This window comes from Polypterus senegalus, chromosome 3, assembly GCF_016835505.1.
Source record: "Polypterus senegalus isolate Bchr_013 chromosome 3, ASM1683550v1, whole genome shotgun sequence".
In the NCBI taxonomy this organism is placed as follows: domain Eukaryota; kingdom Metazoa; phylum Chordata; class Cladistia; order Polypteriformes; family Polypteridae; genus Polypterus; species Polypterus senegalus.
The window spans coordinates 44790125-44862213 of NC_053156.1; the positions used below are offsets into that span (position 1 = coordinate 44790125).

The 72089-nt window shown below is 37.0% G+C and overlaps 3 protein-coding genes across 7 annotated transcripts in view; 2 read left to right on the forward strand and 1 right to left on the reverse strand.

Moving 5' to 3' along the window:
- The first annotated feature begins 15272 nt into the window (after positions 1-15272).
- On the forward strand, positions 15273-36786 carry pop7 (POP7 homolog, ribonuclease P/MRP subunit). Of its 2 annotated transcripts, none has more exons than XM_039747079.1 (2): positions 15273-15419; positions 36030-36786. In XM_039747079.1, exon 2 carries the CDS (start codon positions 36032-36034, stop codon positions 36455-36457), a length of 426 nt encoding a protein of 141 aa, XP_039603013.1. In that variant the 5' UTR covers positions 15273-15419; positions 36030-36031; the 3' UTR covers positions 36458-36786. The 2 variants fall into 2 exon arrangements, with proteins under 2 accessions (XP_039603013.1, XP_039603014.1); XM_039747080.1 differs by lacking the exon at positions 15273-15419 and adding an exon at positions 15519-15603.
- A 6624-nt stretch (positions 36787-43410) lies between these two features.
- On the reverse strand, positions 43411-65174 carry epoa (erythropoietin a). 4 transcript variants are annotated; one of them, XM_039747090.1, is made up of 5 exons: positions 65060-65174; positions 51258-51388; positions 48945-49031; positions 48396-48560; positions 43411-44115 (listed from the first exon to the last, which is right to left on the reverse strand). In XM_039747090.1, the coding sequence occupies exons 2-5, from the start codon at positions 51366-51368 to the stop codon at positions 43969-43971; spliced, it is 510 nt and encodes a 169-aa protein (XP_039603024.1). In that variant the 5' UTR covers positions 51369-51388; positions 65060-65174; the 3' UTR covers positions 43411-43968. The 4 variants fall into 4 exon arrangements, with proteins under 4 accessions (XP_039603024.1, XP_039603022.1, XP_039603023.1 ...); XM_039747088.1 differs by lacking the exon at positions 65060-65174 and adding an exon at positions 62037-62565; XM_039747089.1 differs by lacking the exon at positions 65060-65174 and adding an exon at positions 61660-61823.
- Positions 62662-72089, forward strand: part of slc12a9 (solute carrier family 12 member 9) — a 253109-nt gene continuing 243681 nt past the window's right edge. The window contains exon 1 of the mRNA XM_039747083.1: positions 62662-62724. The gene's annotated coding sequence lies outside the window, so the exon portion shown is untranslated. The remainder of the gene's footprint in view (positions 62725-72089) is intronic.

A 72089-nucleotide genomic window follows, 5' to 3' on the forward strand; every position in this document is an offset into this window, starting at 1 on the left:
TTTGTTCACCTGCGGTGGGCTGGCGCCCTGCCCAGGATTTGTTCCTGCCTTGCTTCCTGTGTTGGCTGGAATTGGCTCCAGTAGGCCCCCACGACCCTGTGTGAGGATATAGCGGGATGGATAATGACTGACTGACTGACTGACTGACTGACTTGTTCACTATTTCTATAGCAGTTACTATTTTTGTTCTCTGTTTGAGTGTGCTGTTCTTTAATAAGTTTGTGAATACCTCTATTGCAGTCAGTTTTTGTTTTCATTTTATTCACTCTGGTGTTTGTTTGTACTGATTATGAGCTATTCTATGTAGGCACCTACTCCTATCTATCCATGTACATCTAGGTAAATGTAGCAAATCCTTGTTTCTTTAGCTCCTTTTATTAGGCAAGCATTAGTACATATTACATTTTTACCATCTTGTGTGAATTCCTGTCCATGACAACACTGTGTCTCCCCTGTGATTACTCTCATCTGAAACTCAGGGACAAGATAGATTAATGCTTTATATTTGTTCTTTGATCTTTTAATTTGCTTGTGAGGTTACATAATCTACCAGACCCCCTCTCCCTTTAATGTATTTTCACTGTGATAACAAGGCTAATGCTACATAATCTATCAGATGCTTGGAATGCAAGGTAAGGACTAATCCCCTGCTTGGATCTTGCAGTTTATGGATTTGCATTTGTAAAGTCATGCCAATGTTTGCTGCATTCCCTTAGGTTAGTAACATACTGAAGGATATGTATCCACTTACTGCTTGTTATCCTTCCCAACAAGGTCCAGTATACCATGTGGTTGCATATCATACAACAAATTGAAAGTGAAAAATCCTGAGAGACCAGAATCATCTAGAATAAGCAAACAATATGGAAAAAATTGTTTTAATCATATACATTTACATTGATTTGCTTAATAGATGCTTTTATCCAAAGTGACTGACAAAAGAGGTCATCATAATCAAGTAAACATCAGTCTGGGGGACATTTTGGAAAAAAGAGTTAAGGATTTTGTTACAAAAACGATTTGCAAGTGAAGAGTTCAAAATGAAATACAAGATAGTTACACTTCCTAAATTACAAAAACTTAACAGTCAGAAATTCACCAAACAAGAGAGTCATATACTTTGAGGGAATCATAAATATGGAGGGAGTCAGAATTTCAAATTTAGGTGGGCAGCTCATTCAACCAGCAAGGAGCTACAAATGAAAAGAGTCTGGACTGAAATTTGATATCATGCAGAACTGGCATCACCAAACACAGACAGTTGTACATGTCTTATTTTAACAATTTGTTTCTGCAAAAAGGAAAGAAACAAAGCCTTCAATACCATGAGAGAAATATCGCGAGACAAGCAGTTGATTTGAAGTACTAATGCCTCTCTCTCTTTTGTGTCAGACAAAAAAAAAAACAAAAAAAACCAACCTTCCACACATCTGGGTTCCCAAGATGGCCACCAATCATCATTTCTGCATCCAGCTTCCTCTGACGATGTCACTTCCGGAGCCTGCCTAATGATGTCACATCCGGTCTCCCGAAGATGATGTCACTTCCAGTATTACATCACTTCCGGCTCCCTCTGACGATGTCACTTCCGGAGTCATCACAATGATGCCACTTCCAGCTCCATCGCAGTGATGTCACTTCTGGCTCCCTCTTATGACATCACTTCCGTCTGCCAGTCACAATGTCATCTCCTGCCACATCATTTCCACCTGCCATTTTGTTACTGAATATAACTGCCATCTTTGTCATGTCCACTTATCAACTGCTGTAAAAAGTATTTTGAATGCTTATTTTTGCCTTTTTTTCATTCTTTGTCCATTGGACATTATACGGGGATGGTCCCCAACTCTTTTCTTTTGTGGAAACTGTCTCATTTGCATCACAGGATGTAACAGTGAAGCGCAAGGAATAGTGCTGTCTCATTTCTTTTCGCTTTGTACATCTCAGCCTATACTGTAAATATAACACCAGGTCATGTCATATGCTGAAATTCTCAGATGATTTCGCACTTATGGGGTGTATTAATAAGGTGGGTGAGACAGAAGAGAGGAGTCAGGTGGAAGACTTTGTTTCTTGGTGCAACTCAACAACGACAAAACAACAAATAGACTCCATATCTGGTCACAGTTTAGGAGTGGATGTAGAGGTGGTCCAGTCCTACAAAAACTTGGGGGTCCACATCAATGACAGGCTGGACTTGCCTAGTAACACAGAGGATATTTGTAATTTTTGTAGGTATTTGAGGGAGGCTTTTGTTTGTGTTAATATGTTGTGAGCTTTTGCAAAAAGAAACATTTCCCTTTTGGGACAAATAAAGTGCTACAGAGCTGTCTGTCCATTACTTTTCTGTTTAACACCTAGAATGGAATTCCAGGTATTCCAGGTAGCACAGATGTCATTTAGTAATACTATATACTTTACTTCAGTCAAGAACTAGTCTTTCTTGTAGTTTCACAATTTACATACCAATATACCCAAACAATACCATTAACAAAGAAGAAAGCAATCAAGGTGTTTGCTCACAAATGCTGGGTTTGCTGCATTTTATTTATGGGACAGGAATTGCAGTATCACTTTACCTCTGAGTTATGTCTAAAAATAACATTGATGATAAGGACTCTGTTCATTATAGGTGAAGTACTAATAAATCAGCCAGCCCTTATCTATATATATATATAATTCACTAAGGGCACGCAAGACCCTGAGCGCAAGCAAGGCACTGAGGGCACGCAAGACGGTGAGCTCAAGCAAGACAGAGCCCTGCCCGCCAACTCTAAGACCATGGGATGCGCTCAACAGAGCCCCGCCCACCAACTCTAACTCTCCTAACGCGTCATGGGATACGCATGACAGAGCCACGCATGCCAACTGTAACCGTTTTCCCAAGCCCAGCGTCACTCTCAAGGCACGCAACAACTCACCAAACACAGCCTCAGTCGCTTTTGTCTGTGCAAAAGTCCACATGCACCTCTGAGCCACGTTGACTTTACACCGCACGCAAGACAGAGAGCCACGATCGCTAACTCACAGAGCCCCGCCCGCCAACTCTAACTAAGGGCAAGCAAGACAGAGAGCGCACGCAAGACAGAGAGCCATGCCTGCCAAAGCCTGCCCGCCAACTCTAGCTAAGAGCATGCAAGACAGAGAGCGCCACCCACCAACTCTAAGACCACGGGATACGCACGCATTTAGTGTATAAATGGATATAAATAATTGCATGTAAACGATTCACCAAACTCTGTTGTATATAAACAATACTGTTTAAAATGTTTTTGTTTTTTCATCAGAAAACCCGGTTTACACATCTACCTGTATTAGTTTAAATGGCACTTTTACCACTCGCAATGGGGCGGACGCGCTGACTTATCGTGTCGACTGGGCAACACAGTGAATGCGGTGTCTATCTATATACGTATGTCTATGTTTTCCATAGCCTGCTACAGGAAGGTACTCTCTCGACCATTGGCATTGGTTTTGCTCCTTGCTATTTTCGTTATACTGCGACGGTTGTTTCCTAAGCCTTTGTTATACTGAATTCCTTTCTCACCGTTTTCTGTTCCTATTCTTAGACCGCTGTATGCTACGGCGGGCTTTGGCTTGTTCTTCTTAGTTTATGATCCTGTAATAAAAAATTTTCAAGTTCTATATATAATTAAATGCATTTTCATGATAACTTTGCATAATATTTACTGGTTCTGGTCACTATTTCCAGTTATCTTCTGCTTTTTCAAACATGGCAACATTGCCATGAAATGATTTTCTGGTTTGCACTTGTAGATAGTTGCAAAAGACTTCTGGAATGGTTGAGAAAGAGAATGAAAAAGGAAGAAACAGTGAAATGTCAGTGTATTGTGTTAAACAGTGATCTGTCAGTGTATTGTTTGTGCTGCTATCTCACAGCTTCAGATGCCATGGTTCAAATACCATTTTAATCATAATCTGTGTCAAATTTGCACCCTAGTCTCTGGGTACTTTACCGTCCGTATGAATGACAAGCTTGTGCATAAATAGCCTGGTTTGCAGCCCTAAATTTACTAGGTATGAGGTTAATTTTCTATGTGAATGAATGTACCCAGTGAAAGACTGGCACTCTATCCAGTTTCAAGCCAAAGTGTGTCTTGAAAATGAATATATTAAATACATGTAAAAATGAATGTTTATTCCTACCTCATACAGCAGGAGAGTCTCTGACTCTGCATTTTTGCCATCAAACGTTTTGCTGCCTCAAGATTAAATCTCCTAGACTTACCACAGCTGATAACTCAGTATTTGCATCTTACAACCAGTTACATCTGCAGTCTGCATCATAGGTCAGCAGGGAATTCATTACAGCCATCAGCGTTCTGGACCATTTCCATGGGCCCTTCAGGTTGCTCTTACCTGTCTCTCTTTACACTTTCTTGGTACAAAAGTGATGGGGTTAGGTCAGCAATTCCTACTTCAGAGATTTAGTCACTCAAAGACTTACATCCTGACACTCTGGACAGGGAGGAATTGGTGCCATGGAGGAAGAGGGCATCATGTAAGTAAGGTTTCATTTATCTATATTTCACTGTTCAGATTTTGTTATATTCAGCAAATGTTCAATTATTAAATGACTTAGCACAGATAAAACAGTAAATCCATAAATTAATGGGATTAGTTAAATTATTGTAACAACTATTATGTCTTTCTATTCTCTTGGATGTTTCTCTTGCTTTGTATATCAATACATTCATTTGTTTTCTATTTTATGAATTGCCAGTTTAGGGCCATGCAGTAAAAACCCATAAGTGCTTGCAAAATTATTTTTAAACTTTGGTATGCATGCATGCTGTACTCTCTATTAAATAAGGAAATTAACCACTTGCTTTAATGGGACTACAAATGAACAGCTGGTTCCTGCTTTCTGCCCAGAGCTGCTGGGATTGGTTCTGGTGTCCTTATGATTCCATACTAGAACACGCACTTTTGTAGACAGAATGAAAAGATGAGTTGTACAATTGAGATACTGTCTCGTTACACAGAGCAAAAACATTAAATGCAACACCTTGTGTTGTTGTAACTAAGGCTGGCTTTTTTTAACTTACCTAGAATGAAGAAATAAATTATTTAAAAGGGTCTTTTTGTTTTGGAATGTTTTACCAATAGACATAGGTCAAAAATCACTGTAGAATATTTCAAAAAATATATTATAGGCACACTTTTTGGAAAGATTAGTCTGTTTAGCATAGTTGACTTTACCAGTCCCATTATAGAATGGCATACCCTAAATAAGTGGGTTACGAAGCTGGCTGGATGGATGAATGACAGCCATTTATATTTAATTTTGTGGTGGTTAGCAAGATATATGCTCCACTGCCATAATATAATCTACTGTATTTACGAATGCATAGAAAATGTTGAGGGGTTGTGGTCATGTCTTTGCATTCTTGTACTTCTTAAAAACACAGGCCCCACTTATTAGTATTATTAAGATTGTTTCATTTCAATGGCATATTTTATTAGTTTAATCATAATTATGATTAAAGCAGGTTAGGTGTATTGGCGATCCTAAATTGTCTCTAGTGTGTGCTGGGTGTGTGTGTGTGCCCAGTGGTGGGCTGGCACCCTGCCCAGGGTTTGTTCCTGACTTGAGCCCTGTGTTGGCTGGGATTGGCTCCAGCAGACCCCTGTGACCCTGTGTTAGGATATAGCGGGTTGGATAATGGATGGATGGATGGATGGATGAATAATTACGGTGTCTGTCAAAAGACTTTAGACACCCAGAAATGTTCATGTTTTAATAGAAACAACTGACATTCTTAAAGTTTAATGAAAATAAAAGATTAAAATGGGCAAACAAACATATACATAAGACAGACGATGACTGGAAAAGTGTATTATGGCCAGCATGGACTAACCTTCTTTCAGAAAAAAATGCAATACACTGACACGAGTCTTAACAAAGCTGCTTTATTTTGGCCATTTTTGAACCCTGAACTGAACTTTAGGAATACCTGTACCTTACAAACCAAGTGAAATGAAAAACGGGTTTCAGAAATCTAATGCAATTACAAAGGTTTTTCTAATAACCAATTAGCATGTAATCATGAATAATTAAGGATAATGTTAGGGGGCTGACCATTAGCACACTTACAAAATCACTGTTAAAAACAGGCTTTGCAGTCATATGTGAAAAATAAACTATATATCAGTCATGTCAAGCAGTAATAGCAAATAGCAAACCTAGTAATGTCTTGGGGTATATGTATAAATCAATTGAAAGGTATCTTCATAAAAAAGGTACACATTGTTTTCTAAAACATGAAACAACAACAGCAGCAACATTTATTTATATAGCACATTTTCATACAAACAACGTAGATCAAAGTGCTTTACAAGACGTCAAAGAGAAAGTTACAAGAAAAGAAAAACAAGATCAGGCAGTAATATTAAAGATTAAGTAATAAAAAAACAACAAATGAATCTCAACATTCTTCAAAACAGACAAATATTAACTAAAACAGTAGCATCCTTATATACAGTGTCATGATGTAAGTCTCTAAAGATTAGTCAGGTGATAAGGTCAGAAACAAAATCTGCAGGGGTTCCAAGGCCAAAAGACCAGCCAGCCCCCACTGGGCATTGTACCTTAATTCATTCCTCTTTGTTCCCAGGCATCATATGAAAGGATTCGATGCAGTTGGTCTTGTGGACACTTGAGAGACCCACCTTCATTCCACCATCACAGGGGGCTGCATGGTGCTTTAATCAAGTGGTCCAGATCATCAAATGAGTGTCTCCTTAGAATTCCAAGAACAAAGCTTAAAAGAAGTGGTGAGGCGGCCTTCTGCTGTTATGCACCTAAAATCTGGAATAGCCTGCCAATAGGAATTCGCCAGGCTGATACAGTGGAGCACTTTTAAAAAAACTGCTGAAAACACATTACTTTAACATGGCCTTCTCATAATTTCACTGTAATTAAAATCCTGATACTCTGTATATCCAACTCATTATAAAAACTATTCATGGTGGCTCTAAAATCTATACTAACCCCTACTCTCTCTTCTGTTTCCTTTTCCGGTGTCCTTTTGATGCCACCATCTACTCAAAGCACTGTGATGTTCCAACAATGATGGATGGATTAAAAGCCAGAAGCCTGTATGACCATTAACATCAAATGTTAATGTAAAGTAACTCTGTGAGAACCCTAACTACAAAGAGGACTGTTTCATTTATGTTAGGTAGAATGCCCAGAGGGGACTGGGCGGTCCCGTGGCCTGGAACCCCTGCAGATTTTATTTTTTTTCTCCAGCTGTCTGGAGTTTTTTTCTGTTTTTCTGTCCACCCTGGCCATCGGACCTTACTCCTTTTCTATGTTAACTAATGTTGTCTTATTTAAATTTCTTATTTCATCTTTTCTTTTCTTTTCTTAATTATGTAAAGCACTTTGAGCTACTTTTTGTATGCAAATGTGCTATATAAATAAAAGTTGTTGTTGTTGTTGTTGGTCGTGGCTCAAAATGCCACCACAGAAGAACCAGAAAAGACAGCAGAGAAAAATAGATTAGTAAAGACTGCAGATTGCTAAAGAATATGATAATTCTATATCAATATAATCTATAAGGAATACAACAAGAATGTAGCTACAAAAAAGCCAAATTAAGATAATGAGCTTTTAGCAGTTTTTAAAAAATGTTTCACAGTATTAGTCTGACAAATTTCTATTGGTAAAGTAATCCAAATTTTAGGTGCATAAGAGCAAAAGGCCGCCTCACCACTTCTTTTAAGCTTGGCTCTTGGAATTATAAGCAGACCACCATTAGAAGATCTAAGGTTACGATATGGAGTGTAGGGGGACAGGCATTCCAAAATTTAGGAAGGGGTGAGATTATGTAAGGTTTTATACACCATTAGTAGTATTTTAAAGTCAGTACTAAATGACACAGTAACCAATGTAATGACACTAAGACTGGTGAGATGTGCTCAGATTTTCTTCTAGTTAAGAGTCCTGCTGCTGCATTCTGCACTAACCATAACGATTTGATGTCTTTTTTATGTAGTGCTGTAAGGAGTGCATTACAGTAATCTAGTCAACTAAAAAAAAAGTGTCAACTAATTTTTCAGCATCTTGTAATGTTATAAGAGGTCTAACTTTTGCTATGTTACTCCAGTGAAAAAATGCAATCCTCGTAATCTGGTTAATATATGATTTAACGTTTAGGTCAGAGTTGATAATTACCCCCAAAGTCTTTACCTCTGCCTTGATTTTTAAACCTAAGGGACCAAATTTATTTCTAATATGCTTGCTATTTCCATATTTGCCAATCGCTACGATTTTTCTTTATTCCTCATTTAGTTTGAGAATGTCACTACTCTTCCATTTGGAAATACAAGTAAGACATTGGATCAGAGAGCCAAGAGTGCTGGGGTCATCAGATGCTATTGATGAATAAAGCTGTGTGTCTCCTTCATATCTGTGGCAACTCACCTTATGATTTGAGATAATCTCGCCTAATGGAAGCATGTAGATTGAAAAAAAGCAGCAGACCCAAAGTATACATTTGTGGTAAACCATATAAAATATCATGGGTCTCTGAAGTACAATCACGACAACCGATAAAAGAATTTTCTACCTGTATTAAGTAAGAGTAAAAACAATTAAACAGGATTAACTTTGGGGGGGATGTACTATATTATTTCTAATATCACTTATTTTGTGTTTAAAAAAATATAGCAAAACCCTCAGAAGATTCACTAGTAGTTTTTCGGAGGCATTTCATTGAGTGGGTTTAGAAGATGATCAGTAGTTGAAAATACAATTCTTGAATTACCAGCATTATCATTTAAAAAAAGCTGAAAAAGTCAGGTGTGACTTTTGACTGGTACTGAATACGTTTGAATGACTAATGAGAGTGAAGCACAGTGTTATTAATTCCAAGTCGGAAACCTAACAGATTTTTTCCAAAAAGTTATAAAACTGAAATAGTTGTTAAATTTACTGCCTGTTGCATTGCATGACAAAATGCTACACATCTATAAAATACAGTATCTCCTTTACTCCTTTATTGTAACTTCTTGTATGCTTCACATTTTTACACCTTCAATTTCTCCCCATTCTAGCACCTTTCTTCTCCCTTCTTGTTCACTCCTTTTTTTCTGCCTTTCTTCTTTTACTCGATCTTATTTCTCTGGGTTTGCACATCCTGCCTTGTATAAAATAATTCAATTAGACCTTCTTGTAACAGCTGTCTGATGTAAGGTGTGTGAAGGGAGAGATTAAGATTCTACGTTTGAAACAAGACGTGATGAAAACTATATCAAATATTGGCAAAACAAATTCGGTAATGGTCTCCTTTAGACTTTCTCGTATACTCATATATGGGGATGGATATTTGAGGAATAAATCGCAAGACAATGATTATATTTTTATATTATGTACATTAATGAACCATTAACAACAAATCAAATTAAATTAATAATATATTGGAGAATTATTATAAACGTAAAGTTGAAAAATCGGACTCTGCAGCTGCATGAATAAAAGGTAACATACCACTTAAGGTTAACGGAAATAGCCCAAACGTTGATAGAAACCTACGTTTTGTACCTAATACTTGTATGCAAAATTTGGTTGACCTAAGTGAAAGCGTACTCGAGTTATCGTGATTGCACACACACACACAAAGACAGCCACACAGACATAATTCAAAAAATGGTATTTTCGGACTAAAGGAGGTCTTAAACGTCGAGATTCATCAAAGTCTGGAAATTGAAGTTTTGGACTATTCCAATACGGTCTAACTTCGAGATTCGTCAAAATGTCGACAACGAATCTTTGGACGATACTTTCCCTATACTTCGTATACGAGAAAGTAAAAAGAAGAAGACTATTCCGTTAAGCCTGCACAAAAGCAATAATTCCAGCACAGCCTTTTACAAATGAATAAACTGGTGTATCGGTGAGAGAGGACATGTAGGTGATGGATGTAACAGAACAAGATGCAGACGACAGAAAGATATGGAAGAAGATGATCCGCTTTGGTAACCCCTAACGAAAGAAGAATATCTCTGAATCTCACTGGAGAAAAATATCAGAGACAGATCAGATCTGCCTTGAAGGTCTTACCCTTCATACAAAAATATTAACCAATAGGTGGCTCGGGCTGCGCAGACAACAAACAATTTGGAACACACCACTTACATATTTAGGGGGGATGTTTACGTGTATTTTTCAAATGACATTTATATGATAATATTTTTTAAATAATTACAGTCTAAAATACTAAAATGGTAAAGTAGAATGTTGAGTCATAATGAAAACTCAATTGGTGGGCTGTGATTAGTTTTACTATTCATTCTCACATCTAATCAGAGCTGCTTTCACCAGGTTAGCCTACGCGGAAAGTGACTCGATTCCGTTTCGCCAGTGGGTGGTGCCCACAAGAAGGAGGAACTCTCGCGAGGAGAAAATGGCGGAAGGACGTCTATCCACCAAAACTTTATCATCTCACAGGGTTATAATGAATTGCGAAAATGAGAATGAAGAAATTCCTAACTGCCAAAACGTGAGACGAAGTGGCAAAAGAAACAGAGAAAAAGGGGGAGGTTCTAATTAATTAAATTGATGCAGAAGAAAAGAAAGACTTCAAATGGATACAAAGTTTTATTTAAGTAAATCTCTAAAGATAAAGGGTTTAATAGTATAAATCCAATTAAACTAGCAACTCTGATAAAAGCGGAAATAGATATAAAAGCAGAAAAAATCAAAATAATGGAGGAATTTTAATTTATTGTAAAAATGGAAAAACAATAAGGCGATAAAACTTAAATATATATGAAAATGCAGACTGAAAATTATATTCCAGTAAGTACGTTTATAAAAAGAGGGATTGTGGCGTTAATTTGGAAATAACTATGGATGATTTAAAGAAAAATATTAAAGGTTGTAAAGTGCTAGAGGCTAACAGGTTTATAAGGAAGCAAACAGGGAATAAAAGGGAAAGTACGTTAGTTATCTTGAATTTTGAAGGACCAGAAAATGGGAAATGTGAAGAAGGAACAGAAATTAAATGTTGTAATAGTGGAGGGGTGCACACAGCTGCTTTTGTGGGTGTGAAAAGCACATAAGAGCAAAGTAAATGCAAAGGGTGAAAGTGAATTTGTCATATGCTGAGGCAGTTAAAAAGTCTAATTAATGATTCAGAAATACTTTAATTGGGAAACAAAATAAAAGGAATTAAGATAATTTAATTGTTGGTAAAACTGGATTTTTGTCTTTTTATGAATGAGGTACTAAATTGTACAGCTCAAACCACAACTAAAACAGAACAAAAATAATTGTCAAAGCAGCAGAATAATATTTAGAGATCTTCTTCTTTCGGCTGCTCCTGTTAGGGGTTGCATGTCCTCTCTCACCACATGCATAAACCTTCACTTAGGCCTTCCTCTTTTCCTCATGCTTGGCAGCTCTATCCTTAGCATCCATCTCCCAATATACTCAGCATCTCTCCTCTGCACATGTCCAAACCAACACAATCTCGCCTCTCTGACTTTGTCTCCAAACCAACGCAACTTGAGCTGACCCTCTAATGTCCTCATTTCTAATCCTATCCATCCTCGTCACAACCAATGCAAATCTTAGCATCTTTAACTCTGCCACCTCCAGCTCTGTCTCCTGCTTTCTGGTCAGTGCCACGGTCTCCAACCCATATAACAGCCGGTCTCACTACCATCCTTTAGACCTTCCCTTTCTCTCTTGCTGATATCCCTCTGTCACAAATCACTCCTGACACTCTTCTCCACCCATTCCACCCTGCCAGCACTCTTTTTTTTCACCTCTCTTCCACAATCCCCATTACTCTCTACTGTTGATCCCAAGTATTTAAACTCATCCACCTTCGCCAACTCTACTCTCTGCATCCTCCCCATTCCACTGACCATTCCTCTCATTTACACACATGTATTCTGTCTTGTTCCTGCTGACCTTCATTCCTCTCCTCTCTAGAGCATATCTCCACCTCTCCAGGGTCTCCTCAACCTGCTCCCTACTATCGCTACAGATCACAATGTCATCAGCAAACATCATAGTCCACGGGGACTCCTGTCTAATCTCGTCTGTCAACCTGTCCATCACCATTGCAAATAAGAAAGGGCTCAGAGTTGATCCCTGATGTAATTCCACCTCCACCTTGAATGCATCTGTCACTCCTACCACAGACTTCACCACTGTCACACTTCCCTCGTACATATCCTGTACAACTCTTACATACTTCTCTGCTACTCCCGACTTCCTCATACAATACCACAGTTCCTTTCGAGGCACCCTGACATATGCTTTCTCCAGGTCCACAAAGACACAATACAACTCCTTCTGACCTTCTCTATGCTTCTCCATCAACATCCTCAGAAAAAAAACACATCACATCTGTGGTGCTCTTTCGTTGCATGAAACCATACTGCTGCTCACTAATCATCACCTCACTTCTTAACCGAGCTTCCACTACTTTTTCCAGTGCTGTGGCTCATCAATTTTATCCCTCTGACGTTACTACAGTCCTGCACATCCCCCTTATTCTTAAATATTGGTACCAGTACACTTCTTCACTCCTCAGGCATCCTCTCAGTTTCCAAGATTCCATTAAACAATCTGGTTAAAAACTTCACATGCCATTTTTCATCCTCTTCATAGCTGTCCTTACTTCCTCCTTGGTAATCTGTTGCACTTCCTGATTCACTATCTCCACATCATCCAACCTCTTCTCTCTCTCGTTCTCTTCATTTATAAGCCCCTCAAAGTACTCTTTCCATCTGCTGAACACACTCTCCTTGCTTGTGAGTACGTTTCCATCTTTATCCTTTATTACCCTAACCTGCTGCACATCTTTCTCAGCTTGGTCCCTCTGTCTAGCCAATCAGTACAGGTCCTTTTCTCTCTCCTTAGTGTCCAACCTCTCAAACAACTCATTATACGCCTTTTCTTTAGCCTTCGGCCACTTCTCTCTTCACCTTGCTCCTTATCTCCTTGTACTCTTGTCTACTTTCTGCATCTCTCTGACTATCCCACTTCTTCTTTGCCATCCTCTTCCTCTGTATACTCTCCTGTACTTCCCCATTCCATCACCAGGTTTCCTTTTCCTCTTTCCTCTGTCCAGATGTCACGCCAAGCACCCTTCTTGCTGTCACCCTTACTACATCTGCTGTAGTTTCCCAGCTGTCTAACTCTTCACTGCTACCCAGTGCCTGTCTCACTTTCTCCCTAAACTCAACCTTGCAGTCTTCCTTTTTCAATTTTCACCATTTGATCATTGGTTCTGCCCTCACTCTCTTCCTCTTCTTGATCTCCAACGTCATCCTTCAGACCACCATCATTTGCTGCTTAACTACACTTTCCCCTGCCACCACTTTGCAGTCTTCAGTCTTCTTCAGATTGACTCTTCTGCATAGGATGTAATCCACCTGTGCATCTTCTTCCACTCTTGTACACGTAACCCTATGTTCCTCCCTCTTCTTAAAATACATATTCACCACAGCCATGTCCATCCTTTTGGCAAAATCCACTATCCTCTGACCTTCTTCATTCCTCTCCTTGACACCATACCTACCCATCACCTCCTCGTCTCCTCTGTTCCCTTCACCAACATGTACATTGAAATCCGCTCCAATCACCACTTTCTGTCCCTTGGGTACACTGTTCAACACTTCAACTCACTCCAAAAATCTTCTTTCTCACCCACTGCACACCCAACTAGCGGTGCATATACACTAACTACATTCCTCATCATACCTCCAATTTCCAGCTTCATAATCATCACTCTGTCTGACACTCTTTTCACCTCCAAACACTCTTGACATACTGTTCCTTCAGAATAACCCCTACCCCATTTCTCCTCCCATCCATACCATGATAGAACAATTTGAACCCACCACCGATCTACCTGGCCTTACTTCCCTTCCATTTAGTCTCTTGCACACACAATATATCAACCTTCTTTCTCTCCATCATATCTGCTAACTCTCTCCCCTTACCAGTCATACTGCCAACGTTCAAAGTTCTTACCCTCAGTTCCACTCTCTTTACGTTCCTCCAGACACATCTCCCCCCTCTTCTTCTCCTTCTTCTTCTTCTTCAGCCATCAGTAGCCCAATTTTCGCCAGCACCCTGTTGACTAACAGTACTAGTGGCGGCTGTTGTTAAAACGGGGTTTGACCGATCCGGTATGGGAATTTGTATTGTTTTCCGCATATTGATTTGGCAAAATTTTACACCGGATGCCCTTCCTGACGTAGCCCTCCCCATTTATCCGGGCTTGGGACCGGAACGAAGAAACACACTACTTTGTGCATCGCCTGTAGCTGGGGTAAAAGGGAAATGAATATTAACATAAAATATTTAGTGTAGGGCTATTTACGAAGCAAGTGGGCATGGTATGGTCAAATATTTACTGATGGATCAAAAAATCAAATTCTAGGGAACATTGGAGCAGCTTTCTATGTAATGGATTTTAGAGTAGGAACGGGAATAAATATCAAACAATTTAACAAGTTATACGGAGGAACTGATGGCGATAATTTTAGCACTAGATTGAGAAGAACAAATAAAGCCACCAAGGGTGGGGTCAGATTCCCACTCAGCATTAATGCCAGTTAAAGCAGGCGAACGTTTTTCCTGAGAAAATACGAGTTTGGAAATCTTGCATTTATATAATGGTATCAGCTTGTGAATTTTAATAGAGTTTGTCTGGGCTTCAGCACATGTTGGGCTGAAAAACAAATGAAATTGCTTATACATTAGCCAAAAAAGCGATGAAAACGGAAAGAGTTGAAACTGAAGCGGAAATGGGTTATAATGAAATCAAAAGTAGAAGTAAAAAACAGGTTTTGCAATTATGTATTTGATTCATAATTAATGTTACCTCTTTTAAATATATACGTAAAGACAGAAGACATGAAGTAATATTAAGTAGGCTAAGGCTATGTCACTGTGCCATAAATCAAGGATTGTATTTAATAGGTCCACAAAGTGATGGAAACTGTAAGATGCGGCTCAATGGAAACAGTTGACCATGTGATGCTCCGCCTTATTCTGTATAAAAATCAACAGCGAACACTAATGTCTCGGCAAAAGTAATATGAATGCAATATCATTAAAGGATCTTTTGTGGGAAAAATGACAACAGCGCTGTTAAATACAAGGAATGAATGAAATTCTTTAGAAACACGGAACTGGGAAAAAGCATTTGAACTTATTGAATTGAATGAGGAGTTTTCCCTCCGTACAGTAGGTGGCGGTAATATACTAACTGTATCCAAACCGCCCTAAAATAGAAGACGCAGAAGGAAGTGACACAAGTGCACGCGGGTGCACAAATTCGAGCCCTGCTTTGAAAACAAACAAAAAATAAAGGTCTTGATACATTTTTGTTAAGCCGCTGAGTATAACCTTTACAGCAAGACAGGTAATGACATTCAGACTCTTCTTAGTGTAATAATTTGTTTCTTTCAATGCAAATATTTGGTGGTGTTTTCAAAAGTCGCCATCCAGCTGTGTGTTTGTACTGCTCGTTAGACACGTGAGTCGGAAAGGATCATTCTTTATCTATTGATGCGTGTTTGTTTCTTCCAGTAAAAGACCCCCTAATGGTAAATATAACGTTATTGAAAATTCATGGAAGGATTTTAGTAGAAAGTTCGGCTATCTAAGGAAGAGCTGTAAAATATTAACAAGAATATGACTGTAAACACCTGCGAGGAGAAAAAAAAACACTTGAAAGGAATTAGCTGACACTAGCTGTGGCTCATGAGGTTCTGTTATTAAAAGTAACATTAATGTAAAGGTTGTTTTAAAGTAAAGCCGTTGCTGCAAAAGATTATTAAAGTTCATTATACGGGTCTTTATCCAGTTAATGCAGTTATCTTGTACTTGGCTAAACTTCGGTGAAAAGAGTTTTTTAAAATTTAGAAATTTCAGCCTGCGACTTTTGAGAACGTGTATATGTGTGTTTGTCTCTTTTACGCACCAGAATGTGTAGTTTATGTCGTAGCAAAACACATGTTTTGGTTTAATCGTAAATTTTGTTAAGCGACTCCGATGTTGGTAGTTTAGGCGTCCTTGCGGTACAGTTGCGGTGTTAATTCCGAACTCTGGTCCGAAGCCCGGTCACTCGCTGGTTCTTCCTGAAGGCTTTCATTAGTGTTCTCCCATTTTCTGTGCAAGTTAAAAATAGTAGTACTAATGCATTAGGCTTGTTAATTAAAGCGACAAATAAATACATATGCAGCCACATAAAATATAAACACCGTTATAAATCTGTTTGCATTAGTCGTTAATATATTAAAAAGATCGTCCAAGATTGTTACCGTTTCCCTTTGGTAGAAACGAAAGATACATATTTTTTTTACACATATTAGTGTTCCTTAACATTGTTGTTTTTTGTGTAATTTGTTTTTGTCTCGTTAATGTTGACAGTGATATATATTTACACACACATCTACAAACAGTAACGCCCTGTAAGCAAATTCTTAGGACTACTAGTCTAATACCGGGTAGGTTCTCCTTTTGCGCTCAGAACAGCCTCCGTTCTTTGCGCATGGATTCTACAAGGTATCCTTTGCGATTGTGGTCCATGTTAACATGATGGCATCACACGAGTTTCTACAGATTTGTCAGCTACCCATTCATTTCAAATGTGTTCTAATGGATTCAGATCTGGGGCCTCATGTATAACGCCGTGCGTAGAATTCGCACTATAATATGGAGTAAGCACAAAAGCCGAAATGTGTTTACGCACAGAAAAATCCAGATGCAGGAATCTGTGCGTACTCCAACTTCCACGTTCTTCCGTTACATAAATCCCGATCAGCGCGAAAACTAACGCTCGTGCACGCGCTTTATGTAACGCCCCAAATCCTCCCAGAATTACGTCTCTTTGAATAGGCAAATCAATATAAATCGCCCTTAAGCGCAGCTTTCTGTGAAAAGACAATGGGAAAAGCACGGGGAAAATATAAGAATTTCAGCGAATACCAAGTGGAGGCAAAGGAAAAACATACTATTTGTTCAAATAAACCGTGATGTAATCAACAAAAGGAAGTTGATCGAGTGACATAGAGTGTTGGAGAAACTTGAAAGCTCACGTGCACAAAATCACACAGTGCCGGAAATAAAAAAGAAGTCACATATCAAAGTCGCCGTGAAAAGGCGAGTTGTACCCCACCGTCTGAGTGTCATATGAGAGCTTATTAGGGTACAGAGAAAAAAAGGCACACAGTGGGGAAAAAGCACAAAATGTCAACTTCAATCTCGACATTTCCACTTTAATCACGTAGTTTATTTTGTCATTAAAGTAGAACATCATAAACTTCATCTTAAAATCATTTAATTAAGCAGTTTCTCAAATCACATCGTAATTAAAGTAGCACGTTAAATGCTTTGTTTTGTATTTGATCTTCTATGTGCTCTGTGTGTGTGAATCACTACTTGCTTCTTAAACCGGCTCTCTTCCTCCAACTGGACACAGAATCAATTACATTCATGATATTACAGCTCTCTGAATAACTAAAATACTGAGATGTATGCGTGATATCATTTTTATGATGATAGGAGTTAAAGCAGGTTATTAAACATGGGTTTCACTTAGATGAAATAATTTATTGCAGCAGTACTCGGGGTCGGCTCTAGGCTTGTAGTGGCACTGGGCAGAGGAAGAATCAGTGGCCCCTTCACCCGCCAAGGTCAGTAAGGTAGCTTATGCGCGGTGGATGGCCATGTCCGTTGCGGACACTGCATAGCCGCCTCATGCTCATGACACAAGCATTTAACTTTTGCCGAAATTTGTCGCTGCGTTTTTAGCTGTGTTGTTATTTTCTCTTTGTTTTATATTCAATATACAGTATATTGGCGTAGCCGCCACTGCAGTCCTTGCTTTTCTTTTCCCAAGTAACTGATCGCCACACAATCAGCTGTGTAATAGAAGTTAAGCCATCTGTAAGCTTAGCGCCGATTCTTCAAAACGTTTAAGTAATGTTTTAATGGGCAGCAGAAGTAATCAAACACTTATCTGCTGATTCTGAAGACCTGATACCTGTTGTTTTCATTATAGTCTGTAAGAATAATTTGCTTTGCTACATGTTGTTCCTGTTCCTCATCCAAATTAAACACTGTTAAGCTAATCCTTCAGTAAATGGTTCAATTAGTGGCTGCCAGGTAAAAGATTAAACATTTTTTAAAATAGTAGTTTCAACATAGTTTGCACTTTTGAATGAGAAGTCTGATCGCAAGACTTTGTTATGAATGTGCACCAGTTTGATTGGATTGACATATAGGGAAACCAGTGTGATCAGACATCTCAAGACTGTTTTATCCTAAACAGAGTCTAAAGTGTTTTGAATCTTTGTAATCTGAACGAAGGTTTCTTTAGATTCAGTTTTTCTCCCTAGTATTATTTTATTTATTTATTGTGTTTTAGGATGTAAAGAAACGTGTGAATTTTCAAAATATGTTTGTTTTAGTTTATGGTTACAGTAGGTGTGAGGCCTTTCCTGGCGGTATGGGTTGGAAGGCAGGAAACCAAGGTACTAGTCAATCACTGTGTGCACATACACACACTCATACTAGCATCAGTTTAGAGTAACTTGTCAACCTACTATACACATCTTTGGTGTAGAAGGAAAATCTGTGCAGACAAGCGATAAATGTGAATAACACTTTCATTGAAACATTCTTGTGCTATACTGTACAATAATAGTTTACCGTGCAGTTTATTAAATTTAGCCATTCTCAGTTTCTAGTTTGTTTAAAACTATTTCTTATAGCTTATGCAAATCATTTTGGTTATTATGACATTAGTAGATTGACAGTTCTAAAGTGATCGGGTTCTTTAAGAGTGATATGGTGAAACATTTCATAATATGCCATCTTCAGAAAAGAAGTGCTTACTGCATTGACAGTTTGTGGCTGGTAAAGGAAGTACATATGAAGAAATATTTTATGTTGTCATTGTGTACAAGTGCTGAGCAGAGTAGGGGACCCCAGAATAACTTGAATTTTAAGGAACTAATAAGAATTAGATCTAGAATTGAATTGCAGTTTCACTTGGACAGAGGCAGTGGTGCTGTACGAATTATGTTTCTGGACTTCAACACCATCCAACCGCTTGTCCTTGGGAGACAAGCTGACAGAGATGGGAGTAGATTCATACCTGGTAGCATGGATCGTGGACTGTCTTACAGACAGACCTTAGTATGTGCCTCTCGGGAACTGCAGGTCTGACATTGTGGTCAGAAACACAGGAGCGTCGCAGGGGACTGTACTTTCTCCGGTCCTGTTCAGCCTATATACATCAGACTTCCAATACAACTCGAAGTCATGCCATGTGCAAAAGTTTGCTGATGACACTGCTATTGTAGGCTGCATCAGGAGTGGACAGGAGGAGGAGTGTAGGAACCTAATCAAGGACTTTGTTAAATGGTGAGACTCGAACCACTTACAACTGAACACCAGCAAGAGCTGGTGGTGGATTTTAGGAGACCCAGGCCCTTCCTGGACCCCGTGTTCATCAGAGGTGACTGTGTGCAGAGTGTACAGACCTCTTAATACCTGGCAGTGCAGCTGGATGATAAATTGGACTGGACTGCCAATACTGATGCTCTGTGTAAGAAAGGACAGAGCTGACTACACTTCCTTAGAAGGCTGGTGTCCTTCAACATCTGCAATAAGATGCTGCAGATGTTCCATCAGACGGTTGTGGTGAGTGCTCTCTTCTATGCAGTGGTGTGCTCGGGAGGCAGCATAAAGAAGGACGCCTCGTGCCTTGACAAACTGGTGAGGAAGGCAGGCTCTATTGTAGGCATGGAGCTGGACAGTTTGACATCTGTGGCAGAGCGACGGCGCTGAGCAGGCTCCTGACAGTCATGGAGAATCCACTGAACAGTATCATCTCCAGACAGAGGAGCAGCTTCAGCGACAGATTGCTGTCACTGTCCTGCTCCACTGACAGACTGAGGAGATCGTCCCTCCCCCACACTATGCGACTCTTCAGTTCCACTTGGCGGGGGTGGGGGTAAACATTAACATTATACAAAGTTCTGTTTTACCTGCATTTTTATCACTGTAATATTGTTTTTTATCAGTATGCTGCTGCTGGAGTATGTGCATTTCCCCTTGGGATTAATAAAGTATCTATCAATCTATCTATCTATCAAGCTGAATTTAATTCCATGAAATTCTGTGTTTTTTGCCAACATGTAACTATGATTATATGTAGTAATAAATATTTCCTAGATTTAATATCATAAAATTTAAAGTACATTTTCTGTGGTACTTTGTTTGAAGTGTAATTGATGTCAATTTATTGTTAAATTCATATTCTTTTATTCATATATTTCACTTTTTTACCGAATCGTCATTGCACATAAAACAGCATGACTTTTCAAGGAAATTGTATTAAATGAAAGATGAAAATAAAACCGTTTGATCTTTATAAAAAATAGTTTTAGAGTTGATCCTTCTGCATAATATATAATTGTAATTCGTTAATTATGATTGATTGTATTTGGTTTAACTGTCTTTTATTTGATTCATAATTTTTACCAAGTCAAAACAACCTTGTTTTGAGGTGGAACTTCACTGAGTTTACCCGATTTAAATTCTGTTTTCTGTCATTCCAATTTCCATTTTGTTCCCTTAGAGCAAGGTTCAATCCCAACTCCGGAAAGTGAACTGAAATTTACCATTCAGTCTAGTTTAGTTCATGAATGGTCCCCACCAGTGTTCTGGTGCTGAACACTGGCCTGTCCTTGGGTGTGTTGTTTTGCAGGTAGCCTGCTAGAGATTTTTCCAAATCCAGAAACGGATTCTATTTGGTAAAACATTTTTGAGATGAGCTGCCTTGGTTTTTGTATAACCAACAAAATTTGGCCAATACATTGAAGGTCTGAGAAGGAGAGAGAATTATTTATGTAGGAGTTCTAGTCTAACAATGGAGTTCAAGTCTGCTGCAGCAACCAGTTGCCTATGTTATTTTTAAGTACGCAAGTATCAATTTTTTTTTTTCATGGAGCCGATTGAATGTTATAAACTGAAGCTTACAAGGCAACAGAGAAAGTTTACAACAACTTATGTTCTACCACATTAATTAGAACAAATCTCTGTTCAGCTTACTACTAAGTAACTATTTCTGAACTTCATTAACATGTAAACTGACTGCTTCTTGAAAGAGTTGACTGATTTTTCTGGTGCCTTTGTTACTGTTATAGACAATGACAAATGTGAACTTTTTTGTGTTAAATGAGCAGCTGGTGGAAAATATTTCAAGACACGGACTCTGAGTATCCAGTAAAGCACCAGTAGAAGAGGAAAAGTAAAACTGTTACAGATGTCAGTGTATAGCAAATCAAGTCAACTCAAAATAAAATCAATATATGTGGGTAAAAAAACGGACCACATCTTTAAAGCAGAATGAACAGTAGGTTATATTTGTCTTAGGAATGCTGGTATTGAATGATTTAATATAAGATGCAATTCATAGTATAGTGATGGAGCTCTATTTTCCAGTTAAGTTATTGGACGTTTTAATGTAGGAACTACTAATGTCTTCTAAATGCTAAATACTGCAATTAATAGTATTTAATAGGCAATTATTAATTGACACAGTGGAGCATATGGGTGGTTACAGTACTGTAGGTTCTTGTACCCATAGATAACCACAGAGTACCTTGTGAGCAGTGTGTTTCAGGTAAATTTTGAGATAATGAGCTCTTGATATTTTAATATCAACTGTTGATAAAACATGATGTTCCTCAGTCTGTCCAAAATATGATTTTATTCTGCTCCAATTTGTAGATCACCCAAGTGTCTCTCAACTCAGACCATTTGAAATGTATTTGGGTCAAGGCCCTACCTCCAGTAAATGTCCCAGTGAAGCAGGTGCCAGACGACTGGTGCTTGGCACTATCCCCAGCCTAGTGAAGTTGAATCTTTGCTTAATGATTAGATTCAAAATTATACACATTCTTTAAAATTCCTGTTTCAGTTTGTAACTGTGGGGCAATATTGTGATCGTTTATACCACACTTATATAGCACACCATGTAGATCTTGCTTGACTGAAAGAAACCTAAATAACCCACCATTACAAAATTAGAAGACGTCTTATTTTACTTAAAATTGGGGGAAAATAGTAAATTCGGTTTATCATTTATAACTATTTATTTTTGATAATTTGGCAGGCATTTTTTGGCATTGTCCTCAGTTACTTGAACATGCAGAAACTTTGGTAACCTTTTGGATATTTCAGAATCTGATTAGTTCATATTAAAGCTTTTGACTTTATTTGCTGTCTAGATTTGTAGGCAGGATATACAGTTGTGCTTGAAAATTTGTCAACCCTTTAGAACTTTCTATATTTCTGCATAAACCTAAACCTAAAACATCATCAGATTTTCACTCAAGTCCTAAAAGTAGATAAAGAGAAACCAGTTAAACAAATGAGACAAAAATTTTATACTTGGTCATTTATTTATTAAGCAAAAATCATTGAATATTACATATTTGTGAGTGGCAAAAGTATGTGAACCTTTGCTTTCAGTATCTGGTGTGACCCCCCTTTGCAGCAAGAAGTGCAACTAAACGTTTCCGGTAACGTTTGATCATTCCTGCACACCGGCTTGGAGGAATTTTAGCTCATTTCTCCGTACAGAACGGCTTCAACTGTGGGATGTTGGTGGGTTTCCTCACATTAACTGCTTGCTTCAGGTCCTTCCACAACATTTCGATTGGACTGAGGTCAGGACTTTGACTTGGCCATTCCAAAACATTCACTTTATTCTTCTTTAACCATTCTCTGGTATAACGACTTGTGTCCTTAGTGTCGTTATCTTGCTGCATGACCCACCTTCTCTTGAGATTCAGTTCATGGACAGATGTCCTGACATTTTCTTTTAGAATTCAGTGATATAATTTAGAATTCATTGTTCCATCAATGAAGGCAAGCCGTCCTGGCCCAGATGCAGCAAAACAGGCCCAAACCATGATACTACCACCACCATGTTTCACAGATGGGATAAGGTTCTTATGCTGGAATGCAGTGTTTTCCTTTCTCCAGATATAACGCTTTTCATGTAAACCAAAAAGTTCTATTTTGGTCTCATCCGTCCACAAAACATTCTTCCAATAGCCTTCTGGTTTGTCTGCGTGATCTTTAGGAAACTGCAGACGAGCAGCAATGTTTTTTTTTGGAGAGCAGTGGCTTTCTCCTTGCAACCCTGCTATGCACACCATTGTTGTTCAGTGTTCTCCTGATGTTGGACTGATGAACATTAGCCAATGTAAGAGAGGCCTTCAGTTGCTTAGAAGTTACCCTGTGACCTTGCCGACTATTACACACCTTGTTCTTGGAGTGATCTTTGTTGGTTGACCACTCCTGGGGAGGGTAACAATGGTCTTGAATTTCCTCCATTTGTACACAATCTGTCTGACTGTGGATTGGTGGAGTCCAAACTCTTTAGAGATGGTTTTGTAACCTTTTCCAGCCTGATGAGCATCAACAACTCTTTTTGTGAGGTCCTCAGAAATCTCCTTTGTTTGTGCCATGATACACTTCCACAAACATGTGTTGTGAGGAGCAGACTTTGATAGATTCCTGTTCTTTAATTAACACAGGGTGCCCACTCACACCTGATTGTCATCCTATTGAATGAAAACACTGGACTCTAATTTCACCTTCAAACTAACTGATCATTCTAAAGGTTCACATACTTTTGCCACTCACATAAATGTAATATTTGATCATTTTCCTTAATAAATGACAAAGTATAATAAATTTGTCTCATTTGTTTAACTGTTTTCTCTTTATCTACTTTTAGGACTTGAGTGAAAATATGATGATGTTTTAGGTCATATTTATGCAGAAATATAGAAAATTCTAAAGGGTTGACAAACTTTCAAGTACAACTGTATCTAATCAGAATTAAATGTACTGTAGCATAGAATGATGTGAAAAAAATACTAACTCCCTTCCTGTTTTTCTCTATTTTCTTTTTCATTCAAATTTAGTGTAATACAGAGTTTTAAATTCATCATTTGATTTTTTTTGACTGAAAAAAGCACTCACTTGTAGCACCCATGTGAAAAAATAAAATCCGTTTTACTTTTTTGATTTTCTGTTTTCACTGTTTTGTTTTTTCGTGATTCAGGTTTTTGAGTTTTTAGCAATTGTTTTTACTGTAAGAAAGTAGCAATAGCTACAATAAAACAAACAATAGTGAAGTAGCACATTACATTCATTTTAATGAAACAACACACCAGCACAATTGTACCTTTATTATACCTAAACCTAATGGCTAGAAGTTCAGGGCATAAACTAATGGATAAATAAAAGTTTAAAGCATGATTGAAAAAAATGTATATATACAATAATGTGTATAAAGGGGTGTGTGGCACTCCCGATATCTATGCAAAAGGACGAAGGTCCAAGTCTTTAGAGTTCTGGTGCTTCATGTCTTGCTATATGGTTGCGAGAAACGGATGCTATCCAGTGACCTATCCTGTGGTGCTGTCTCTCTCTGGATAATCCTTGGGTACCGTTGGTTTGACTTTGTGTCGAATGAGCGGTTGCTCATGGAGTCCCGAATGAGGCACATTACCTGCATTATAACGGAGCAACAGTCATGGCACTATGGCCATGTGGTGTGTTCCCCCAAAGATGATCCAGCTCAAAGATCCTCATTGTTGGGGACCCGAGTGGCTAGACCAGGCCAAGGGGTCGCCCACTTAACGCCTGGCTGCAGTAGATAGAGGGTCATTTCCGGAGGGTGGGACTGGACCGCATGTCTGCGTGGGGGGTTGTCAACCAGGATCCCGAGTTGTTTTGTCGTGTAGTGGGTGTGACAACGCACTGTACCAGTGCATGCTCCCCAACTTGACTTGTTTAAACAAACAAATTACATATCTAAATTCAGCTAACGGTCTTTATATTTTAATGCCCTTAATCAGTACAGTTTGTTTTAAGTTGGAGCTATGCTAATTTGATTTATTTCCATCTCTGACACACATCCCAATTGAAGTACATAATTGTAAGGTGCTTGGTGTTTATCTCATCTCTTGTCTGTGAGGAGAATCTTACAGTATACCTTCTAAAGCTCCTCTCGCAGTCAACTGACCAGACTGAGAAATATACTGTATATAGGGCAATGCTATCTCTGTCACCTCCGGATAATGCTGTCTTGTACCCTTCCAGTAATCGGCCAGCTCCACAGAAGAAGAGAGACCCTCATTTGAAGCACAGTGTAAATACGCTGACCACTCTTCATTTAGGTCGTCTGATGGGTTCATCAGAAATTTCAGTTTTGTGTATCTTTCAATTTGTTTTTCCATAGCAGGGGCTTGCCTTGGATCAAACACTCTGACCAGCTTATATACTTCCTTTAAAGGCTGGTCATCACGGTATTTTGAAAACTTACCAAAAGGCCAGGTGGAATGCATATCTTGCAGGTGGTCGAGCACTTCTCTCCTCTGTTGCATGCCTATCTCATTCAACAGCTTATCAGTTTTGGCACCAAAGCCATAGGTTTTATGCAGTTCATTCCTCAGGTAGGAGCCCAGATGCTCCATGATGATGTATGCTGAGACTGCAGTAGGACAGCGAGTGCCCTCCGGAATTGTAAGAGCCGTGAATAGTTTGATGCATCCCTCTATATTTATATATAAAATATATTAAAAATAGCAGCATCCCAAGCACTAACACCTGTGGAACATCACTCTTAACATCGTCCAGTTCTGATGAGGTTCCTCGCACCATCACCCTCTGCTTCCTGTGTCTGGGCCAATTATGCACCCATCTACTCACAACACCCTGAACTCCCACTTATTTTAGTTTGCTGCCCAACCTGGCATATGGCACCTTATCAAATGCTTTCTGAAAGTCCAGATAAATAATATCATATGCTCTACTTTGATTATATCCTTTTGTTGCATCTGCAGAGAATTCCAGCATGTTAGTAAAATATGACCACCCATGCTGACTGTTCAGAACAACAACTGTACTTGACATGTGCTGCTTAATCTTATCCTTAATAATTCATTCCATTAATTTTCCTGTGGTGCATGTTACGCTTGTTGGCCTATAGTTGTTTGGATCTGCCTGGTCCCCCTTTTTATATAACAGGATAATATTTGCCATTTTACATTCCTTGAGAATCTCTCCATTTTGCAGGTTTCATCAATTACAACATAACTTTTCTTGCCACAAATCTTTCGAAGAACTGTGTCCATATATTGTTCAAAGAAACGGGGCAAATGAGTTTCATGAAGACTGCGGTAATTTTTTGGCAGCTGCCACACTGTTTACAATTCTTAAGAAAGAAAGGATGCATCTTTTGTCTCTCTTTTTTTTTTTTTTTCTAGGTGCATGTCCGACTCCGCACACACAGCCACAAAGTTCTCCACAAATTGTATCTGACGATTTTGTTGTTTCCCCTATTTTTACCTGAAGGGAAACGATCATTGATCTTAATTTCTCCTTGTTCATGAGATGGGTTTTAGATTTGATGTGGTCATTGCAAATATCATTTCATGTCCAGTCGATGGTAGGCTGGGAAAACTTGCAGAAAAGTTGTTTTCTAGATTCTTAAAAGTCACAGTAATATTGTTGTGCCCACAATTTTGCAGTTAAGCTTGTGGTTCTTAGCTTTCTTGGTTGTAGTTCGGGAATCTGATACTGCTCACTTCGACATTTCCACCTGTCTCATGCAGCTAGCTAACTCGCATGCCTTTAATGAGAAAACATACAGAAACATGCACGCAAACACTACAAAGAATTGCATTCGCTTGAAAACAACAAACTAGAAAATAGCATCTGGATGATAGAAGTACAGATTACTCAAATGTTTAAAATATTTGAAAGATTTGTAACAGTTACCCCTTCAGTCTCTAAATTATGCACATTTTCTGTTTTTTAAGTCTAAAATCCATTTTTATACATTAATTCCATGATTCTGTCTGTGTTTCTTCTCTTCGCAGAAATCATAGGGTCCTAGCTAAACCTTATACTTAGTTAAATCACCTTTTGCAGCAACAACTGCAGTCATACACTTCTGGTAACAGGAGATCAGTCTTTGGCATTTCTGTGGAGAAATTTTGGCCCACTCTTCTTTACGGCATTTGTTTAATTTAGCAATATTGGAGGGTTTTCGACTTTGAACTGCCTTTTTAAAGTCCCTCTACAACATTTCAGTGGGGTTCAAGTCAGGACTACAACAAGGTCATGGACTTGCAGTTGTGCTTCAGATTGTAGTCATGTTGCATAGGGCAGTTGCATCAGAGCTTCAGATCATATCCTGATAACTAGACATTCTTCTTCAGTACTCTATTAAAGAGCTGAATTCTTGCATCTCCACACTGTCACGCTACCACCACCATGTGTGACTGCGGGCATATTCTTATTGTGGAAAGCCATGTTAGCTTTATGCCGAATGTAGCAGGTCCCATGTATTCCCAAAAGTTCTATTTTTGACTCGGAGAACATTAACCCAAAAGTTAACAATTTGGGGGGTGATCAATGTGTTTTTGGCAAATATTAGGCAAGCCTTTATGTTCGTCTTGTTTTTAGTAACAGTTTTTACCCAGCAACTCTCCCATGGATACCATTTTTGGTCTGTATCTTTCTAATAGTGGAATCATGAATTCTGACATTAAAAGAACTGAGAGATGCCTGCAGTTCCTTAGATGTTTGTCTTGGGTGTTCTTTGTCTTCCCAGATGAGTTTTCTGTGTACTCCTAGGAGTACTTTTGCTAGGCCGGCCTTTCACTGTTCCAGTTTTTCTGCATTTGGAAATGATGGATGTCGTGGTATTTGCTGGTATTGTGTTTACTCAGAGTGACATTTGTATTATACTAAATTTGTGTAGAAATCAGAAACAAGTGATATGAATAAGCAAAAATAGAGGAAATTGTGAAGGGTGTACATACTTTGCGGAACACTGTCTTATTGGTCTGTAATGTATACATTGCAGTTTTACCATGAATTCAACAAAATTTAAACTAATCTTTATTTTGCTTAATCGCACAGTGCTTTTTCATACTTTACATGAAAACTAGAGAAAACTAGAGATACTGTTTGTTTGTTTGGTGATATATTTGAAAGGATGTACAGTATATTAAAGAATGTCAGTCATTGTCCAACCCACCATATCCTAACACAGGATCATGGGGGGGTCTGCTGGAACCAATCCCAGCCAGCACAGGGCGCCAGACCACTGCAGGACACACAAACACACACACACACACACACACACACACGCACGCACACCCACCAAGCACACATTAGGGACAATTTAGGATTGCCAGTGCACCTAACCTACATGTCTTTGGACTGTGGGAGGAAACCCACGCAGACACGGGGAGAACATGCAAACTCCACGCAGGGAGGGACCCAGGAAGCAAACCCAGGTCTCCTAACTGTGAGGAAGCAGCAGCACTACCACTGCGCCACCGTGCTGCCCATAAAATAATGTAATACTGAGAATGTTATTTCTGTTGATTTGTTGTGCAATGCTTGTTGACTGTGCTTGCTATATAAATGCTTTTTGAATAAAGACTAATTAAAATATTGGTCTTGATTGTTTCTCTAAAGCAGATTGCAACAAGGAGTTTCTGCTTCCATTACAGCATAAATTCTGCATGAGAACATGATATTGCATTTTTTTCACAGTCATTACTACAAACCACATGGGATAAGTAACATTTATTTAAAAAAAAAAAAAAAACATTTTTGGGTGGAGTATTTTTTTTTATGTACTTGCCCAGTTCAGGGTCACATTGAACAAGTGTCTAGGATAATTTGAATGCAAAAATTTCTTTGTAATGGTCCAGAAGCATCTTTTAATTTTTTTTTTTTTTTAACTTTTTTCTTTACAAATATGTGGAATTTCCTTCCACTCTCTTATAGCTAATTAATATTCCTAAAGCAGGCTCCTTTTTCTAACCAGGACTTACTCGTTAGACAAATTATGTTCTGTGAATCCCAAGTACCAGTTTAAGCCACTCCAATGTTTATAAACTAGCTGACTCCTCTCAGATGCCATGTGATGGGGCTGTTGCCTAATTTATCATTAGTGCTACTTGTGCAAAACGTTTCTGCATATCTTTTGCGATTGTCCTGCTGTCTGCATCTGGCTTTCTGTCAATTTCTTCCCTCTGTTCATGCTATCAAAATTCTCCATGTTCATATAGTCTGTCAAATATTGCATTCATCTTTGATTATCCTGACTATCCTAATATTTGGCTTCTGCCTGCTAGATTATTTTGACTCAAATATGATATTCGATATTTCTTAATATGTTCTCAAAACACTTTAAAGACTGAAGATTAGCACCATGAAGATTTTTTTTTCTATACAAAATCCAAAACCTGGTATATTTTCTCACAAAAATAGGAAATATTAATTAAGTATTTTTTTGTAAATTACAGAGAAAAGCCAAGCAAAATGACACCTTTTATTGGCTAAGTAAAAAGAAGTAATGGAATGAAGAAGTAAAAAGACAAGGTGGGCCTGAAGAAGGGGCCTGTGTTCCTTCGAAAGCTTGCATATTGTAATCTTTTTAGTTAGCCAATAAAAGGTGTCATTTTGCTTGGCTTTTCTCTACATTGATAATGGCTAACACGGTACAACACCCTAGTACTGTAAATTACAGTAAATATCGATTTTGTTCGTGAAACAAAAGGTTATTAAACAACACGAAAGTAGAAAATTAGTGAATGCTTCTACCCGCGATTTAGGCATGCCACACTTGCAATCATGACCAATGTTCAAAGCAAAAATTCCTGTTAAGTGATTGGCTTAACTGAAAGCTGCAAAGCTAATGAAAAATGTTGTAATATATAAATAATATAGAGAAATTTCTAATGATGTGGATTGAGGACCAAACACAAAGGCAAATCCCTCTCGTTACGTTGACAATCACTAAGCCACAAAGGTTGTTTGAAGTGCTTAAAGAAAACGCAGGAGCAAACTGTATATAATTTGGTGTTCACACAACATTCTATTTCACAGAACATACCTTTATTATAACAGCAACGACAACCACCCTTTTAAACACACACAAGAACTACAGAAAAGAAGAAAACCTTTGACTTGACTGAAGATATGAAAGCAGTCACAGTGAGGTATTATAAAGGTGTATTGATGTAGGTATGAAGGCTTCTTGGTAGCATTTATTAATTAATTTTCTTTATTTATTTTGTTTTTAGACCCTAGGTCAGATGGCTTGAAGAATAGAGGCCCCAGAGTTTTCGTTACTTTCTCGTTGTTAATGTACATAGGAAGTGAGATTTCCAACATCTCTACCCCTTTAAATAAAAGAATTGCTTGAGACTGTGTTGATCACTGGACTTGTCAGCAGGCAGTGCCATATGGCAGCTGTAGGCTTTTTTGAAGTAACCCCTTTCATGTTTCACATGTAATGCACATGATTAGTCCCATGACCCCCAGGAGTGGGAGACACAAACAGGGTCTGCAAACTGAAGAGCAGTGAGTCTAGACTGTAGAGTGAGGAGATGAGTCGCTAAATATTCACACAAGTAAATGTGACTGGTAATTGTGGAATGGTTCATCAATGTATTGCTTTTGATAAAGTGTCCGTGAAGTCAATGATTTGTCTGCATAGTTCTCAGTAGTTTTTGAGTAGTAGTAATAGTGATACTACATTTTATTTATATAGCATCTTTCCTATACTCTATAGCTTAAAACAAAATTATACAAATTGCTTCTGCATACAATAAACAAAAGCATTAAATAGAATAAAAGAAAGAATAACCCAGAGTACAGGCATTCCCCGGGTTATGTATGAGATAGGGACTGTAGGTTTGACTTAAGTTGAATTTGTATGTAAGTCGGAACAGGAACATTATTTTAATAAATGCTATTGTTGACCGAATGTAACCAAGTGCACTGCCAATGAATGATGGAGTTTCACCTCTTTCTGACCTTTTTATAATTGCTACTTTATTTTCAATGGTGATGGTTTTTCTCTTATTTACTATATCACCAGCACTTGCATCAGATTTGTGTTTCAGAGACATTATTGAAGGGTGAAGACAAAAAGTTAAGATAAGCTCTTCTGCACAGTACCAGACATCAACACGTCTGTATAGGGTGATCCAGATCTAATCATGCAATTTTCATTACGCTATAACTTATTCAGTTTATTACATAGAAAATCACCCAAAAAATCCCGGAACCTCAAGAAGTGTGCGAACTGACGACATGAAGAATCGTCTTTGCGCCGAACTGGAATCGTCCCTACATAAATCAAAGTCATCCAGATGATCTGGATCTGCATAATTAGATTTGGACCACCCTGTACTGACAAGAGACAACTTCCTTCTATGTCCGTAACAGTACAAGCAGGCTTGCTATTGAGAATGAATGGGGGCAGCGAGGGGCGGTTCATCACCAGTCCACCTCACAGTCCCCTCCACTACAGTATGCTGCCTGCAGTGTCTGCCGCACCACTGTCCCCATTCAACATGTAGCCATCTGAGGCACACTACAATGCTTCCCCCTGCTGCCCCGTTTACCCTCAATGGCCTCCGTTCAGCCACAGCCTGATCACTGCTTGCAGCATTACCAGCCACCCACCGAGAATGAACAGGCAGCCATGTGTGGTGGGCGGGCAGTTAAACGGCTTGCTGCGCAAGCACCGAAATTGCCCTCCTCCAGCCTCCGTCTAGCCACCTTGCAGCGAGCGTCCCCAGGCTGAAGATGACGGAGCGGCAATTACTGAGGCACATGCGTCTCAGCTGCGGCCCCGTTCGTAGGTCGGATGTCCGTAACCTGGGGACTACCTGTATAATACTAAATTCATTACTAAAACAAATGCTTGAACAAATCACATAATTTGTGATATAACACGCACACAAATTATTGGTAGTATCTAGACAAAAAGGTTAACTGAAAAAAGGGTGTTAGGTTATGTTAAAGGCCTTCCTGAACAGAAGTTTTTTAAGTTGTTTTTTAAAAGAATAAATGGAGTCTGCTGATCTAATTAATGTAGGAAGGTAATTCCAAACTCTGGGTTCTATACAGCAAAATGCCCTGTCACCCATAGAGTATAGGTTAATTATGGGGGCACAACAAGATTGCCAGAATCGGAGAACCTTAGTAGGCAAAAGGGAGCATAGCGATGGAGAAGATCACTGATGTAGTCTGGTGTAAGGCCATTTAAAGCTTTGAGTCTGTAAAGAGAATTTTATACTCGATCCTATTTGAAGGGACACCTGCCAGTAGGGAGTTGTAATAATCGATGCAGGATGTGATAAAAGCATGGACAGGTTCCTCAGCATTGGAAAAGGAAAGGAATGAGCAAACATGGGATATGTTACTGAGGTGGAATTAAAAAAGTTTCTTCATGTGGTTTATGTGGGTGGAGTAAGAAAGGGAGGAATCAAAAATGACAGATTCCTTGCATTAGAAGAAGGTCTGATGAGATCGCCATCAAGAGTGACTGAAAAGAAGTTCATTTTCTTAAGTTGTGCTTTAGTGCCAATTTGCAGGAGTTCAGTTTTGTTGCAATTTAATTTTAAAGAGTTGTGCTGCATCCAGATTTTAATTTCACAGAGGCAAGTTGTGAGCTGAGAAAGCTCTGATGAAGTTTCACTTTTAACATTGAAATAGAGTTGAGTATCCTCTGCATAAAAATGATAACCCAGTCCAAAGCTACGAATAATATAGCCAAAGCATATAGATAAAGAAGAATAGAGGGCCGAGGACAGAGCCCTGAGGAAGTCCTTGTGTGACTGGTGCTGAGCTGGATCTGCTATTGCCAAGACTAACAAACTCTTCCCTATCAGTCAGATAAGACTTAAACCACTGGAGTACAGTACCAGAGATACCCAGCATGTTCTCCATTCTAGACAGTAGCATGTCATGTCTGACAGTGTCAAATGCTGCACTGAGATCTAACAGAATTAATATGCTGGTTTGTCCAGAGTCTGCTGCCATATGAAATCATTGGTTACCCGAAGCAGAACAGTTTCACAACTGTGCTGTGCCCTGAAATCAGACTGAAAAGTTCCATCAGTTTATTAGAAATGAAGTAGTTGTTGCGTTGGGAGGCTACAACATGATCAAGAACTTTTGATGGAAAAGCTAAGTGAGAGAGAGGACATAAATTGTAGTAGTATTGCCATTGGGGCTTTAAGTTATATATGAATCAACTGGATCTGTTTATTCTTCTGCTTTATTTTAAATCTGTTGCCTAATAAGATTCAGATTTAATTTTTTTAACTACTTGCTTGATACATAATATTTTACATTATCTGTAAATAAGGAAGGAAGCTAACATTAAGGCTTTGATTTCAAATGACTTGTTTGCTGTAAAAAGCAAGCAGTAAGAAGAAAATCAATTTTAAGGCTTCACGAATAATCTCAGACCAGCAAAACGTTTATTTTTTAGAAAAGCATAATATGGGGGTCCTCGGGTTACAACCTCGCGACATGCAACGTTTCGAGCTTACGACGCTCGCTCCCATAAAAACTTAAAAAAAAAAATTGAGACGTGAGTGTTCGGATTACACTGTTAGCATCGTATTTACAGGCTTACAGGGGTGAACTAGTTTGGTTGCGGGTGGTGAAAGTACGTGGTATATGAGTGAGGAAGTTGGTAAATTACAGTAGTTTTGTTGCATGCTGCAAAAGTATGCGGCATATGAGTGAGGGAGTTGGTGAACTGCAGTACAGTACTGTACAGTAGTTTGGTTGCGCGTGGTGTAAGTATGCGGTGTATGAGTGAGGGAGTTGGTGAACTACAGGTAGTTTGGTTGAGTGTGGCACAAGTGTATACTGGCGACTTTTTGACTCTTACCATGGCTTCTAAACGAAAGTCATAATCTTCAGATGGTAGTGCTTTGAAGAAGAGGAAAGCCATCACGATGAAAGTGAAATTAGATATTTTAAAGAGATCAGAAAAGGAGAATTGGCAACGAACATCGGCCACATGCTAAGCCTTAGCCGCTCTACCGTAGCAACAATTATCAAGGATAAAGACCATATCCTAGAGCATGTAAAGGGATCAGCCCCAATGAAATCGACTGTGATTACTAAACAGCGCAGTGACATAATGAATGAGATGTAAAGATTGCTAATTTTCTGGCTGGAAGACCAGCATCAGCGGCGTATACCAGTAAGTCTAATGTTGATTCAGGAGAAGGCTAAACAATTGTTTCAGGCAATATAAAGTGAAAAGGGGGAAGAGAGTGAAAGTGAAGAGTTTGTGGCTAGCAGGGTCATGCGTTTCAAAGCTCATGCCAACTTGCATAACCTTAAGGTACAGGGTGAAGCTACTAGTGGGGATGAAAAATCAGGAAACACATTTCCTAATAAGTTGACTGAATTAATTAAAGAGGGAGGATACTGTGCTGAACAAGTGTTTAATGTTGATTAGACAGGCCTTTTTTGGAAGCGTATGCCTAACAGGACCTATATCGAGACTGACTTTGCTTCTTGGAGGGAATGCTGCAGGTGACTTCAAATTCAAGCCTCTGTTGGTGTACCAGGCAGAGAATCCAAGGGCACTAAAGGGCATTTGGAAGGGTCAACTGCCTGTTGTCTGGAGGTCTAACAAGAAGGCATGGGTGACACTTCAGATTTTTGAGGAGTTGTTTTCCAGCCATTTTGTGCCAGCAGTGGAGGACTACTGTGTTAGCAAGGGACTACCTTTTAAGGTGTTGTTAGTGCTGGACAATGGCCCCAGGTCACCATGCCCACTTGAGTGACTATAACCCTAATGTCAAGGTGGTTTACCTTCCACCTAATACCACTACCCTTTTACAGCCCATGGACCAAGGTGTCTTTGCCTCTTTCAAGGCCTACTACCTCCGGAGGACATTTGCTATGGCCCTTAATGTAACTGAGAAGGACAAGAGCCTGACACTCAGACTTTTGGAAGTCTTATAACATTTACAGTGCTGTACAAAACATTGCTTTTGCCTGGGGCTAACAAACCTAAATGTTGTGTGGAAAAACTGTGACCACCAAGGGTTTGGCAGAAGGTTTTTCTATGATAGAAGATGAGTTGGAAAAATTTCAGGCTGAGGACCCCAGCGATGACAGATTCAGTAAGGTCTACAGAGCTGTTATGGATGCCTTGCAATGTTATAGGCAGATTTTGGAAGATAAGAAGTCATCAACCTTCCAGACTAGCCTGGTGCAATTCTTTAAGAAGGTAGAGAGGCCTACAACAGATCCTGTACCCTCCATATCTGCTGCTTCTCAAGATGAAACACCTGTAGTACAGGTAGAATCATCTCCAGCTTCTTCCTCCCAATAGGTCACTCTCTCCCACTTTGCAATGCCTCTTCCAGTGTGCAAGACAACCACAGGAATAAAGGATTTTTTTTACTCATTTGTTTCATTTTCTCTGTTACTACCGTATAGTATATCATTATTTCATTTTTCTGTGACTTATTTGTGTTTTTATGTTCTAGATTATTATTTTACAACTGTGTTAGGATAGGTAAGTGACTTAGGCTAGGGTGTGTTTCAACTTACACCAAAGTTCGGTTTACATCACTGTCGTAGGAACGGAACTGTGTTGTAACCCGAAGACCCCCTGTATATACATTATTAAATGACATGTTACAATAACAGACCATCTTCTGCTTAAGAAATTTGTTGTAGCAAAAGCCTGATGCTGAGTTTTGAGACTTTTGTTTCCATCATTTATAGCCAGAACATTGTATAAATTCTTTTCTTTTCCCCACCTTGCTAACCCCAAGACCATTGTGAAAGGGTGCAGTCATAAATCTTATCAGTGATTTGGAATCTTGTTAATTTGAAATATGATGTGACCCCATTTCTTGTTTGCACTGCTGACACTAAGGGACATGATGCTTTGTTGTCTTGGCCTTGTACATTAATTATGTTAAGGTGCAGTCTGCTAATTATGAGACAATAGGGTTTACCACTTGGCCTATATCTGAAATGTGGTTCCTGGTTGACTTTCTTAGGTTGATGAAAATTTGGCTTATAACAATGCTTTGATTTGGTTTATTTATTTATTTTTTTTTTATTACAGATATGGCTGAGAATAGAGGAGGGTCAGGTCAGAGTCTGCACTTGAAACCTGAATGGGAAATGGACCCAGCAGAATACACTCTTCGCAAGCGGCTCCCCCGTAAACTGCCAAAGCGCCGCAATGACATCTACATTAATATGAAGACTAATTTCAGGACCCAGCTGACTCGGTGCCAGAAGCTGCTAGACAGTGGTCAGTTCACAGACATCTGTATTCATGGCTTAGGACTGGCTGTCCACAGGGCAATCAACATTGCCTTGCAGCTACAGGCCAACAGCTTTGGTGAACTGCAGATATCGGCCAACACCTCAACAGTGGAACTGGTGGATGATCTGGAGCCGGAGGTGGACCATGCAGAGCGTATCACTCAAATACGCAGCAACTCTGCTATCCATATAAGGGTTTTCCATGCAGCTAGTAAGGCTTGATTGACAAAAAGCAAAATCAAGTCAGGATACTGAATACTGTTGTGAAGACGGTCACATATTTAGGTTAAGTTTGAAAGTCAAATTTATACTTCAAGCAAGTAGAGCAGATCATGGTATAAAGAATACTGAACACATTTAAATTGAAAAATGATGTCTGTGGAACAAAATACGTCAACAATTATAGATGTTATAGTATGAGTATACAGCATTAGTTCAAGAGTGAACTGCTCCAATATCAATATGGATTCAGGAATGCATGCAGTTTGGATCCTGTATTTTAAAGTGATCTCTCCTCAAACGGTATTTGAATTAAAAAGCAAAAAAAAAAACCTCGCGTTTATTTCCTCTAGAAATGCACCTGTATCTCACAAGAGATTGATTGCATGATTGATGTGTTGTCCTTCCTTTACTTGTTTATGAGATTACTGTGTTTATCCTCATGATGTATTATTTTCTTTACTTGGCTTTATTAATTTGTTTGTTTCCTCGTCAAGCACGTTACCTTAATGGCCAGCAGTGAGAGTATGCTGTCTTATGTGTGTATGTTCTTGGTAACCTGGTGTGGACAGATTGTAAAGTGGGCATACAGATCACGTGGAGTTGCTGTTGTTCAAAAGGTCTTGGTTGTGAATTTCTGTGTTCTCGGGTTATACCTGGGGCTTTGTTGGCAGGATTTCTTCAAGGATAATGCTGCCTCTTCATGGATTCAGTGTATTCCATTTGAATTCCTCACCCAGGTGTTGTCTATGTGGAATTTGTACATTCTCAGATCTTTATGTGGGGCTACCTTTGGGTACTTTTTAGTTTTCCTCCCACAACACCATAGATGGACTGGTTAGGTTGAATGGTGAATCCAACTTGATCATGTGTGAGAGTGGGTATGGGGGGAGTGAGTGTGTCTCACTGTGGATTGCTGCTTTGTCTGAAGTTGTTTTCTCATGTGTGCCCAGTGTTGCAGAGTGTTTTCCATCCCCTCACAACCCTTAATTGGATTAAACAGGTTTGAAAAATGTAGTTTATGTTGTTATAGTTTGCATATCTGTTCTGGCAACATGCCTACGGGTGTATGATTTTTTTTTTTCCTCATTATGTCAGGAGTTGCACTCTTCATCAGTTTGTTTTTTTTAAGTATGTAATTCTCATTTCTTCAGGACCTGCTGCCCACCAGCTTGTTAAGCAATTCCATCTTGTAATTGATTAAATGAGAAAGCAAGCAGTTTATAGGCTGAACAGTATTACTCGCATAGATTGGTGCGAGATGCATATTAATAATATATAAATAACATAATTGTAATGCAGTTGACTGTTTTTTTATTTGTTTTTTTTTTTTCTTGACGGTGTATGTCTGTGTTTCAGTTCAGGTACAGGCAAGGTGCAGAAGTTTAAATTCAATAAGTATTCCTTTTTAGTGGTTGATGGGCCATTTCAGTGGAAACAAGTTAATTGCTTATGTCAGATGCTCTGATACTTCTTGCCTCCCCTGTAACATGTTTTTGTAGGTCTGCCTACCTCTCATTTTTAACAGTGACAGTGTCTTTGAGGGCCAATGGACAGCTCTGCCTTTTGGGTCTTTTTGATCCAGTTCTAACAATCCCTTTTTAGGTGACCTGGATGTTGGATTGCTCCACCCCAAACCTGTTTTGAAATGGTTGACCAGCTTAACCTGTAATACCGATGATCCTAATTTGTTGAACAGATGACATATAGGATGTTTTTGTAAACAAAAAAGTTGCTTAAATGTAGAGTAAAATCTACTAAAGTAGAAGATTGATAGCATTTTGTCTGAAGGAGGAACTTAGAGAAGCACAAGTGATACATAAACATGATGGGTCAAAATTGACCTGAAGGACATGGCAGTGTTTAAAATGTATAGCAATTATACAAAAATGTGAGTTGAAACTTTTTTATTTTTGCTTGTGGTAGCGTTCGTGCACCAAGTCTTAAGTATCTCAGAGCTGAATAGATTACATTAATATGGTTTTTTATGGCTTGTGAAAAAACTAATTACCCTCAATGCAGTGGAAAATCCAACAAAGTCAATGCTGTCCCAAAATGCATTGTTATTTTAAATGTGTAGCTGTACACATTTATTAAGTCCACGTACTGTGCTAAACCTCTTTATAATTAAGAAAGTTTTCATGGATTGTGGACAAATGAACTACCCTAAATGCAAGGAAAATTTTATTGCAGTTAGTGCTGGGTCAAAAGTGACATGACAAGGTAAACACATTTTTAGAATCTGTACAGATTATGGTATGTTTAACTTTTTGTAACTGCACATTAATTCAGGAAAATGTTGAAATAAATCACAAAGTTTCAACCAGAAATTCAGGGTACTTTTACTGAATTTAAACAAAAAAAGGGTCTGATTTAACCCTTCCAGTGTTTTTGGGTCAAGTGTTTTGCCTGTGTCTTTAAATTAACCGTTTAAAGTCTGCCTAATTTTTTTTCTGTTTCTTCTACTTTGACTTAATTGGCATTAACTTCATCCATCATTCAGTATCCATGTTCTATTCTACCCTTGAAAATTAAGGTCAGGTATTTCTCATTTCTAATTATAGCTGGAGAATTTATTGTGTTGTACGTGTATGTTATAGCATTTCTTTTAGACCAAAAAATGCACTTTGAATATTATTCTTGACTCCATAGGTTTTCGAAACACTATGAGAATGTGTCAGGTACGCCCAGAAAAATCTGCAAGTAATATGTCTAGTTTTATTGTTTTTGAAACCCACAGGATTTTGTTTCTTTACTTTTACTGTTTTTGCATAAGTGTCCATAGCATATATATCCATTATTGAAGACTGATGGACAGTGTATCATTTTGAAGGACTGATCCTGCCATCAGGAGATATATAGTTGGGCCTTGCAGTTAGGAGACACGGGTTCACTTCCTAGGTTCTCCCCGTGTCCGGGTGCTCTGATTTCCTCCCACAGTCCAAAGACATGCAGGTTAGGTGCATTGGCGATTCTAAATTGACCCCTAGTGTGTGTGTGGGTGTGTGTGCCCTGCGGTGGGTTGGTGCCCTGCCCGGGGTTTGTTTCTTGCCTTGCACCCTGTGTTGGCTGGGATTGGCTCCAGCAGGCCCCCGTGACCCTGTAGTTAGGATATAGTGGGTTGGATAATGGATGGATATATAGTTGGTAAAGAAATTATACTGTTTATCCAAATTGGAACAACAGTAGTTGCAAAATTCAAAAACTTTACAAAAAAAATCTGAAATAAAAAGAGTGAAATGTGTCTTCAAAATATTGCAATATTTAGTAGGTAACAGTCTGTCTGTCAGATTGTACTCATTTGAATCGGGATGTTCAGGAAAGCCAGACTGGGGAAGGTATTGCTGTGATAGAGCAGTTCGGCCAACGTTTAGGGAAGAAAGAAAACCATTGCAATCTGGCAGTTTTTTAACTAGATTTTTGGATCAAAGCATGGAGAGAGAAAAAGAGAGAGAGAAAAGTTTAATGGTTTCTGTTAATCTGTTTTATATGCACAACCCTTGTCTTCGAGGTTAAACACGTTAGTTTATCATTTGTTTGAATATGCCATGGTAAGTGGTGGGAGTCCAGAATAAAACAAACCCTCTTTGCTTTCCTTTTGCTAATTCCTGAATACATATTGCAGTGTAAATGAAGCCAGCCTTCCCAGTCATTACTACACTTTGTGCTCAACTAGGCCTTTCACAATTGTGTATGCCCCTTTGGATACACAGGCTTTCATTTCACTCTCAGTGGGCAGTGTCCTCAATCCAGGGGTCAAAGGCTACACATTCTCCAATATAGTGGGCAAATCTCCATAGCCTAGGACCCTATATTTGTCGTGTGGCATGTGTCATTCATTTATCAGAAGTAAAACATTTCGTAATTTAGGCAATATTTAGATAAGTTCTTTGTTGGAAAACACTGCTTCTGTTCCCAAAGCTCTTGAAGTAGAAACATTTTTTTTTCTAATTATTCTACTATGTGGTTTGAAACAACATAGCAGTCTGCCCTGGAGGCTTATCAATCCAGGGTCTTCATATCCCAACCTCACTATTGGAGTTTTGCATATTATTCTCTTCTTCATGTCGGGTGTAGTGCTTAAAAGCTTTGGACTTCAAACCCTGGGTTTGTGGTTCAAATCCTCTTACCTACAACTGTGTGATCATAAAGATGTGCTAGTACCTGACTGGACCCCCTTTTGTCTTCAGAACTAATGTAATTCTTGGTGACATAAATTCAACAAGATGCTCTAAACATTCCTCAGGGATTTTAGTCCATATTGATACGATAGAATTACACAGTTGCTGCAGATTTGTCAGCTACACATTCAGGATACAAATCTCCCGGTCCACCACATCCCAAAGGTGCTCTATTGGATTGAGATCTGGTGACTGTGGAGGCCATTTGAATAGAGTGAACTTATTGTGACATTCAAGAAACCAGTTTGAGATGATCTGAGCTTTGTAACATGGCATGTTATGTGGCTAGAAGTAACTATAACAAGATGGGTGCACTGCATTCATAAAGGGATGGACATGGCCAGCAACTATACTTGGGTAGGCTGTGGGATTTAAACGATGCTCAATTTGGTACAAAGTGTGCCATTACACTACCACCATCAGCCTGAACCATTGATGCAAGACAGGATGGATCAATGCTTTCATGTTATTGACGCCAAATTCTGGCCCTACCATCTGAATGTCGCAGCAGAAACCGATACTCGTCAGAACAATGTTTTTCCAGTCTTCTGTTGTCCAGTTTTGATGAGCCCATGCAAATTGTGGCCTCTGTTACCTGTTCTTAGCTGAGAGGAGTGGCAACTAGTGTGGTCTCCTGCTGCTGTAGCCCATCTGCTTCGAGGTTTGACTTGTTGTGTGACTGGCTGATTAGATTTTTGTGTTAACAAGCAGTTGAACAGGTGAACCTAACAAAGTGTCAGTGAGTGTATATATCAAAGTTTTCATTTTCAATACAAAGGGCCTCATGCTTTTTAGTTTGCCTGCTTTTGGCTTCAAATTTTCCACAATCTCCATTGTCTTTTTGGGGGGGAAAAAAAAAAAGTTTTCTACCTAGTATAATTTCTTTTTTGAATTATATACACTTAATCTCTTGCATTAAGAAACATCCTGTTTATTAATAGCTTGATAAAATAATTATGTATATGTAAGAGATTTTTTGTCAGTTTATCAAAATTATTATGATCGGATAGCAGTAAACAACTGAACTAACATTAACAGGATTTCTAGCCATTAAGGTTTTAATTTACCTCTAAAAGGAACATGTTGCGTATCCATTGTGACTTCAGGTATAAAGGCAAGGCAGCCACTCTGCTCAATTGTTCCAGATTGCTGCCAGTTTATTTGTGAGACAGCTCTGGTTTTAAATCTGATTTTTTGATTGAAATATCTTCTCAGACATTATGGAAAAAACAAAATCATCTTTCTAGTTTCAGCATCACAAAGCCTGGCAGTTGCCTTTCTTCGTGACCTAAGACAATGAAATAATCAGCTGCTTCAATTTAGAACTGCAGTTGCATGTAATCTAATGACTTATCATTTATGCCACACATTACCCCTATTTAAACCCCTTTTGAATTTGTTTTTTCTGGTACGAGTAATGGATTATCGTCTAATGCATTACATCAGAAAAAGTGTTTTACCATGTAAAACTATTAGCCCATCTAAACTGTTCAATAGATACGCATCAAGTATTATGTATTATTGTTATTACGTATTCACCATGTTTGTATGATTGAAAATTCTGCTTATTGGGGGGAGGGGGGTATTATTATTGAGATGATTAGACAACATTATGCATTATTAAAAATATATATATAGAAAATTCAAAGCAGATAAAAGCTTGAATTGAATTTACTACCACCTACCTTAAATATTGAGCATTTTCCTGAAAAACCTAGTTACATCAAAATATTGTCACATATGGAAAAAAAGACAACACAAACCCACAATCAACTGTAGTATAAAAATAACCATTTAAAAAAAATGCATGGCATAGAAGTTAGAGCAGCATCATTTATTAGGTGGAGAACTTCAAACCTTGTGCCAAGTTACATCTTCCACTTAAAAATTATAATTGTTTCAGGATTAATATACAGTTGCACAAGAGGATAATACAAATAAGTCTGCAAAGGATGTATTTTCAGAAAAATGCCTTGTGAAACCATTCGTGCATTCATGATAAATTATGAGCAGAGCACTTGCTGGATACGAATTTCCTACTAATTTAAAAAGTCCAGAAATTTGGAAACGTTCTGAATACTTACGGTAAATGCACTAAAGCAAACTTATAACTTAACAGTCTGCTTTATAAATATATATACTATAGTATTCTTACCAGTGCTATTTAAAAAACTAATAGGCACAAGAGAGAATACCTTTTTAAAAGGTAATTAGAGAATATCAAAGTACCTTTGGTGTGCCACATTTTAAAGCTGGAAAGCCATATGGTACAATCATTAATACATACTATGAAGATGTACTGTAACTACAATTATTGAAATCATTTACACACAGCCCAAACATTTACTGCCATGTGAATAATAAAAATACCCTCTGTGAAAAATATTGTCTGAACATTTACATAATAAGTAAATACAAGCTTTTCTTTGACTATTGTATTACCAGTGGATTGCTGTAACCTATTTTAATAGAAAGGAAGGAGGAAACAGCTTTCTTTAGTGAATTAAATAACTGTACTTTAGATTTTTTAAAATGTATTTACTTTCAGCGGATATCTGTAATCAGATTTCCATTTGATGTTGATAGCCAAAAATTTGAAAAGTAAACAATCCAACATTATCAAAAAATTGTAAAAATAAACAATATATAGCCCTTTTAAAATGGAACATATGGACTCTAGAATGCAGTGAACATATTTAATTAATATGTATATGGGCAATCTTGGTCACAGATCACACAAATAAATGTATATTTAATTCATATTCTGTCCTTTAAAGTAACACAAGATTTATTAGTAAAATTGCAAGTATAAATACAAATAAATAAAAAGTGCTTAAAATTCCTATTTAACAGGCTGTGTTTGTTTTGCCATAACAAAACCAAGTTTCTCATGCTTATGCAGAGTTTTAGGATGTGAGGCAACATTAGCCAATATTTAGACTGGCTACAATGTTATCTAAAAAGAAAAAAAAAAACACAAAAAGTTCACAAATCTGTTTTTTACTCACCAACCAACCAAACCCCGATAATTCCATTCAGTCTAAATCCAAGTGATAGGAGTGATATTTGGGCTTCCTGCATATCTGGCTGCCTGTACAATCAGGCTTTTCTTGTGCTGTGTGTCCAGAAGGTTCCAGTGTGGATTCCATTGTAACAGGATGAGGATGACCACAGTATATTTTCCCAGCTATGTGAGAAAATATTTCACTTCTTAACACTGTTATTTGACCTTTCCAGATGAATGATTAAATCAACATATTGCATAGTCCACTACTGTCTATGTGCAGCTCTGTGTCCATTCCAGGGAATGATTTTAACCAAGGTTGCTGCCTCTCAGCTTTTCTCCTTCCTGCATGCCTCAGCAGAAATCAAAAGCAACCTTACTTTACCACGCAAGAAACTTGCTTGAACACGAAAAAGTTCACTAAGAGTTCTGACAGCTATAGTTTTGCTGCGTTGTGACACTGGACTAGTGAATTCCTGTAAAACACACATATAGGGAATAAATCAGTTTTTGTTTAGGACTCCTAAATTTATTGTTTCCAAAAACACTTCATCACTTTGGTAGTCTAAAGAGGTGCCAAAATATTTTACAATTTTATCACACGTTCTACGTATTATGTATCTTTCAATATGCAGTTGTAACCCTTGATCAGTGCTTAGGGGCAATAATGTTTACAGATAGATAAAGATATGTAGATTTTATAGGTTATTTTAGTGTATGTAATCTATATGCAGATTAGCAGTTATCATATTGAGGTGGCTCTTTCAAGATGACTTTTGTGGTAATGTCTAAAAAATACTAAACCTCACTACTTTGTACATTTATATAGACAAATGCACAACAATTGTTCCATACATTTCAGTTTTTGAGGTTAAGAGTTCAGCAGTAGAGATGTGTGGGGTAAATTTCTTAATCATGTTGAATCTACAGTATACCAATTTAAGTTTAACCTTTTTATACCTTACAATGCATTATTTTTTTCTGTTCCTAAAACTAAGAATCCTTTAAATGCATGGTGTTTTGTTCTACACCAAAAGGCTCAGCATATAGCTCTTTGCAAAGGAAAGCATTGCCACATTGCCTAAAGTAACTTTTTTTTTTTGTTTGAGGCATTATGTGTTTGTTTGTATTATAGTTTTCCTTAATATTTTTTTTATTTGCTAAAATATAATGTTGGTAAATTATTAAATACAAGATCCAATTCAAATCATTTGGCATGCTGTGAGGAAACAAATAGCCTAAAACTAAATATGCATGCCTTAGGGGGTCAAATAGGAGGAAATTGAAAAATAAAGTTGTATTTAATGTTATTTAAAATAATATTTAATATGAGAAAGCAATGTGATACATTTGTATACTAAACACTTCATTTAAATATATCTAATGACCAAGGTTCAGTTTTCTTTTTTAAAAGAAGTTAGTCCAATGTTCACATTTCCTCATTTAAGCATTCATGCCTTTAATTGGAAAACACACAATAAATGTGGTAAATAATTTATAAATTTGTTAACAAGGTAATAATCTTAAATGCATATGCAATCATTTGTAGGCAGCAGTAAAGATTACATCAGTGTTCAGTGCATCTGTGTCATAAGTGTATTTCATAAGCTTTTAACACATGCATAACCTTATGAAATATTATTCTTATTTTTTATATATCCATCCTAGTTGTTTGGTTGCATTGCTTCCCTTTTTGTTACACATTCTTACTGTCTGTTTTCATATTTTATCCATCTGTGTGAAAAGTATGTTTAGACCTTGCCAAAAGAAATGCTGAGAAAGTCCCTTGCTTCTACGTATTCTATGATGGGTTGATGGGAGAAGCTCCTAGTTAAACAATGATTCTTATATTTTACCAAAACCAGTATTATCTTAAAATTTTAAAACATGTTACTATACCTTGGCACTTGGACTACAACTGAGCTGTTTTTGAATTGCAGCCCTCCATCATCTTCTAACTCTGCACCTGGAGAAGATAACTGGCAGAACACCAAGAGCAGCTCAGCTAACTTCTCCATTCATCTCTGTAATTTTCAGTGGGTTGTAGGCTAAATGATTATTTAATTTGAGCTACATAAAAAATCTTATTTTGTTGTGAATGATTTATGGTATAATAATGGTTATTTTTTAAAACATTTTAACTGTGAGGTAGCACCCTCGCACTGTGCATTTTCCACTAATAAACCTTGTTCATTCATAGAGAAAATACTTTACTTTATGCTAGACAAATCAACGTCACAGTTTTTTTACACCACTTATTCTACTGAGGCTCACAGTAGCAATATACTAAGCTGGCCTGGTTAGGCTACCCTATCCAGAGCAATTTAAATCACCTCCTGGGGAGTTTTAAGTTGTACTCAGGCCAGCAGACAGAGAGAGAATCCTTCCAGCACCCTGGGTCTCCTCCCAGTGGGCCATACTGTGTGCACTTTCTATGAGATGTGCCAAAGTGGCCATATGCAGCATATAAATAATGTGTTGTCAGAATTGTGGGCCTGCATTGCAGCTTTATATACCTAGACATACATCAAACCTTTTTGCTCCTACCTAAACTAAATAAAGCTTACCAGAGAATGGTCTCCTCTCGTTTGTCTAATTTCTCATGCTGTTATGCATGTTCCTGTGTCCCAAGTGATTTTTCAACCTAAGTCTCATGGGGTGACTCTTCCCTGCCTTAGTGCTACACCAAAGCACTCCCCTTCAAACCTCTAATCTTTGTATTTCTGTAGACCCTGGCTTCTCTTAACTTCCACAAGTTGAGTATTTTCTCTCTCTCCTTCCAGTAATGCATTAATATAGGACTTGGTGACTGTGAATCAGATTTAAACCCTTTTCCTCATTCACTGCTGGTTATGTCTCAGAATGATGTCTGGGGCCAAGGCAGCACTGAATTTGATCCAAATACCCCATGCTATAGCTTTGTAAAGCCTCTTCTAAAGTTTCTGCATCTCTGGGCCTTCAGTTACCTTTAAAGGATCAGGTCCCCAAGGTAGCCTCTTGGTGAAACCATGTGTCCTCTAGCATCTTGTTGTGTTACCAGTTCTATTGTTCATTTCCAGACGTCATTCTCTTTTCAAGGAGAGAGCCAGATGGCCTGCCTAGTGCTGGACAGAATGGTTTCAGTTAGACCACAGCACCCTCACTCCTGTGTCGATGACCTTGCCTGTTGCACTTCCAGGGCAGTAAAACATACAGGGGGTAAAATCTACTAGCTGCCCCTCCATTCACATGCTGAGATATATGCAGAACATTTACTGCTCCCAGCATGACTTTCTCACCTGGAGGCTGTTCCTACAGCTCTCCTCTACTTGTTCTATCCTGGTGATGTCTTTGCCCATGACAAACTTTTCTCAGCTAGATATACTTTTCATAATTATTTATTTTGCTTGTTTGTAATATTTTTACGTGTACGGTACATGGTGATTGTTTCAGATATTGCTAAAGGTAAATATGATCATAATGTAATTGTGAAATTTCATGTTTAGTAAAGAACAAATTTTGTTTATAGATCTGACAATAGTTAAAATACTATTATGACATTAAGTCATCTGTATATGTAAAACAAATGTATATAATTTATTTGATTATGTTGTTCTTTCAAATTATATGTTTTGCCATAAATTAATTTATTAAACATTTTTGTAACCAACAATGCCAATTCTGACAGTACAGAATTATTTTGATGTTGACATAGAATAGGAATACGTATTTGACAATATCCTAAAGATGCATCCTGCTGATGAACCTCATTCCTCTCTTTTAAAAACAGCAAGGTTACGTGACAAAGTGCAGGAACACATCTTTCCTCTTATCCCATTCTCTTTATGTAAATATTTGCCTAAACATACATGTGTATATACAGTTTCCTAGTGAGTCTTGCTATTCCTGGAATGTATAGAAGTATTAGCGTAAGCAGACAGGTCAGAAGATCAAAGAGCTTTAGTTTTGTTGTGCTACATTTTAATGATTTTCTGAAATCTTACAAAGACTTTGCTTGTGGGGTAAATCTATGGTCATCATCATTTGATCACATTCAAGTTATATCAAATACTAACTTGCATAAAATATAGTTTTGCTTTAATAAGGAGATAATGCTACAGTATATATAATGAAACCTAATAAGGAGAACTGACAACATATATAGCTGTTTTGTAGTTCTATAAATTATTTATTTGTAAACTATTCACTACATTCAATCTGTGATGTTATAGAAAACATTAGATTCTAAGATTTTTACATGTAATCTTTGGACTGTATAGAAGTAGTATTTTAGAAGTTTTGTATGAAAAATAACAAAATATTGTGATGGTTATTTAAGTAAGGCACATAGCAAAACAATAAAAAAAACTGAGAATAGTTGGCATCATGCCACAAATAAAAGTGGTAAGTTATAATTAAAGGGTTGCTCAGTTTGGCATGCTTCTCTGTAATCAATGCGTTGCACTTACTACTCCATATTAATTAGCAATTATACAGTATTATTAGATATAAAACTATTTTTAAAATAATTAGTTGAGATTCTGAAAATGTTTCACATACAGTATCTTGGTACATACTTTTGAAGAGCATCTATTACAAAGTTGTTAAAGAGTAATACATGAATAAAAACCTGACTCAGAATTATTCTGGTGGCATTTTTATTAAAGATGCAATCCACTGAGTGCATTCTTTTCACATTATATACACATGCATGAAACACAAAATAGTTATGTAACTGTGTAGTATTTGTTCAACTGATTAGACTTAACATCCTCACCTGAATATTTAAACTTTTAAGGATCTGTCCAATATTCCTTATGTTTCTGTAGGCTGCTTCTATGAATTCCAAAGGAACACTACTTGTCACTTTTTCTCGTGCTATGAGAATTGCTTGTTTTAGCAGTGAGAGCCCCGATTGTACTTCCTCCTCTTTTATCTTGTTCTGTTAGAAAAACAAGTTTAACATCATCAACAAAAGAATCACATTTAATAAACATTTTATCTTATTTTATAAAAGAAAAACAGTAAAATGTATTTTCAGCTGCTGTATATTAATCTGCATTAATTAGGGATTAACACCATTCACAAAATAGTTATACTACTTTACAAGAATATATAAGAATATACATATTCTAAATTAGATTAATTTAGATTGTGAAATCCATTGTATTTCTAATAATTTATAGGATAAGTAAGAATAAAATGTTTAAAACTAAAATATTAAAACTTAATTACATTACTTATTTTGCTTCACTGAAGATAATTATTTGTACATTATACAGCATGTTAATGTTTTATTTGTAAAGTTAAAGTGTAAGGTACTTGCATCTTTTGATTCCCATTCCATGTAGTTTAGATTCATTACAGGAAGTGTAAGTGGTTCTGGGAGGATGCATTCTTCTTTACAGCCTTTCTGTGGAAAAACATCATAAATTTAGAAATTTTAAGAATTTACAAATCATCTCATTGAAATGCAAATGCTGATCATATTCTTTAAAAAAATAAGAAATTTAGACATTTGAAAGCAGAATAGTAATGTATATAGTACATTTAAATTAAATCACACTAGGACGTTACACACACCTTTTTCAAAAATATTCTATTTAACATCATATAAAAACTCTACCTTAGGATTACTTAATGTTTTCACTCTTTCTGGTTTAATAAGGAGGGACACTGTGATGCAACAGTTGCAGCTGTTGCCTCACACTCCCAGAAATGAGAACTGAACTGGATACTTTTGGGATGCAGTTCACATATACTTGTGTCAGTGTGAGGCTTTCTGTAAATATTCTAGCTTCCTTCCAAAATGCATAGACATACAAGTTAAATTGATTGGCTAGTCTAAAGTGTATTAGTGAGTGTATATTTGTGCATATGATTGCCCTATCACCAAGTGACATCCCCGTCAGTACTGATTTCTGTCTTGCACCCAAAAAGTACAAGTATGTATTTACCACTTGCATATCTTCCTAAGTTAAACGAGACAGTATAGTGATTGTATATTTGACACTTGGGTTTGTAGTCTGTCATATGAAATAAATTGCTATTAATATGTAATTTTTTTTATAATTCATAGACAAAATACATTTTAGATGATTAGTATTCTGTCAAAATGGGGCAAAAGAATTCCACCAAACCTGGTATGGACACCAGTCAATCACAAAGCATGTCCATTTGGTTAATCATAATCAACACACCCATACTTATGGGTCAATTTAGAGTCTCCAGTTGACTTAATCTGGGATATAATTGATCCCAGATTTATCTGTAGTAAGTGGTAAGAAGTTGTTTAAAGCAAATTAATAACTAACAAAAATGATAGTTACATTTGTCAGTCATCCATATTCTAACGTTAAGTCCTGAGCAGGGTCGCAGGGGTCTGGCATAGCACACAAAATGATATAACATAGTGTCATATCTAATACACCATAAGAAATAAATTGTATTAGGTATATGAAACATAGCTCATTCTCTTTTCATAATCATGCAAGAAGGTTTTCAATACTTTTTATCTTGGCATGTGAACAATTTCGGAAATTTACCTTTTTAATGACCTGAAGTAGTGCTAGATTTCATTTTTATGTCCTCATCAATGATTGACTTTTACCCCTTTATTGTGTTTTGACAGAGTTGTTGATGTTTTCCTGAGTTTTTACCCAGGAAAGGACTGAAGGACTAGTATTTGAAGAGCAGACTAAATGTGTGTAGAAGGGAATTTCATTTTTCTTTTCTCCACTGCAATGTTCCTGGCATAATACATTGTTTGCGATGTAATTGTTATTAAGATGAATTTAAAAATGTATTGCATTGTAATACATATTTTTGTGTATTTCACTGTAATTACATGGTTCCATTGTGTTCAGAATTCATTCAGATGTGCATATAATCTTTTGTTTTATTTAACACTACTTGTAAATGCATGTAGTGTTCTAGGTTTGTAAATGAAAATTATAAATTGAATGAGATTGATATTGGACAGGTGAAGATTTAATTCAAGGTTGTGGGGGTCCAGCGCTCTTCACAAGGCAGGAAACAACCCTTTGACATGGCACTATTCCACCACAGGACAAGTACCAACATAGTGCAACTTTGGAATAGCTAATCAAGGAGAACATGCAGACTCCACACAGACAATGATCATGTGATATTTCTAGCGCAGGAAAGTGGATCCATGAGGCAACAGAATTAACTGCTCTGACACGATGCTGCTCTCCTAGTTTTTATATACAATTTGTTTTAAACATGCAGTTTTTATATATAGTGGTTTTGCAGTTAATGACTAATCACAAAAAAGTAAAAAGTTTTGTTAGGTGTACTCAAGTAGAAAAATCACAATACAAATAAATAACTCACTAAGACCTTCCATATTTCAAAAAATAAATTGAAAAAGAAATGTTTCTTATGTTGATCACACTTTAAACATTTTATAACTCCTATGTAATTTCATTTTATCAGAGCATGGTTCACCATTAGCAGAGTGAAGAAATCAGAAGAATAACTGTCTTGTTGCACAAAATATATAAGACAGTATATTCCTTTTATACATTTTATAAATACTGCAGTGATTAAAGTTTCCTCAAGCAATGTGCCATGTCATTTGAAGAATAACAATTATTCAAAAAAATCAAACACCTACCATAGCATTTTCAGCATCTTTTGCCTCTTTAATATATTGATCCATAACTCTAATATCACAGATGGGGCGTAAAGGAGAAGATTTTCCAGGTTTTGTGTATCCCAAAATCATTAATAACAGTGCAACAAATCCTTAAAGATATAATAAGAAAATAATACATCTTTATTTTATATAGTGTATGTAACATAGACCACAGATATGCATATTGTAAAGACTAATTAAATTATCTTTTTGAGAAATGCACATTAAACCTGGAGTAGACTTTTGGGTTTGGGGAGTTCACACTGTATATAGCTCTGTCATAAACAGAACATACTGCTTAAGACTTATGCTTTAAGCATACTTGCAAAAGGGCATGAAAAATTACAACTTTTATTGTACTAAGAAAATATCTTTTTGCTACAAAAATAATTAGCGCACTTCTAATGTATGACATTTAGATGTTTAATTGAACAATAATTTTGTAGGGTTATACCCATATACATATTTATTACAATTGTACATTGGAAATTTGATTGGAGTTCTTAGTTTGTAATATAATTTGACATTCATTGCTTCAATAGTCAAAAGATTATTTTATAACTTAGTGAGAAAACAGCTTAACATTTTCTGTAGCAAAAAAGTAACAAAAATACATTTACATCTTTAACAAGTGCAAATCTGTAATTTCTCACCCAATATTTAATTTTATTTTTATAAACCAAACATTACTGTCCCAGTTCACTGTGGTACCAAACAAATGTTCTCTTCATATAGAGTACAGATTTTTCTTGTTTTAAAGTGGATCTGAATCCTAGCATTGTACTTATGTTAAATGATGGTGTTTTTCAAATACTTATACTTTGCTGCATTTTCAAATCTTCTGTGGAGAATAATCAACTACTGTATAACATGCTGAATTTATGTATGTATTTATAAACCTGTTTTGTGAATGGATTTATTGTAACAGTGAAGTGACAGTGATCTGCAACATAGAACACAAGGCACACTGATGCACAACACCCACTTATTTATCCAGATTTGCTAATCAGCTAGCTTGCACATCTTTAGGGTGTGGGAAGAAACGAGAGTGCCTAGAAAAACTTGTGCAGTCAATGGAAAAAAGACCTGTAAACTACACATAGTAAATGCATGGGCAATGCTTTTACCAAAGGACTTTTTTTCCCCCAAGTATGTTTATGTTTATATATTTTAATTACTTTTCTAATCTCATGAGAAAATGAAACACACATGCACTTAATCTTAAATTTAGATACTGTTTCTAATTATTTCTTAACTTGTTCATTTTATCACCAAACTGGCTTTGAAGTTTGGCTTAATTTTCTGGCTAAAGTGTCTTGTGTAGAACTTCAATGCCTTCCTTATGTTTGCATGTATTTCCTCCAAGGAAACCCAATTTTGTCCTGATTTGAAAAAGATTCCGTTTGGTTGATCGGTGTATGTGAATCTGGGCGAGTTGCTTTTCTGTTTTGTGACCCTGTGTGCTGGGATAGCTCTGACTTGCCACAAACTTGTTTTGTAAAACAAAATGGATTGATGGTGTGATCTTTAAGAAAATCTGTTTCTTAGTATTGATTTATTTCAAATTTGCCTTTGAAAATAGTAATCTGTTTTAATAATGAAAATCCATAACATTAGGAAAATTCTTTAATAGCTATATTTTTATTTTAATGTTAACTTGCAGTCATTCAGCATTTATGAAGTATGTATCAACATATTTCACTAGTGAGTCATCATCATTAATACATTTAGAATGTGAGACAGTAAGAAATGTATTTTATATCAGTTTATTATTATTATAATGTAACTGCAACATCACACTAGAAATCCAAAATGTGATTTTCAGAAAATCCGCACCTATCTCGATTTAATTTCTTGGGAAGACAGCAACCAGCCTTGGACAGAACAACAGTTTCCCATAGGATGCACTAACTCACAGTTGCTCCCTACAGAAGAACTTATCCTAGCTTCCATAGCTGTAGAATATGGAAGTAAACCAGTAAGTGGAGAAAAGGCAAGTAGAGCATGCAAACTAAACAAACATGGTTAACAGATTGGTTATTAATTCCAGATCACTGTATAATGGATGGATGTGTACACTAGTAAATAATATGAATATAGTATATACCAGTAAATACTAGTAAATAATATGAATACAATATTGATTATATTTCTAATCTAGCCAAGTGTAGAATTATTTTATTGAAGACTGTGGGATAAATACGTAGACTTTTTTGGCAAAGAGTGTTTTTGATAATGCTACATCAAATTTCCTATGAGAAAAGAGTTCTACATGTTAATGTCTGAAACTTCAGGTGACTTTTTTTTGAGTTTTAATTAATTTCTTTTTAATCTAAAAGCAACATGTTATTTCTTAAGTAAAAACAGTAGCATGATAAGCTCAGAATGTCATCTTGGCAGCAATGAATATTTTTTTCTACCACCTGTGAAATATTGCTGGAGTAACTCTCAACCACTGAATCATAAAGATCTAACTTTAATCATTTCTCAATAAAAATGTAATCCAGTTTTTAGTTATCTTCACAAACAAAAAATGATGTATCCATATGTTCTCAACCCACTTAATCTGGCTTGTGGGGTAGAGGGGGCAGATATTACCCTGGCAACATCAAGTATAAGGCAGGAACTAGCTTTGGGGGAGCTGCCAGTCCACTATAGGCCACTGTTGTGCACAACAACATGCATGCTCACACCAGACCAGTTCCCACATCTTTGTGCTGTTGGGTGAAAAACCTATGCAGACAAGGGAAAACATTCAAACCACAAATAGATGGTAACTGAGCTTGGATTCTGCCTCTTAGAACTGTACAGCTGTCACACTAACCACTGTGTAATGTCATGTGTTGTTAAGTATTTAGCAGATACTTTTAAAAATGCTACTACCAGAATTCTAAATCTGATAAAATATAGTGAACTAATTGACCCTCGGTTTTCCTGACTATATGGACTTGTATTGTACAAGATTAAAATTTTAACTCTGCTTCTCATTTACTGAACTGTTAATTGCAACACTCCAGAATACTTGTTATCATTGTTTGCCTCATAACAACCTGCCAGACACTAGAGATCCTCTGATGCTGGCCTTCTTGGTATCATTAGAGTACTTTGTAATGCTCATTTAGTTTTGTATCTACCCCTTTCTGGAAGTCTCTCCACAGATCTGTTATTTACATTCCATTAATGATCAAGCTAAAATTATGTTTATAAATGTGTGCTCTTTGCTATTTAATTAGGTAGACATGTATTATTTGTAATATACAATGGAATATTTAGTATCAAATGTACTGGCCATGATTCAAGCCTGTTGTTGTGTAATGTTAATCTATTCTCATATTTTCTCAATTCATATTTACTTGTATTGAGTCTAAAGTGTTTATTAGAATATTTATGATTTATTGCATAATCAGGTAATGTAGTTTACCATCATGCTTTGAATCCTATTCTTTTGTGTTTTGTAAAGGGTCTTTTACTAGGATCTTTTAACCAAGAATATTTAAGTGAAAAACAAATGCATCATTTTTATGAACAAGAGTTACAAATTATAAAAATGAACTCACATGTTTTTTGCACAAGTTTGCACACCCTTTAACTAAACATTTTGAGGAAACACATTTTGCTTTAAATAAAGTAGTACATTTGTTTTCTTAGATCTTTATCAAATTGGAACACTTAGATTTTTGGAATTTTTTTAATTGCAAGGGGATGACCTTGTTAGGTGAGTTCACAGATTTTTTTTTTTCATTGGACTGTGACAGCAGGTTTTCAACTAAAATATTTTCAGTCAGTCATTCTCTAACCTGCTTTATCCTGAACACCATTGTGGGGGTCTGTTGGAGCCTATCATATATGTAATTATTAATTTCCTTCCCTTTTCTACCCCACAGCCCGTGCATGCTTGACCGTGTACATTGTTTTCTATTGTTAGCTCCTTTTTAGTGATTGATATCTCATATTTTATGCAGCCAAGAAACCTTCAGGTGAAGTCTAATTATCCACTGTACATGGTTTTGGGTGACATTGGCTAAATACGTTTATAACAAGAAACTAAATTATGGATTTTAGGATTTTCATTAAATTTATCCATTTCCTTTTTGCTTAATATCAGCTGTTACAAGATTTTCGTAAGGGCCAGAAAAGGTTTCATTTGATTTATCTTCATTTCAACCTGAAATTTCACTAAGTGTATGTTGTAGTAGCAACAATAGAAGACTATGATGTCCACCTTAAGTTCCAAATTCAGTCCTGGAGATTTTAGTCCATTCCAGATTCATAATAATTTTAACTCTGATTGATCTCATTGTTTAAAGATCTGGTGTTGTATTTTTCTTCTCTTATTCTGCATTCAAAATAGTGAAATAACGTAAGGTTTATATTCATAATAAATGTAGAAATGTTTGCATTTTTGACAACTTCCATAGCACTTAACTGTTTTGGTTGTTGTATCCTAATAATGACAATAACAAGCAGAACAAGACACCAGGGCAAACAACAAAAAGCCTTCAGTTACTTGAGTACTTGAGTGTTGCACCTACTAGCGTGCTAAATGCCATATGACTGCTTAAACAACCAAATCATTTGCAAAGACAAAGTGAAAGTCAGGATGATGAGGAAAGATAAAAGAAAACTTTCAATAATCTCCATGTACCATGCAGAAGTTCTTGCCATATTTTTGTATTGACACAAAATGTTGAAAGTGGGAAAACAACAAATTACTTTAATTAAGGCAGAAGTCAAATTAAAAAAAGAACTTGGTTAGGACAGAAACCAAAAATGAGTCCCCAGGACTAAACATGGAAACCAAATTATGGAAATATGAAAAAAAAAAAAAATTCATTACTTTTTGTTCAGGCACTTGTAATCTTTATGCAACTTAAATGAATTCAACACAAAATAACCTTTTTGAAATTATTTTATATGCATAGGTCTTCAATTGAGGCTAGCAGCTTTGGGAAGACTAAAGCTGTTAGGGCATTGACACTTTTTCAACCCATCTCTTACAGAAGGTTTCACTTCTCTACTTCAGTTGCATTTACTGGAGTAATCTCCGAAAAACATGATAAAAAAGAGAAATGTTTAATGATGAAGTCTGCAACTTGCAATATACAGCCTGAATTGAATTATGGTTAAAACACAAAAAACCTTTCCTATTATTAAAACAATAATAGTACACATTGTAAAGTATGTTATAACAATGTTAACTAAAAAAAATCTAAAAATAAAAGATTTACCATCTGCTTGATGTACCGTTTTCCTTTGACATGTTTATAAAAACGTGGGAATCCATGAAGTTCAGAAATGAGACAGAGCCACTTTTCTCCCTATCTTTGCAAGAGGAGTTGAGATTTCTTGATTTCCTCTGTTGCAAATTTTTGACACTAAATGTCACAATCAGAATCTAATATTAGGGTACCTGAGTGAACAAATTGTATTTTTTTTTTTACTCATTTAATTTATTGACAGTTATCCGACACCAACAGGCATTGTGTGACACTAAATAATTGCACTCAATAACTGTCTGGATTACATTTAGCTGAAATGACTGCTACCAAACATTTTCTATAATTCAATATTGGTCTTTCACATCACTGTGCAGGAATGTTAGCCCATTCCTCTTTGTATAACTACTTTAATTCAAATATATTATTATAGTGAGCATGAACTATTCATTTCAGATCAAGCTAAAGCATCTCTGTTAAGTTTACGTGTGATCTTTGACTAGGCCCGTCCAAAACTTTAATTTTTGCTTTTTTTTAAAGACATTCTGTTTGATTTGTTTTTGTTCTTTAAATCATTAACTAGGCTGCTTCTTCAGCGCTTGGTCTGATGACTTGACATTCTCTTTAAGAATTATCTAATATAGAGCAGAATTCATGTTTGCTTCAATTATGGCATGTCATCTAGGTCCTGAGATAGCAAAGCATCCATTCTGATATGATGTTCAATGCCATGGTTGCTTGAACAAAGATTTATTGGAACCCACATCTTCAGCTTTTGACTCATCAGTCCATATAACATTCCTCCAATAGGCATGGTGATCATCCAGCTGTTTCTTGTCAAATCTGAAATGTCCACTTATGCTCCTCTTGGTTAACAGGGGTTTCCACCTTGCTACACTCCTCAACCAAGTCAATTTTCTGTCTTTCTTGCTTAGGCCAGAAAGGCCTTCTTCTTTTTGATTCTGTGGTTGTGGAGTAATTTTGGGAAGCTTGCCACTCCTGGTAAGATTCACTAATGTTCTAAGTACTTGCATTTGAAGATTATACCTCTCACTGTGATTCAGTTGAGTCTCAGAGCTTTTAAAAATGACTCTATATGTCTTTCCAAACCACTGAAACAACCATTTTTCCCTGATTGTTTCAGGAACTCTCTTTCATTATGACATGTTTAACCTTTGAGCTGGCAATTTAGTTCTGATAGTAGGGGTCAGAAAAGTGAGGTTTATGTACAGCATGGCTGGCTGTATTCCATCAAATGCCTTTAACGATCCTTTTAATTGCAGAACCAGTTGCTGCCGGATAATTCTGTTAGAAATATAAAATTTAGAAACGTGTTATTTGTTCATGGAATTGGCCTTTATCAAACATCAGATTTTTGACTGAAGGCCAGAAAACAGGTTAAAGACGAATGTTAACACTTTGCAAAAACAGAGGAAATCAGGAAGGAGGTAAATACTTTTGCTAAGATTTGCATGCCAGGGACATGCCACTGTAAAACTGATACCATTTTTGATATTTCATTAACTATTTTTGTGATGTGAAACTGTTTTAAGTGATTGCTGGTCTTTAAACTTAAAAAAAAACAAAAACCCAAAACATCACTTTAGTGGATATACAGTAAGTTCTAGACTTTGCTAAAGCATGTTGACTGCACTTGAGTGCAGTTCCTAAAACTTTAGCTTGGCTAAATATACATGAAACTTACATGATATCCTTTATACTAATATAACCATTTATTCTCACATTTCCACACTTTAAAAAATGTGTTATACATTCACTTAATATGCAGGATATTTGAAAAGCTGATGTGTTTAATTTGTATTAGGAACGTGGATTTGTACACCCGCCAATGCTAAATTCTGACTGGTATCTATGCTGCTGAAATGTGTTTGAGTAGCACTTACCCCTGAATTGGAATTTGCAGATTCAGAAAATAAACCTGGGGTTGAATGGTTTACATACTAGGAGGATTTATTATCAGGCTATTCAGATTGTTCACTTTCTGTCCTAAGGTTATTTCAAAATAGTGCAGCAAGGATCTTAACTAAAGGCAGTTATAAAGTCATAAATTATATGGAATTTAATTAAATATCAGGATTTCTAGCTGATAGCAAGGCAACTTAAGATACATGTATAAATCAGACATGGGAATCATCTAGCTTCTGGAAATATATCACTACAGCAAAAATGTCAAAGGGAGCTAGCTAGAATATTTCCTGTTAACATTGTTAGGGAATGCAAATGGCACAGTGAGACAGCAATAAAAATGCTGAGTAAAGGAAGATTTTTCCCTCTGACTTGTAAACTTGAAAGTAAATAAATTCAATTAATGTCCTGTATGGTATCCTTGCCCTTAATAAATAATTTGTTGTCACATTCGCATACCTTCTATAGCCTCTTAACACACAAGATATTTGAGAAACTACTTAACTCTTTTGTATGAAGCATATGAATTAATATCCCACTCCATGCTGTTGGAAAGTGTTCAGGGAACACTTGAAATAGAATTGGCGGACTCAGAAAATTTAATGAATGGCTTGACAGTTAACTACTATAATAAATTGTCAGGTTATTCAAATCACTCCCTTACTACCCCAGATGTATTTGAAAATACTGCAAAAAGAATCATAACTAGATCTGACAATCATGGTATAAGGTCATACTTATGTTTTGGTTTTGAGATGATTTTAAAATAATCTTTTTTACATAAAAAGCAAAGGATTGCCTTACCCACCCATGCACTGCTTCCTTCAGCTTACAGATGTTTTGAATGTCAATGTCCTGTATTGTACATCATGATAACAAGAGGTTGGAGTTTATTTTTTATTTATTTTTTTTATAATTTTAAGCATAAATACAACTATTGTTACAGTCAGAACTTTGGCACACTTGACTCCCAAAAACATAATGTCACAGATGACCTTTTAGCCTTAGAGGTTACACAAAGCCTGGTTCCTAATTGTTTTGTGGTGTCATTTAACACTACTTCTTCTTTCAAGGGATCTGTGAGTGTCAAGGAGACATTAGCATCGCCAATTAGTGCCATACCTTTGCTGTATTTCATCATATATTATATGCCTTATTCTGAACTCCAGTGCATCTTAAAATACACTTAGAGGTGCGTTTTGGCCCATGTCATGTACATTAACATGAGAGTTCTAAGTGTCTTGTATGCTTCAAAACTGTATTCTCCTGGTAATCTATGTAGAATAAAGTTGAGTTTCCCTCACAGTTGATTAATGTTCATTGCTTAATTCTCTAATAGTTTACTATTATATTGTTAATGTCACTACTGTTAATTCTAATCAAATCATATTGTGTGATATCTACTGTTGGATTCTGCTCTGTACTTGTAATATTTTTATTGCACTATTATATTGTATTACTTGTGTTCTGTACTGTGTATTGTATTGTATTTGCCCCCTTTATTTTGACAGCTACTGCACTCCTAACCTTCCTGGAAAAGGGTCTCTCTTTGAATTGCCTTTCCGAAGGTTTCTTCCATTTTTTTTTCTCTATACAACGGTTTGTTTGGGAGGTTTTCCTTGTCTTTTTAGAGAGTCAAGGCTGGGGCTGTCAAAAGGCAGGGCCTGTTAAAGCCCATTGAGGTACTTCTTATGTGATTTTGGGCTAAATAAAAAATAAATTGTATTATACTGTTATTAACCGTTATTAATCTTAGAAACCTGAATGAAATGTCAAATGTTTATATTGTATTAATGTTTTGTTTATCTTAACTTGTATTTGTAAATGTGTAGAATGTTCTCGGCATAAAGTGTAAAGGGCTCTCTATAAAATCAATTGGATAAAACTGAATCGGACATAGAGCGTGGTTACTAGCCAATAGAAAAACAGATTTGGAAATTGACAACGTCAGAGCGCGTGAATGGTACAATGAGACAGCAATAAAACTGCTGAGTAAAAGAATGATTTTCCTCTCTGAACTGCGAACTTTGCGGTAAACGCGTGAGTAATGAAATCCTTTTAACATGCTCTGTTTCGGACGCTGTCACAAACATGCAGTGCTTAGATTCACATGCATAATTACCTGCAAATTCAATAACGCCATACCCATATTCCTTGTTTTGCTGGTTCAAAATTCCTCGTTGAAAATGTACTTTCATGCATATGTGTAAAGTCATGTTAAAAAGTTTATAAAAAATAAATCACAGCAAATTAATAGGTATTGTGCAATGAATTAGTAAAACATCCCTCAACCAATCAATGACTTTTAGATATTATCTGGCACAAGGTAGGACGCAACTCTGGACGGGACGCCAGGCTACATTGTTTGCTTAAACTCACATTCATTCCATACCCATCCAGTTTATTGAGTTTATAAAGAAAGAAATTTGCTACTAATTAATTAAAAAAACACACTATAAATCGATTAAAATGTACTATCCTCTATGAAGTGCCTTGAGCATGGTAAAGGCGCTATATAAATAAAATGTATTATTATTATTATCCCCAAACAGACTTGCTGGACCTCGAATGGAAGCAAGTCCATGGAGCAGAATAATGCTCATTCGACAGCATAGTATAGAAACAAAATTCTGATTTTTAGAAGTCGCATGCTCCCAAACCTCCTCCCTCCTATAGCAGCTTCGTGATTAATGTAGATTTTAATTACTCTTGCACAGTTCAAAATGTGTGTTCAGAATTCTTGCAATGAGGCTACAGAGAATGTATCCCGGCCACCGCAATTGAGTGTAATGTCCTTTTCAACGCTTCGAATCAAACTACTGCTTTGTAAACTATTTTTATCGTCACTTGATCCATTAAGTGTAGAATTACTTTAAACCAATGCATGAACCCCGCGATATTTAAACTATGTACAGACAGTAAACGCAACTAAATACTATAAGCACTACAATTTAACTGATAAAGCGCCGTTACATTTATTGTGGTATACATGAAATAAATCAATGACATTCCTCTTGAAAAGTTAAAATTAGGGAATAGTCAATCTTGCAAAAAAAATAAATCAACCAACACAAAAACTGCTTAACCAGTGAAAACTAGTCAGTGAAAGTATTAAAAATACATCAAATTTGGCAATATTTCACACTTTAAGAAACATAAACATTACATTACCAATGACAATTTATTAAAACCTGAGGCAAAATGCATGTATCTTTTCTTAAAGACAAAAAAAATTGTACCAGCATCACGGACAGTCAATATGTTCAAATTGCAAAATTTCCAAGCAACTTTTATGTTCCTCACGAAATCGCTTTACTCATAGCGATTGACCTGTGGAAACTGGTAGATAGCGCATAGTCCCAGCGGGCCACGTTTTCTACTCTGCCTTTACTTGGCAAGCTCCAGGTCTGAGCACGCAAATCTCAATCTTAGTTTACATCACGTCTTTTGGCAAGCTTGTCTATACATACTTGCTGTAAAATGATAACGTGATTAAGCAAATAAGCGGTGCTGCTTTACTTACTGCAAACGTTCACATGAATAAGCAAACGGGGAATTACAGTGGCTTACTATCATAGGCTACGTGCACAGATAGCAACGTGGTTATATTACTTACTGGATATCCCCATATCCGAATCTTCATAATCTAGAATTTCGTTGCTGGATCGTCCATTGGTGCATCTATTTCCCATTGGGGATTATTTCATGTAGAAAACTTTAATTCTGATCTTGTTCGTCAATTTTCGTTTAAAATGATCATACGGTAAGCATCCAAATTATTTTGTAAAAAAAAATAAAATAAAAACAGACAATTACAAAAAAACTGCTTGCTATGTATCCAATGTTCGCAAGTTGCATGTGGAGTTTCTCTGTTGCACTCTTATTGCATTTTTCTCCTCAGTTGCCGGTCAGACCGTTACCTCCTGTAACCATTTAAAGCAGAGTGCCGAAGCACATTGTGAAGACGACAAAGTTAATATTTCACAGATCTCACTTCGCGTATGTCCTTCTGCAGAGGTCGTCCTCTGTCCGATAGCTAATGGGTTCTTGATCTCAGCCAGAATTGATGCGTTAAGGCTCCAGCTGCAAATAATTGGGTGGCAGGAGTAACCTTCGCTTTTTTTCTTTATAAATCTCAGTCAGCAGTGAGTAAGAAGCGGAAACAGGGGTTTCCTTAAGAAAACACGAGGATTACCCCCAAAGGGACTCAAGCCGCAATGTGGAAAACTGAACGCAACGTGCAGCACGTTTCCAAATGACGGGACTGACTACGGCACAGATTCAGTCAAGCATTCCAGGAACAGGTAAACCATAATTTTTAATAGTTTCATTACTTCTTTTTATAAGGTTCGCGTGACTTTGCCAAAGGCTGTCCAAATCAAGTTAGATATTTTTTTTTTTTTGCAAACGATGCTCTGAAATAGCTTAATTGTCCCAATTATATTTTAATTTGAATATATAATATTTGCCTCGGGGTCTTTCTAAACCCTTAAACAAAATCGCGTAATAGGAAAACACCTGTGAAGTTGTTCCAATGATTACAGTAACTTAATAAAATGATAATTATACCAAGAACAAATACAAAACGCATAACTGGTCACAACACTTCACAGTTGCACGTATTTTAAAGGTTACCTTTGCCTTACTGGCAGTTTCAACATTTACCCATTTGGCTGTCATTAACTTAAATGTGACACATGTCCCTTCCATGTGATCCCATCACAGAATCCTGACTACCACTTGGCGACTTCACACTTCCAAAACTGTTAAATGATTGATTTATTACTCACAAATTCCAGCAGCTGGTTACATTACGTATACTACAGACATGTTAAGATCCTCACCAGTTTTGGTCCCTAGACCATAATGTAATATTGAACATGCATAACACAATCCAAAAGGTAAAATGTAAGGAGGCTTTAGAGTTGTTTATGATCAATTTATCATTAAGTGATATCCAGTGTTGGTAGATTTCTAACAATAAATTATAAGTGGATAAATGAAACATGCAAAGCCATTGCTGATGTTAGTGCACTGATGGTGATGTTTAAGTTCAGATATATTTTACATGTTTTCTCACTTAAATTGTTTTGAGAGGAGATTTGATTGAATGCAACATGAATATGTCTGTACAATGCAAAGACATAGGCAGATGAATAGTGATTACATTTTATTGAAGGTTACTTTTTCTAAATACTTTCTACAAATTGCCATACATTAACATTAGTAAGGGTTATGGTAAAGCCATATGGTTCTTCTGGACTTACACTGACTAAAGTATATATAGTTGCCTCATGTCATTCTCAGATCTGCTTAATTCATTTTAGGGTTGCTGCAAGCATATGCAGCAATTCTGTGAGATATTATATACAGTATTTGTTTGTAGGCCTGGGCAATTATTAGCTTTGCTGCTCTAAAATACCACTAACCCAAGGGTTTCAGCTCCCTGCCTCTGCATATAGGTCTATAGTGTCATTATTGTCACGTGTGCAGAGTACAGTGGAACACTTTACCTTCTTTGCCTCAAATATGTACCTTGCGTTAAAACTACTATTTTCTTTTTCAGTAGTAGTACTGATGTCAGTAGTACTTCAAACACTGCTTCTGATCACTGGGTGCGAAATACTCAAATTCCCTTGTCCTTTGTTGCTGTTTTTTCTCCACAGGTTAACATGCAACAGTTCGCCAATTCTTCTACTCTTGCTATTACGCTGCGAAAATTGTAAAGGATAAAGGGGGTGTTGGAAAATAAAAGGATAACTGTTTCTCTTCGTGCTGGAGGAACTTAATTCAACTGCGTGTAAATGTTTTACGTAAATGAACCGAGTAATTCATAATTCGTTCACTGCGGTTTTCCAAACATGACTTACCAGTGGAAGGAATTAGGTCAACCTAATTTATCTGTGCTACACTGACCTATTTTAACTAGCAACTGTAAACATAAACCGTTTCGTGAAATCAACTAAATTACTGAATATTAGCTTAACAGAAATTAAATACGTTGATTGTACATTCTTTCATTACGAGACAATGTAATTTCTATTAAGTGAACCCAAAGAGCAAACCTTTGTTTTTAGAACATTTATTTTACATTAGCAAGTCACACAATCAATATCCTCAACCACATCGTTATTTTTAAATAATCATCTATACCAAGGAACGCAATACAAGACGTGTGTCATCCTATCGCCGGAAAGCATGCTCAACGTGACGCAGGGTGTGCGATAGGCTTGCCATGTTGCCGAAGAAAAACGCTTCCAAAGCTATCTCATAACCCACAAGTATTTGACACTTCAAAAAACACATAGATGACCGGTCTATATATTTTTTAGATGAATGGACGGAGATTGCTAAAACTGTTTACCAGCAAAAATAACTTAAACTGATCAAACATTATGCAATATATCCCCGAGAAATTCTAATTAGAGTTGACAAATGAGCTTAAAATATCCTGTTCATGTTAACAGTCCTTTTTGTTTATTCTTTGATTCTCCGTCTTCCTGTTTGTCCCTTGTTTAATATATAGTTAAAACTTTACAACCCTAGACAAAATCTAATACGTTAGACAAAATAATATTATCAGCACAATGTGCAGTCGAATAATTGGAGTAACAAGCTTAGTATTATTAATATTCTTACTACAGTATGCTGTAGGATAATAGGAGTAACACGCTTCCTCACGTGTCTTCAAGTCCCTCGTTCACGACGTAGAAAAAGCGCGCATTAATGTTGGCGCCAGCAGCTGTCGGCGGACTCTTCGCTCCTTCGCGCTTTGGGTGGGGTGCGTGTGCAGCTACCGCCAAGCATCATCAGTCGCAGCAGTCACGTGAAAGTAAAGGCACATTATAGTTTTCATCGCAAGAAAAAAAAAGGTGTGAACTTAACTGATTTATTTACATATTATTTGTTAAGAAGGCTGGCATTCCGATTTATTAAATAAAATGGGCGCGCAGCATCACTCTGCCTCATCAGGAAGTCGTTTTTTTCTTCTGGTTACTAGACGACAAAGCCAGGACAGAGTTTTGCAATGTATTTAAGGTGCACTGTATATCCTTTGCATTGCGTAAATATGAAGGAAGTGGTTTTTTACTTCAAGTTATCTGGAAATGTCATTTTTGGGAATAGTATCGGTGCTGCATTGTATATTTAAGGTCATTCTTGTTTAATAAAGGAGCCGTTACATGCGAAAGCTGCATGTTTGTTGACGTCATGACCACGACACTCTGGTTACTGTTTATGTTTTTAATGTGTGCCATATGTGACCTCTGCTAATCTTATTATTTCATTTGGACTTGAATTTCGCTACATTTAGCCACGTTAATGTGGAGTCAATTGTTAAGTTCCAAATCCACGTGTTAATATTTTAAATAATGTACAGTGCTTAAATATTTAAATATGCCATTTCTTCCAAGTAATAATAGTCAAGAGCAGCGTTTGGGGATGGCAAGTGGGGCAACTGCCCCAGGCCCCGTGCCTAAGGGAGCCCCGATTATTAGGTCCGCGTTTGCCTTTCAAGCGGATTTTCAAGTTATATTCTCCAGTATGTGTGTATATATATATACACAGTGGTGTGAAAAACTATTTGCACCCTTCCTGATTTCTTATTCTTTTGCATGTTTGTCACACAAAATGTTTCTGATCATCAAACACATTTAACCATTAGTCAAATATAACACAAGTAAACACAAAATGCAGTTTTTAAATGATGGTTTTTATTATTTAGGGAGAAAAAATCCAAACCTACATGGCCCTGTGTGAAAAAGTAATTGCCCCCTTGTTCAAAAATAACCTAACTGTGGTGTATCACACCTGAGTTCAATTTCCGTAGCCACCCCCAGGCCTGATTACTGCCACACCTGTTTCAATCAAGAAATCACTTAAATAGGAGCTGCCTGACACAGAGAAGTAGACCAAAAGCACCTCAAAAGCTAGACATCATGCCAAGATCCAAAGAAATTCAGGAACAAATGAGAACAGAAGTAATTGAGATCTATCAGTCTGGTAAAGGTTATTAAGCCATTTCTAAAGCTTTGGGACTCCAGTGAACCACAGTGAGAGCCATTATCCAAAAATGGCAAAAACATGGAACAGAGGTGAACCTTCCCAGGAGTGGCCGGCCGACCAAAATTACCCCAAGAGCACAGAGACGACTCATCCAAGAGGTCACAAAAGACCCCAAGACAACGTCTGAAGAACTGCAGGCCTCACTTGCCTCAATTAAGGTCAGTGTTCACGACTCCACCATAAGAGAGAGACTGGGCAAAAACAGCCTGCATGACAGATTTCCAAGACGCAAACCACTGTTAAGCAAAAGAACATTAGGGCTCGTCTCAATTTTGCTAAGAAACATCTCAATGATTGCCAAGACTTTTGGGAAAATACCTTGTGGACTGATGAGACAAAAGTTGAACTTTTAGAAGGCAAATGTCCCGTTACATCTGGCGTAAAAGAAACACAGCATTTCAGAAAAAGAACATCATACCAACAGTAAAATATGGTGGTGGTAGTGTGATGGTCTGTGGTTGTTTTGCTGCTTCAGGACCTGGAAGGCTTGCTGTGATAGATGGAACCATGAATTCTACTGTCTACCAAAAAATCCTGATAGAGAATGTCCGGCCATCTGTTCGTCAACTCAAGCTGAAGCGATCTTGGGTGCTGCAACAGGACAATGACCCAAAACACACAAGCAAATCCACCTCTGAATGGCTGAAGAAAAACAAAATGAAGACTTTGGAGTGGCCTAGTCAAAGTCCTGACCTGAATCCAATTGAGATGCTATGGCATGACCTTAAAAAGGCGGTTCATGCTAGAAAACCCTCAAATAAAGCTGAATTACAACAATTCTGCAAAGATGAGTGGGCCAAAATTCCTCCAGAGCTGTGAAAGACTCATTGCAAGTTATCGCAAACGCTTGATTGCAGTTATTGCTGCTAAGGGTGGCCCAACCAGTTATTAGGTTCGGGGGCAATTACTTTTTCACACAGGGCCATGTAGGTTTGGATTTTTTTTCTCCCTAAATAATAAAACCATCATTTAAAACTGCATTTTGTGTTTACTTGTGTTATATTTGACTAATGGTTAAATGTGTTTGATGATCAGAAACATTTTGTGCGACAAACATGCAAAAGAATAAGAAATCAGGAAGGGGGCAAATAGTTTTTCACACCACTGTATGTGTGTGTATATATATATATATATATATATGTATAAGATGCTTCTAAGACGAACCCTTATCACATATCGAGACTCAGAGTACAGTATACTTGCAATTTGGGTACTTTTCTAGAAGAGGCCCTGTTAATTTCTGCATGACACCACATCGCATTTTGCACTGTCGTGGTATTGTAATGAATTATAAATTGCACTTTTTAAAATAGATTATATCATTATATTTTGATAAGGTTCGCGTGTTATCATGCAAAAAATGTTGCTGAATACCGTAATGAGAAAATCCGGTGTATGTTAACATATGTTTATTTAATTCGCTCGCAAGTTTGTACAGTCCACACATACCGGTAACAGCGTTTGACATAACCGGCCCCGCGTGGGGTTGGTCAGCCCAAAGCCCCGCATACCCCTAAGGCCACCTCTGATAATAGTACACTTCACTATTGATCTACCTCAGCCATTTACATTATGTGTAATGCTATTAGTTTAGTACAATTTCATTTATGTACACAATGATTTATAAAGGTTCATTTCCTGTCTTTCAGAGAAAACCACACACATACTTAATGTAACATGCATGTAAAGATGAAAGAGATTCCTTTACTTGTTTCATATAGTGTGGACAAGGTGGTAGACTTCTTTTGTCTCCTATTGTTTGTGACTGGACATCTGCAGTGGGCCCAACTTCCTCATTCAGCAGTGTATGATTGTGAAGGCTGCCACTGAGCAACACTTTCATCAAATTATTGACATTATAAAAATGTTGCTGAACAAGGTAAACGCACACACCAAGACCTTGATTGCATGTATTTTTGAGTGCAGGAGAAACAGATTCCAATGGATATTTGCAATTCATTGGGTGTGGCAATATAATGTAAGTAAAATGTTCATTTCGTATCTGCAGTAGGTGCCATCACAAACTACTTTGTAGCGGAAGATTAAAATACTATTTAAATAAACTTATAAGTTTAAAGTATATTAAATCTGAACAACAGTGTAGTATTTGTATACACTAGAAGAAGCGTAAGGATGCATCTGATGTGAGGAATAGGGACCTGTGGAAAAACAGAAATCATTTGAACCTAGAGAAGCTGTAGCAGAGTTTAATGACAGACATCACTTTTGAATTTAATACCAGAAAAAAATTTGAGTGTGTGTCCACATGCAGTGTGGTGGACTGGCACTTTGTCCAGGAATCGTTCCTAGCAGTGATTGCTGGAATAAGTTCTGACTTCCCCACTACCCTGCTCAGGAGGCCAAACTGAGCCAAAAAGTCTTGCAGTTGTCCCAGATATTGATATATGTTTTGTAGGCAATTCTTAATATAATACAAAACCATTGTAGTTTAGCCAGCTGAAATGGCGTGAGTTGAATGGGTTTAGTCCAAGTCAGGGTTTTACCAGGTACATCTTGGACTTCTTGCAATGTCCTGATAGTTTAAAAAGACACATTAAATCAAAACCACATATTAATTCCATATATTTAATGCAAAAGTATTATTATTTATTTTGGGTGGATTTGACTAGATTGGATATACTTAAATAATTCCCAAAGCACCCCCCAATTTAGAAAACTATTATGTAATTTAGTAAAAATTACATTTATTGTGTACAAGATTATTAGCATGCACTTTATAGTTAAAGTATCATTCAAAGGCAAGTTGGTATTCAAGAAAAGTCTGCTTCAGTTGGAATTATATGTTGGGTTTAAGTTGGTTCTGAGTCTGTCATTTGGAGAAGAGCACAATATAAGTTATTCTCTCAGACGACAATTTTAGAGGACTACATTGATTTCTAAATCAGATATTCCAAGGATAGTAAGATAATAATAACATAGCATTCTCAAATTCATTTAGTTCAGTCACATACAATTAGGCCAGAGTATAGCTTAGTAGCATTAGGGTGCAAGGCAGGACCCTTGACAGGGTACACACTTTCTGTCCGCAACATCTCATCACAACCACACTTAAACATGGAAAATCTTGTAGCCACAAGGAGAAGTGCACAATTTATATGATTAGCAACTGAGTGCAGAATCTGAAGTTGGGATGTTAGTTTTGGGGGAAAGAGTATAAACCACTGCATATGTGTTCATGGTGGACTTAACAATTGTGACCCATTCAGCTCCTGTGGTTACAAAATAACCCCAGCTCACCATTCCTCCAACACTGTATTTATAAGATTATATAGGTTATTGCAGTGATGTGCGATATCTGATTTTTCACCAAACATGACTTTGTGTATAGTGATGAAACAATCCCACTTAGTTCTTTTAGTCACAGAACGTTAATAATGAACTTTTGTGAATCAAATTTGCACACCTCAGACATTTTGTCATGCTCTTTTTTGTAGAAAAGGGTCTTTATCATGGTCACCATTTTTTTGGCTCTTCAGAAAACATCCAAATAATTCTCCTAAATTTTCTAATTTACTTGATGACTTTCAGCTAGGCAATACTCAGACATTAAATCTTGATACACCGCAGAAGTAGGTTCTGATTGCTGCTTTCTATTTATAATCTTACTAAAATACAATACTACTTACAATATTTACCAGAAGGTAGTAGAAATCAATATGTGCACATTTTCCTACTTTGTCTCTTGATATCTAGAAATTCTAGCAAGTTCTAGGTCTTCTGCCCTAATCTTGTTTCCTAGTATCTCTCTAGATGTGCACAGTTTGAAGAGAAGTGTTTTCTTTAGCTCATTTTGAGTCCATTATTTCATGTACAGACAAATATTTTATTTGTGTTAATACATACAGGGCAAAGCTATGTGTACTGTATATACTGTATCTGCATAAACAATTCCATCAAAGATTTCAGTATCATACTAATTCTTAATTATATTTGCTGTAACCTGTACCTGTTTACATTAAATCTAAGGAACCAGAGAAGAAGAACCCATGTTTGGGGGCCAATAAATGACATGCTGAAGTGTTTTGTCAGTTTACAATTGAAAAACTGCTCCTAAGATACCCATATCTTTTTGCATAAGGGCCTGGAAGACTTGTGAAGGCAGAAGGCAGATTGTTTGCAGAAAAGTAGGAGACATCCTGCAGGAAAAACTGTTAAAATTAGTAAGAGACCCAGGACCTGAGGAAAGATTGACCCTTAATCAGGATGGTGATGCAAAATGTACATGCAAAGCCACCTGAGAATTAGATAAAACTAAAAAAAAGTCAAAATTTTGAATGCATGTAGACAGATTTTAGTCAGTGATTATATGGCTACCATTAAAAAAAACGTTTAATCAACGATCTCAATCCAACTTTGGGGGGTTTGAGTTATTTTGCCAAGAATTGGAAAAGGTGGTAGCGACTTTAGACATCTTACTGTAACCTTCACCAAAAGTGATTTTATCATATTATTAACTGAAGAAAGGCGACTGCTTATTAAATCCATAATCTTCTGTATTTTTAAGGTATGTGTTTTTTTCCTTTATTTAATCAATGGCAACGAAATAATATTTACAGTACCTAATATGATATAGTAAATTTGAAAATTTGAAGGATGTATCTTGTCTGTATGTATTAGTTCATTATTGTATGCTGTTAATAATTATTTAATGACCGACTTTAATAGGCTACTATTATATGATTAAAAGTCATATCTAGAAATAAGCTTTTTGTCCACTTTTGGAATTTGTATTTTATGTTTAAGTAGTTTCAAAATAAGGTAAAAGCCACCCATATCCATATAAAAATGTTTTTTTTTGGTTGTTGAGAGAAGAACACCATTCCTGCATTAAGTGCTGGTTAATCTAATAACTTAGATTAATACAGATTATTAATATAAAATATCTAGACCAAAATATAATTATTATATTGTACATAAAAATATGAATTATTAGTAGAAAACAATCTTTACATGAAAGATAATAAGCCTGACCTGTGCTCAATAAATTCAGTGTTAGCTCTGTTGAGTCTTCTCTCTAATTAAACTGTTCTGTCCATTTTGCTAAATACCTAATGTACAAGAAATCACAGACTATCATACCAGCATTAGAATGAGAGGACCTAGATAAGTAAGAGAGAGCATAATGTAGTTCTGATGTTATTGAATGAGCAGATAGAGTTGCATATTTTAGGGTATCTGTCAAATAACTTTTGCAATGTGTAAAGCATTTGGCTTTATCTGATTATCTGCAGGGTGGCACGGTGGCGCAGTGGTAGCGCTGCTGCCTCGCAGTTAGGAGACCTGGGTTCGCTTCCCGGGTCCTCCCTGCTTGGAGTTTGCATGTTCTCCCCGTGTCTGCGTGGATTTTTTCCGGGTACTCCGGTTTCCTCCCACAGTCCAAAGACATGCAGGTTAGGTGGACTGGCGATTCTAAATTGTTCCTAGTGTGTGTGTCCTGCGGTGGTTTGGCGCCCTGTCCAGGATTAGTTCCTGCCTTATGCCCTGTGTTGGCTGGGATTGGCTCCAGCAGACCCCCGTGACCCTGTGTTCGGATTCAACGGGTTGGAAAATGGATGGATGGATGATTATCTGCATTACTGTATAT

Coding starts and splice junctions, on each gene's coding strand:
- pop7 (XM_039747079.1), top strand. CDS start 36,032: ATGGCTGAGAATAGAGGAGGGTCAGGTCAGAGTCTGCACTTGAAACCT.
- epoa (XM_039747088.1), bottom strand. CDS start 62,112: ATGGGAAATAGATGCACCAATGGACGATCCAGCAACGAAATTCTAGAT. Junction 49,032..51,257: donor AAGATGCTGAAAATGCTATG/GTAGGTGTTTGA, acceptor GTTTTTCCACAG/AAAGGCTGTAAAGAAGAATG. Junction 48,561..48,944: donor TGGAATGGGAATCAAAAGAT/GCAAGTACCTTA, acceptor TTTTTCTAACAG/AACAAGATAAAAGAGGAGGA.